The sequence below is a fragment of the Rhipicephalus microplus genome, chromosome 7 (genome assembly GCF_043290135.1).
Source record: "Rhipicephalus microplus isolate Deutch F79 chromosome 7, USDA_Rmic, whole genome shotgun sequence".
In the NCBI taxonomy this organism is placed as follows: Eukaryota; Metazoa; Arthropoda; class Arachnida; order Ixodida; family Ixodidae; genus Rhipicephalus; species Rhipicephalus microplus.
Window position 1 is genome coordinate 39286936 of NC_134706.1, and position 72089 is coordinate 39359024.

General features: G+C 44.7%; 1 long non-coding RNA gene across 1 annotated transcript; it reads right to left on the minus strand.

Moving 5' to 3' along the window:
- Nucleotides 1–1071: 1071 nt before the first annotated feature.
- Nucleotides 1072–39603, minus strand: LOC142766911 (uncharacterized). The gene is made up of 3 exons (XR_012884654.1): nucleotides 39378–39603; nucleotides 39202–39305; nucleotides 1072–1128 (listed from the first exon to the last, which is right to left on the minus strand). It is a non-coding gene; the product is annotated as an uncharacterized LOC142766911 (long non-coding RNA).
- Nucleotides 39604–72089: the final 32486 nt, after the last annotated feature.

A 72089-nucleotide genomic window follows, 5' to 3' on the forward strand; every position in this document is an offset into this window, starting at 1 on the left:
TGTCTTGGAGGGCACGTCCTTTCTCGACTTGCGATTTTGTAACGCTTAACTACGGCAGCGTTATGAAAACTGCTTTTTTTTTTAGATGCGAAGCACCAATCTTATGGGCGAGCTTGACCCGGTGGTATATGCGTGCTCCACTTCGCATGCATTTACTCTCTCTCCCACTCTTCTCATTCGCAGCGAAATAATAGCTTGCACCTAAATCCAAACACACGGGTTCGCAGTACACTTCGCCTCTATCGGAATTCGGCCGCCACTGCTGGAATTCAACCCCGGTACCTTAAGATCAGCAGTGAAGCCCCATAACGACTGTTGACCATGACTACCGGTAGCGGGCAGGGTGAGCCAGAATGGAAGGATTAACGAAGAAGTCACAGACCAAACAGCTAGCTTCCTCATTTTGCACCCAGCGAGGACGACTATCGCATGTTGTCACTTTGTTCTCAGGATTGCTGCGCGTGCTTGCAGGCATCATCGAAGCTCGTGAAAGCCTATTTCCCGAGGGGCGTCTGGTACGAGCCGCGCCGGGGCCGCCGAATCCAAAGCCTCGGTCAAACCATCTTCGTGCCGGAATCAAAGCACTCGGCACCTTTCTTCGCGCGAGCAGGCAGCATAGTGCCTCGAGCGATACCTGGGTACGTGTGCTGTAACTTCGTAGCACTATCTAGTTCACCATTGAGACACCATGTTCGAAGACTGTGCTGTTAAGATGTGTCAAACAGCAGGACCGTAGCCAGAATTTTTTTTTCTGGTTCGGGGGAGGAAAGTGGAGGACACCTCGTTGAGATTGTCATTTTTCGCTTTGTTCGCCATGGCGAAACAAAATTTCGGTGAGGGGGGGGGAGCAGGGGAAGCTTAGCGCATCACTCCGGTGTGGTACCCCCTGGCTACACCCCTGTCCATTAGTATGAAGCGAGACTTTCGTGCTGCTATGCGCGGTTTACCAATATACACAAAAACGGCACATAACGCATCATGAGCGGGCGCTTCTCCATGCACTGTATTAACTAGGAACATAGCTGAAGTTTATAATACGAAAATGAAATGTAAAGGTATAGAGTAACGTACCTTAATTGCCGCGTAATTTTCCTTCATGGTGTCCAATAGTGTCATAGTGGCGTAATGCTGGGAAAAGAGAGTGAGGAGGCAGACAGTTTATTCACTAACATAGGTTGTAGGAAGCGGTTGCCTCGATCTTAACAATGCTGCGTTTGTCGTTCTATGTGATATTCTAATTTCTATGTCATTCTTAGTGATCATGTCTGAAAAAAAGCACAGCTTGAATAATGAGCCTGTTATTGAACATGTTTTGCAACTTAACATCATCGTATATTGGCCGCTTTGGTTGGAGTTGACACTGCCTCGAGAGCACTTTAACGACATATCGTTAAAAAACTTGTTTCGCAGAACATTCGGCGTCGATGTTGCCGTTGACGTCAGCGTCGGTGTGTGTATGCATATATACATCGTTGGTTGTGAGCGAAAAATCATCTGCTCTGCGGCCGAAAATTTGTGAAAGATACAAATAAATAACGTAATAAAACTTTCCGGGTGTGAATTAAGATCGATGCCAGGCCACCTGCATGGTAAGCAGGTTCTCTAACACGGGGACACAATATTTGTTGAAACTGTTGTGGAAAATCACACCACGTGCATGTCATGCAGTCAAAAGGGTCATTTAACGCATCATATACATTGAGGGGCAGAAGCGCGGAATCGCTCCGGGCATCAAAATATGTGGTTTCAGCGTCTAGTGTGCGTTTTAATGGCCCACCCACTACAAAGCACTCAGGCATATTTAATTAGAAGCAGCAGCAGAAGAAGCATGAACAAAGTGAACAGATGTGCATGTTCGCCTGTGTTCTTACAAAAACGTAATGGGCGCTTCGCTGATCTGCAAGAGGAAAAATTATGGTGTAGTGAGCACTGAACAACTGCGACTTGAATAGGTATTCAGTGACACTTTCAAACTGCCGATGTTAATCAGGCAGTCATGCGTTTTCTAGTGGCAGAGTTGAGACGTGTGCTGAGAGCTGAATCAGGCTAGCAGTTCATAAGGTGACGCGCACGTTCCCGATTACGCACTCATAATCTGCCCTAGAAAGCAAAGCACAAGCGTCCGCGAATGTTTTCACATGCTTTTAGAAAGCAAACTGCCACAATCAGAAACTGAACCGATAGAATGTCCAAGAAATAGCACCCATCGGCAAATTTTCATTGCGAGAAGAAAGGCAGGTGTCCCGTATTATACCCAGACAATCCCTACTGAGAAAGGAACGCGACATGCTATATCGGTACACCAGCGTACACCAGTTCACACAAGTGAGCACCAGTGTATATATATTCACACTGTACACAAGTGCCGCCTTTACAGATGTAACAACACACGGGATATTTAACTGCCCAAACTGACGTTGTATATCTCAGTGCAGGTCTCAATGCAGTAATCGGTGCCGTATTGATCGATGCCTTTCGCAAATTACGATTGAAGTTTTAGTACCACGGGTCACGACTGCTTTTAACTGACGAGAGGGATTTTGCGAATCATATCTATTTGCAGAGGGATTCAGCTCCAGGTATTTTTGGACGACGGCGAGCAGGCTGCGGGCGACTTGTTTCAGCTGCCACCGAAGGAGCCAGGTAAGCGTGCTTCAACAATTTGTGACGAAAAAAAGAGAAAACGAAGTCCTTATTTAACCTTCACCTATTGTGACAGGAAAAAAAATGTCATATTGAATCTATGTGACCTCGTTAAAAAATGCTGTTGAACGTCCTCAATTTTTTGTCCTTCGTTCCGTTGAGTTTCGTCTCCATTTGGACGGCTTCGTATCACGTTACCTGATATGTGGGGTTTAACGTCCCAAAACCACTATATGATTATGAGGGACGCCGTAGTGGAGGGCTCCGGAAATTTGGACCACCTGGGGTTCTTTAACGTGCACCCAAATCTGAGCACACGGGCCTACAACACTTCCGCCTCCATCGGAAATGCTGCCACCGAAGCCGGGATTCGATCCTGCGACCTGCGGGTCAGCAGCCGAGTACCTTAGCCACTAGACCACCGCGGCGGGGCATATCACGTTACCGGAACATAAACGTTACGTGCAACGCAATTGGTTGAGCCGCACCTCACTGTCGACCCTGCCTGTGGCCACGGTGATGCTGTCACATTGGCGGCTGCAGCGAAGAGGCTTAGCGTTGATTAGTAGCCTCCAGCGACACAGGTTAACTACTGAAGCGTGCAAAATGGCGATAGTTACGCCGCAGATATTCATGATTGCTGTTAAAATAACTTTGTTGCCATACTAATTACATTCGGAAATTTCCTACAATATCGTTTAATTACAATACAAGTCACCGCTAGGAGAAAGTTATGCTGTTCCTTCATCGGTATATTTGAAAAGTAATAAATCACACCATAATTGCAAAAGATATGCAATGAAAGCTCACAGATCCACGTTCAACTTACCAGCAGTGTGACCGGGGTGTCAGACAAGAAATGGGCTGTCAGGCAAGAAAAGTACCCTTCGCTGCTTTTCTTGCCTTTGTTTGTCAATTTGCGATACCGTAAAAAAAAAGGTTAACATGCTATATTTCGGTCATAACGAATCGGGGAAGCAACAAGAAATACTCTTGAACTACACGCTCCCACTAGTCTATCCACCGCCATGGTGACGAGTGGCGCTGGTTAACACATATTCAGAAATACCTTATAATGGGGATGGGAAGGCACCCGCCGCGGTGCTTCAATCGGTATATGGCATCCGACGCCTTCTCCGAAGGTTGTTGGTTTGGGGCCTATAGCCGCGGCAACTTGATTTTTCATTTACTTTAACTTAACTTACTTTGTCAGAAAAACTTTACTGCACTTGAGAAACACAGTGAAAACCACTATATCTTCCTTAGCTCCATTTTATGTTGGTCTCGTAAGGTTATTTTCAGTACAAAGATAGAGACGGTAGCTCTATTACTGCCAAGTCTGTTGATTTACGGTAGTAAGAACACTGCAATTCCTTCAGCCTGAACGACGCTGGTGGGACGGATTAAGTGACGTCGTGTCTCCGGTATACCTTGATCAAGAGCTGTCGATGAGCTAATAGAGTCTACCCATTCATATTTCAATGCATTTCCCGGCATGAACGCCGCGCACCAGAAAATTCAAAGCTAGGCCACGAACGGCGCCCCCGCTCTCTCTATGGAAAAAGTTTTCCTGATTTGAAAGTTGAGTGCGCGCACGTTTTCTGCGGAGGAAATCGCAAGTAGAGACAAAGACTGTTGTTGACACACAGGGATGCCTAAATGATTCACATGGTTTAGAGCGTGGCTATCCAAATGAGCGCTACGCTCTAGAACCTTTCACCGTTCAAGCAACGCTCTCCTTTACTGGGTCACTTCATAACCGAGTGAATGAACACTGCTTTGTATCTTATGGCTCTAAGGAATAGTTCCAAACATGGCGACGATGATTTGTTACCGAGGCCAGCCAAAATACCCTGCACTAGTGGCATAGAAGATAATGAAACATAGATACAATGAATAAAGAAGTGTAAAAAAAGGTAAAACATTGTCTGCAACAGCAGTGTGCGCCAATGATGGGGGAAGTAGAAATGAAGAAGAATATCATGATTAGGTAAACAAATAAAGCCAAAAAAATATAAGAGATCAAGAAAGAACTCATCGAAATACTTATGCATTCTCCCAAGACAACTCGCCGGCAAAAGTGGTCTTATTGTTCTGGTCAGTCGATGTACTCGATGATATCATTTCAAGTGCAGGCAGCATGTTGCAACTCATACTGAGTGCGACTGTGCGTGGTTCCCTATTTATCTTTGGCACGGCGATGTTGTGAATGGTAGATAAGAGCCTAACGCACAAGAAGCTAGTTTCATTGACAGTGTCAATAAACACAAAAAATGTGATGTACTGCGCTGTACTTTCCAACTTGTTTGGCTGCACCTAGGGCATGGAACGCGGTCCTGTGTAGACTGCCAAAAAGCACCTTTCTAGGTTTTTTGTTGTATATGTGGAAGCTCTGTAGAGTTTTCCTCATGACTCCTTTGAAGTGTCCGGAAATTAGGCCAGAGTGAAATTAATAGGCTGCTGGCAACGGCATCTAAAAGCACTTCGTTCCTAATTCCATATCTTCATGAAATTGTTTGGCTCTATGGGTATCAAAATTGAAAGCGGACCTACTGATGCACACGGCTCATATTCGTTTTCACTCATACCCTTTTTAACTAGTGAGTATTATAACCATCGGTGATTATTTTAGCCCTAGCATAGGAGAAGCGATTGCATCTGACCGGAAGCCTCTAACAGTTATTTCACTTCTCCTTTCAGAACTGGAAGCCTTGGTTACCAACAAGCATTCTCTCTTCCACTTCCTCTACGTTAAGGTAAGATTTCTCACACAACAACAATAACCGAACCGTTATTAGGGTAGGTAAATCTCAATTGGGTACGATAGTTATGAGGAAATCATAGGGAAAAGTTTTGGATAGAACATATCCCCAAAGGTAACCCCGATGAAATGCGAAGCAGCAGTGGTGCGCGTGGCGTTGACCCGGTTGAAACGGGCGTCAATGCGGGTGCTGAAAGAACGGTTTGAAAGGAAGCTCGGTCTAGCGTTAACTTGGGCAAAAGTTTGTTTGAAATGCAGACACGGGAGGCGGACTGGGTTTCGTGTCATCATCATCAGCCTGACTACGTCCACTGCAGGATAAAGGCCTCTCCCATGTTCCGCCAGTTAACCCGGTCCTGTGCTTGCTGCTGCCAATTTATAACCGCAAACTTCTTAATCTGATCTCCCAAACTAACCTTCTGTCTTCGCCTAACTCGCTTGCCTTCTCTGGGAATCTAGTGAGTTACCCTCATTGACCAGCGGTTACCCTAGCTACGTGCTACATGTCCAGCCCATGTCCATTTTCTCTTCTTGATTTCAACTACGATATTTTTAACACCCGTTTGTTCCCTAATCCACTCTGCTCTCTTCTTGTCTCTTAAGGTTACACCCACCATTTTTCTTTCCATTGCTCGCTGCGTCGTCCTAAATTCAGGCTGAATCCTCTTTGTAAGTCTCCAGGTTTCTGCTGTGTAGTGGAGTACCGGCAAGATACAGCTGTTATATACCTTCCTCATGAAGGATAGTGGCCATATACCCGGCATAATTTCAAAGTGCTTGCCAATTGTGCTCCACCCCATTCTTATTTTTCTATTTACTTCAATCTCGTGGTTCGGCTCCGCGGTTGTTACCTGTCCTAAGTAGACATAGTCTTTTACAACTTGAAGTGCACTATTACCTAACTTGAAGCACTGCTCTCTTCGGAGGTTGTTGTACATTACTTTCGTTTTCTGCAGATTAATTTTGAGACCCACCTTTCTGCTCTCCTTGTCTAACTGTGTAACTGTGTAAGTTTCACTAAACCGCTTGTCAAGACTTCGTAGTTGTCGTTTCTTCAGAGTCGAGACACGGACGCTGCACCGCAGCAGGCGCGCGTTTTGCCGTGACTACCCCTGCCTTGTGATCGGTGACGTGCACGCTGGGAGGTTCCTGTAGAAACGCGACGTCGAAGTTGGCAAAGACTAGATCGATGCAAGTATTCCCCTTATCGTGGTGGGTAGTTTCCGTTCCCCTGCCGAAACGCACTTCAGCGAGTACACTTGGACGAGAGTGACGTCAGCACGCAGCTGCGAGGGAAGCGGGTGAGCGTAGTGTGGCGTCAGCGCAAAGCTCAGCATGACCTACTTGGCACCAGTTCAACACCTACGGCGAGGGGGACGCTAGCAAAGTGAGGAATTGGGCTGGTTGTTTTTTTTAAGACAAAAAAGAAAAAATTGTGCTACAGTTGTTGCGGAGAACGAAGTTTGGGGAAGACAAGATAAACTTCAATAAACTACGATAAACACAAAGTTTGCGTTTGTACTGTCCCATTCACTTCTTGTCTTCCCCCTGACTTCGTTCTCCACAGCAACTGTAGCGCAATTTTTTTCAGTCACGAGGGGAACGTGTTTTGACGCGTTCGTACGGACGCATGTACGTACGGCGTGGCACACACCGAAAGGCTGTTAACGGAAACAAACAGAAGAAAAACCAAAACAGAAAAACATCTACATTTAACTACCTATCGATCGAAGCATATGACAGAACAAAGATTACCGAAATTAAAATAAAAGACTGTTAAACGAACAATATATAGGAATAAGATTCATCATCCTACGCACACTTCTGCGCCCCAAGCATCAAAATTCACGATTTGGATATGTGTGGATTTTTTATTGTATCGATGTCATGGGTAGGAGGAAAGACAGAATGAAGGAAAGGACACTACAAGCGCTGTTTTTTTAACCTTCGCTGCACTATTGCGTAGCTGCGTCGATTCTTTTCTTTTGTAAATTTTTCATCAGTTTTTTTTCGGCATTTCTGGCTAATGTTCCACTTTTGCGCATTTATTCTGTGTTTTTCTCTACACAGCGGGTCACTATGTTGTCCACGTGGTACGTGGAGGCTTTTCAAACCTAACCATCCTTTAAGCTAGCGTTAAAGTTTGGTCCGGTAAAAATAAGAAAGGACAGGCGAAGAACGAACGGTGCTCGTAGTGAATATGACGTATTGCTACGATCCATTACGTCATTCTTGTCGAGTGCCAGACATTACTTACTTCGAAAAGGCCCGACTTCATGAAATTAGCCAGTGGACATTTTTTTAACATTTCGGCGCACACACTATAGACAAAAAAAAAACGAAAGTCCTTTCGTTTTTCTGTCGATCGTGAGAGCCGGAATATTCTAAGAATCTGAAACCGAGGCGTTAACCACTGAGCCATTCCGGAGCACGATTTTTTCGAAGAATATCCTCAAACAAACTCGCCCAACTGTCCATACTTTACTACAGCCAGTGGGTTTAACTGTTTACTGGCGTTCCAAGGGGAGATACTGCCAAGTGTAAAAATATAGCTTGTTTATTGCGTGCAGCAAGACCTCTGTAGCAAGGCCGACACGCAATTTCTGTTTTTTATTTAGACTATTGGTCGGTGTTTGCTATTTTCCGACCCGTATTTAGGCTGTGCTCTGCTAGTCACATTCCTTAGGATGTACCTGGGTTCGAATCTTGCCTCGCGGGGAAATTTTTGCTCCCAGAGTACAACTGTACGTACTCGTGGCCTTCAGCTAGCCGCCGTCACATCGCAGTCATTTCTCGGATGTGAAGACGTGGATGCTTATGACAGAGTTTCCTAAAACTGACTAGGGTAAACATTGGCGCTGCGATCGTTCAGCAAGCATGGGAATGATGGATACAACACTTTTTTTTCCCTAGTATTCGTGCTTGAGGAATTCGAATGCACTTCTGGGTTTATTTCTTGCCGTGTCTATGTTTTGTTCCAAATAAAAGAACGTGCCGTTTCGAACTTCCGGACCTAATTTAAATTGATGAGCCCAAAAATATAGGGCGCGAAGTGTTACTGCTAAAATTCTGCTGATTGTCGTCTCAAAGAAGCTCTAAACCAACCGACGCCAAAAGGAACCGAAAGTATGAAGATTAGACAAGTTTGTGTAGTGCCTACCATTTGCGTGCTCGCTGAGGTGTCTTGCGTTGCAGCTCTTATAGACACAAGTTATTAGAAAGCTCTGTGAATTGTGGGAGCGTGGCGTATGGGTAAGGAAACTTTCACTTTTCAGCGGAGGTTACATGCACTTTGATACACCAGTGTTCTTTCTTCTTTTTTTCTTCACGTCACTCTAATAAAAATGCGGAATCGAACCTGCGTTGTTGTGTTCAGCTGCGCAACAGATAGTCGCAAACCTAATGCGGTTGTTAGGTGACTGTATGAAGCATCAGTTTTGTTAACTGTTATGACACCCACTAACGTCTTGCAGGGAGCGCTAACTGGTCACTGCAGCCCGTGCGCGGTCAAAACGCCGTTGTCCTGCATCACTTTGTACGGCCTCAAGCGATGGCCATCAGCCGTGGAGATCAACGGACGCCTGATTCCGTTCAACACCACCGACAGGGTAAGCACGCGCCTTTTGCACTCTTTACTTATCGGTTGTGAGTGCCGAGTGAAAATCTCATTTCCAAAGCCCTTCCGGTTGTTAACCTGCTTCTGTTGCTCTGAAGGCTCGAAAAACCTTGTCTGAAAATATGACGCACAGGAAATCTGTGCGTCTGGTTCAAGCTACGTGATATTATATATAATATCGGAGCATAAAGTAACCAAGGTAAGAACCAATTGACTGGCAGAACAATCTATCAGAATTGTTTGAATGAGTTCATTGAAAGAACGGGTGCTTTTCTTGCGAGCAGCTGCGATTGTTGTGGCACATGGCAGAGCATTACTAAACCACCCGCCTCTTTTGGAGTGGCCTTTGAGACCTGCTGGTGCAGGGCGATGAAACGCAAGGTTAACTTTTTTAAACGCCACATGTGAAGAACCGCAACTAAGTGCGTCAAAATTTGACAATGTTATTTCAAGGCCCTCGACACCCTTTTGCGACAAACATTACACAGTTATACCTTAATTTGGGTGTTGTGTGAGAATTATTCTTACCCCGGTTGCGATTCAGTATGTTGTTAACCTGATGTTAATCGCACTCGGCCCTAGCATAAACAGAATAACATTTCAGGTTTAAAATATGGCGAGCACTCGCTTTTTGTTATGTTCGTTGCGACTAAATAAAAAGTGAGGTTTTCGCCTGCCTCACGCAAAGTGGGACGACCAATGACTCGTCGAATATGTCGGTGTTTTTAGGAAAGTTATTGTATGCAAGAGTGCCCCGCAAAGTAAAGTTAAACGCAGACGCATTTATTACGGAGGATGTTAAACTTAATCCTTCGTCAGTTTATCCTGCTCTTTCACAACTACTAGCAAGCAAATTTGGCAAAAAGAAGTGTAGTACTCGATTCCATGCAACGCTTCATCACGCAAACACCGTCCTGTCAGAGCCACAATCGGACACCAAAATCAAAAGTAGGGTCGGCTTTTTTTTTTATAGGTGGGTACAATGCACGCCGACCAAGCTTCAGTGTTTTCTAAGGGAAAGTTCTTCGCTATGGAACTCGGCCGAACATATGGTAACCTGACATGCGCGGACACAGCTCGAACATTGCTGCCACGAGTGTGTTCATATATAAAGTTCCTCTACGCCGCCGCAACCGCAAGTGACGCTGCATGCATGTAAATCCCCTTCTCTTCCGCTGAGAAAGAGAATGTATCTTTGGTACGTAATTCAAGGGAACTTCATCTGCCGTATATGTGTTTGTGCCCTCAGAACAAACGAATGCCTGATCATTTCGCTTGTTCATTGCGTTAACAGCCGTTGAAGCGCGTTATATTTTTTTTTCGTTCCTTTGTTTTTGTTCCATGCAGTTGCTGATCGCAAAAGGCGTGAACCACGACGCTACTTCGCCGTTTCTCATTACTGTCTCTTAGAGAGCATGTTTCGAACCGAATAAAGCAACACGATTTTCTGGGATTGACCTTTCGTCGCCCTCTTATTTGATTTACTTATTTAAAAAAAAACTATTGAGGTCCCGCGGGACGCACTCTAGAAAGCAGTGAGAAACTTCTACGCCGGGACTTTCACGCCAAGCCTGTAGGTTGCTTCGCGGGCCTGCTGGACAGCCCAAGCCTGTTGAATGAACTAGGTTTCTCTTTTTTTTTCGCTTTTTTTGTAGCTTAAGGAGAACAGGCAAAATGGTGGCGACCTCATGAAGCGCTGACAGGAAAGCTATTCTAGAAGTTACCGTCTCATGAACACGCCCACATAAACCTGAAGTCTTCGCAACGTGTTTTGTTTTGCTTTGTTTTGTTTTTGTTGCCTATAGAAGATCTTGGCTCATACTCACAAGAGGGATGTTCCACACTGTGCCTTATCACGTAAATTCTTATACAATGCTTGTTGAAAGAGAAAGAAATCACATTAGAACAAGATGAATAATAACGCTTGTTTAGTTGCCGTACAAAACCAAAAGCAATGACAATAGGTGCCGCGAGCGTTCAACCTTATTCGGCCGTTACCGCTATCACAGAATCGGCAGTAATGCAGGGCCTCCGAGGTTCGCGCGGAGTAGGCAGGCGATGTGCTGTTCCAAGTGATGATGATGATAGTTACGATGGCCTAAAAGCATGGCTCACCCCCCCCCCCCCCTCCGGGGGGTTGGCCAAGAAGCGAGTATTTAGATAGAAGAGATCACATTTTACTTGTAGTAATAATGAATTCTTAAATGGTTAGAAGAAAATAAACTTCACTACTTCAGATATTTGCAATCGAAACCGCCTTCGTTCGATGAAAAATCTTTCCAAGTGGCAGGTGCCCACTTGCTCTTTATTTTTTTTTGTATCCTTGTGTATCTCTATATGCATGAGATAATAATAATAATAATAATAATAATAATAATAATAATAATAATAATAATAATAATAATAATAATAATAATAATAATAATAATAATAATAATAATAATAATAATAATAATAAAGTGGTGCACCCTTAAGCTACGCCTTTAGGAGTTGAACGCGACAGCGATATCATGTCACCAGTGCGGTACTGAGTTCAATATAGCGCCGCCACGGTGGTCTAGTGGCTAAGGTACTCGGATGCTGACCCGCAGGTCGCGGGATCGAATCCCGGCTGTGGTGGCTTCATTTTCGATGAAGGCGGGAATGTTGTAGGCCCGTGTACTCAGATTTGGGTGCACGTTAAAGAACTCCAGGTGGTCAAAATTTCCGGAGTCCTCCACTATGGCGTCTCTCATAATCAAATGGTGGTTTTGGGACGTTAACCCCCACAAATCAATCAATCAATGAGTTCAATATAGCTTGTGTCAGTAAAGCTTTCACATACGGTGGCTGCATTCTATGTAATGGGTAACATGCTTTAACCCTTTCAGCCCTAGATTTTTTATTTTGTTTCGGTACACTTTTTGTGCGCGTTTGTCTCGTAGTTAGGACCTCAGAAGACCACAAACAAAAAATTGAGCCACTGGTACAAGCATTTTGTGATTAATTATCGTGGGATCAAATTAGGTGATCTGGGCCCAGTGATTGGAAAATGAAAAAAAAAATGGCTTCTTTTTTCCTGCTAATCAATGGTGTGCACAAAATGGCAACCAACGTCTTACTTTTCAGCCTATCACTCACTGAAACAGCTTCAGTACGCCGTCCCGAAAATGGCGCTTACCCGCCTCAACTTACGCGCCTCGGCTTCATGGAAGACTTCGGTCGCGCTTCTTCTTCGTGGCTGCTACCTCCACAAATGTGCCACAATATTGGTGTCAATTGCAGTGGAGATCATTGAAGAACTATGCCCCCAAGAATGAGTAGTATTGGTTACGTTTCCGTGATACTAGGGGAAATGTGCGGTGGTGTCAATTGACACCGTCAGGGCCGAAAGGGTTAATACACAGGCACTTGTGCGCGTGAAGTCTTTTCGAGCTTGCCATGCATTCACCACGTGGCCTTAAGAGAAAACGCGCAGTAACGAGTGTGCCTTTTTTTTTTCTAGTAGGAGACGCGTTTTAAACCATGAAGTCATGATAATCGCATGTCCTGACGCTCGATCGCAGTGTACGCTTGTACCACGCATTATTAGTGCTACATTAGAGGTTGCACTGTGAAGCATGCATACAAGACGCGTGAGTTCGTATACCATGCAAGTTACTTTCAATGTATTTCCAAGCAGGTGCGTGGGTCTGTGGTATAGAACATCCACCTGTCACTCAAACGAACCGGATTTGATCCTCACTCAGATCCAGAATTTTTCTAAATTATCTACTCTGCATCTTTCTCGATTTTTTTGGTTATGCACAGGGTTAGGATTTTTCGCTCACAACCAATGACGCCGCAGTCGACAACGGCACCTGAATTTCTGAGAAACGGGCTCTTTAATGCTATCGCCACAACAACAACAACAAAAACAACCATTATTATTATTATTATTATTATTATTATTATTATTATTAGAGAAAAGTGTCTTGTGTTTGATTCCACCCCGAGCATCGTCTATACTGGCTTGCTGCGTGTGCTTTGGGTTTCGCGCGCGATTGGAGGAGCTATTTCAGTAACGTGCGTTTTCCCCCCATTGTGTCTTTTGCAAAACGATTAGTTCCCGGTTGTGAGTAGTGGAGGTTGCCCTAATTTTGTGCCACATGCGTTGTAAATGCGAAGCATTTCTTTGCGAAGTGCAAACACTTTTGGTGTCTTTCTTCGTATCTATCTATCTATCTATCTATCTATCTATCTATCTATCTATCTATCTATCTATCTATCTATCTATCTATCTATCTATCTATCTATCTATCTATCTATCTATCTATCTATCTATCTAGCCGCTTACACCTGTGTGCTCTTGTGATCGCCCCCTTTACTTGGTGTGAACTAAAATTAGTATGGGAGGGTAAGCTAATTCGACAAAATGACGGTTGGGTCAAGACATCAATAATGTCACAATTCCATAGCGTACATCGCCGAATCCTTCCCGACAACCAGTAGCACTTACCCGTGGTCGGGTACGTGCCACTGGCATGCGGGTATGTACCAAAGGTGATTGACCCTCAGTATATACTCAGGAACGAAGGTAACGGGTAAGCATTGAGAGAAACCCGATATGGTAAGCGTTGACCCAACGAATACAAAGAATGAATGTCTGGGTCCCAACAGGAATCGCAACCAAGCATTCTACCACAGAGCTGCCACGCCAGGTCTCGGAATATTTTGTTTTCAAATAGACCCTAATGTGGCTATGCAATTCAGTGAAGGTTGCATATCTACTCCTATGATACAGCCGTCACGTGGAGTGAACGTAGCTTGTAATTAGGTGCTGCAGTTTACGCAGTATCAATGGTTACCACCCTCACGAGCGCAAGCGTTTCATATCAGCTTCTCACTTTTGATGTTGCTAATACGCATGTTCCTGTTGGCGTCGTTGCTCAAGTGAAATAACTGGTACTATAAACAATTGCAACTCTTCAACATATAATTGTGCGTTTAACATTTATATATGATGTTACGGAGCACCACATATAAACTCGATAGGGAAGAAGACGATGTTCGATATCTCCTGCAGACAGGGCTCCATCTGTTAATTTTCTTTTCGTCAGTATTTAAATATATACACTCGTTTGTTTGTTTTAAGCTACCCGATTCTTGGCCGATCCCCCAGGGTGGGTGTGGGCCACAAGGTTAGGATCTTCATCTACATCTACATCTTGCACAGCACGTCCCGGCATAATACTTCAGGTTTCTCGCCATTTCTTCTCGATATCATCTCAAGAACACCGAAGGCAGGTGAGATTGCTCGTATGGGTCTTAGCAATTCGCAAGAACGCCAACGACTACTGTACAACACCCGCCACCACGATGTCCACTACCATCGTGTTGGCAGGGTCTTTCACTGGACGTTTCACGGCGAGTTGGCCTGTGGGAAAAGCTGACTTCGCCGTACTCGGATCCGTGCTGTGTCGTGCGCCAAGTCAGCGACCTGACCTCTGAAATTGAACCACCTCATAGCACCAGCGCGCGCTCGTGTTCTGACGTTGTTGACGTCACTCGACTGAAGCGACAACACTCGGACCCCCCTAGCACCGAGACGGCGCCTTCGCCGTGAGCGGTGCATTTCCCACGCCCAAAGAATAATTTGACTGAATTCGAATGAATCTCACTACTTCAACTATGCTGTCATTGGGAACTTCGTCATTAGGCCAATGACTGTGGAATCGCTTCTCCACTATTAAAAAATTATTTTATTGAAGTACCATACTTTTGAAAGGGGTTTTGGAAAGTACGTATGAGATATTGTTTTTTTTATTTTAACAGCAATATAACAAACGTATGTTCAATTTTAAGCAATTCGCCTCATGCCTGATTTCTCAGGGTGGCTGTGAGCCAGTGACGTAAGTCATCATCATCATTATCAACACTACTGCACTCCATTTTGCTCATCATCATCAAGAATTAGAACAGCGAGATGGGTAAGCCAGAGAACGTCGATACAGGCGTCGGAAAACACGTTTTTTTTAGCCTTAAGTTTTATAATATAAGCTGAGCTCTGAGATTCGAAGTTGTCATTTGTCGGAAGGTATCCGCTCTACAGAGACCTTAGAGGTTGCACAAACAAAGAACGGCGTTCCACTGTTGCGTGTCATTTGCACGTCTCTGAGCGGGGGCTGAAACTTGTGTTATTGTAACCGGGAACATACTCCGAGTGACCCTACTTCCACGGCATAACCGATTACTAAAGCCTCTCCGGAAGAAATTTCCCCGTACCGCGAGGCTTCTTTCTAAGAACAATAAAAAAAACATTGGGATTATTTTTTCTGTATTCTTTTTATAATGTTTGTTTACGATGTACGATCACCTTTATTTTCTCGGCAGCTCTTCTCAGTGAGATCTACCAAGCTTCTTTGCGTAAGTATACAAGTTCAAATATGTGTAAAAAAAGTGCGTTATTTTCGTGGTTTGCTAAATTGGCATGCATTTTATATTCAATCAACTTGAAGAAGCCTACTCTTTTATGCTTTACTCCCTGTACTCTCAAGACACACTGTTTTCACGGGGCTTCTTATAACGTCTCATGTGTTCACACGTTCCGGCCAACTTCCCAAAGATCACTCATTCATTCACGTGAACTGTGTCTAGAAAAAGTTAATGATTTAGAGTACGAGGTACTCCACTATGGGAGAGCATAAGCCGTCCCATGGGCCCACTTGATGAGGGAAGACGGTAGCCTAGAGGCTCATGAAATGGCAGACAATGGCGTGTAGTACCTCTCAACCAAATACTGGTTCTCAGCGTCAGTGCTCTCGATTACGAAATCCATCGCTTTTCAATAGGTCTTTCAGAACCCACTTGCACGGTAGAAGTTTAGTCATAGTAATAAGGGCTGCAGCGCGAGCACGAATGTGCTAGAAGAAACAGACAAAGTCGAGGTACGGAAGGCAAAAGAGGACAACACGAGCGCTGACTACCAACTGAATTTTATTCGCAGCACACATGATAATATATACAACAGGAAACCTTTTGAATAGCACATGTGAGCAACGTGACATATTCTGGGGCATGTTCTGATAAAAAGAAGGTACTAAAACTAGCTAACCTTTATCTAAAAGTGTGAACTCTTTTTCATGCAAGGCCACTGAAGGTTGGCTTACGCATCCGTCACCATTTTTTCTAATAAAAACGCTTCAGCTATTTCCCGAGTTAACTTGTCCATGTGGCGTGCCAGCACACTCACGCCCGGAAAACGAGGCTGGCACCCGCAGCTTTTGCAGTGCAAAACAAGGTTTGAACTGATACCTTTGCTTATGTCATTCATATGTTCTCCTAACCTTTTATTAATGCACCGCCCAGTTTGGCCTATATAACAACGACCGCACGTTAAAGGAAGCATGTAAACAACACCAACAACGCATTCTACAAATTTATTTATGTGTTTTACGGCGCATGTCCAACTTTTTTTAGTGATTCCACTAAGTCGCTCATCCGTCATTCTGCAGATATGGCTTACTTTGCACGGAGCTGATATAACTACATCCACACCATATCTCGAGCCTACCTTCTTCAAACCATGAGATATTTCATGAGATACCATGAGAAACCATGAGACACCATGAGAAACCATGAGATACCTTCTTCAAACCATGAGAAGATTTGTTCATTAATGTTTGTGGCGTCAGTGTTAATTCTTTCATGGAACTTTTGCTTTTCTACTTGAACTCCACCTTTGTGTCGTGGGGAGGGTCTCTTTATAGACAACGTAAGGGAGTTTGCATTGGGTCAAGGGTCGCCCCGGTTCTGAGTGACATTTTTCTTGCCAAGATTGACACCATCCTCAGTGATAAACTTGTGGATTTGGTGCAAACCGCTTTCAGATATGTGGACGACTATTTAATTTTTCTGCTGCCTTCCGTAACTAACAAGAAAAACCCGGCTGAACTTGTATTGAGTGCTTTTAAAACACATGGAGGTGGGCTAGACTTCACTTGCGAAGTTCCCCAACAGGGATCACTGAGGTACTTAGATATTAATATTACATTGTTTCCAAATCACGTATGCTGGGAATACCAACCGCGAAGTGTTAAACCCTTGTTAAACTATGCCTCCTGCCACACAAAACTGGTCAAGAGAGCTATTGCTTCGTCGGCTGTAAGTGCTGGCTTATTCAAGTCATGCCCACACAAGATGACTGATAGTGTAACAATGCAAATTACCAGACTTGTGTCAGCAGGATTTCCAAAATCTGTAATTTCTTCAGTGTGCGAAGCCTTGTTGCAAAAAATCAAACAAAAACAAGAAAATGCAGGAGGAAATAAAGAGCGAAAAAGAGTTGCAGTCATCCCATACTTCCACAATATATCTCATGGTTTGAAGAAGGTAGGCTCGAGATATGGTGTGGATGTAGTTATATCAGCTCCGTGCAAAGTAAGCCAGATCTGCAGAATGACGGATGAGCGACTTAGTGGAATCACTAAAAAAAGTTGGACATGCGCCGTAAAACACATAAATAAATTTGTAGAATGCGTTGTTGGTGTTGTTTACATGCTTCCTTTAACGTGCGGTCGTTGTTATATAGGCCAAACTGGGCGGTGCATTAATAAAAGGTTAGGAGAACATATGAATGACATAAGCAAAGGTATCAGTTCAAACCTTGTTTTGCACTGCAAAAGCTGCGGGTGCCAGCCTCGTTTTCCGGGCGTGAGTGTGCTGGCACGCCACATGGACAAGTTAACTCGGGAAATAGCTGAAGCGTTTTTTATTAGAAAAAATGGTGACGGATGCGTAAGCCAACCTTCAGTGGCCTTGCATGAAAAAGAGTTCACACTTTTAGATAAAGGTTAGCTAGTTTTAGTACCTTCTTTTTATCAGAACATGCCCCAGAATATGTCACGTTGCTCACATGTGCTGTTCAAAAGGTTTCCTGTTGTATATATTATCATGTGTGCTGCGAATAAAATTCAGTTGGTAGTCAGCGCTCGTGTTGTCCTCTTTTGCCTTCCGTACCTCGACTTTGTTTCTTCTAGCACATTCGTGCTCGCGCTGCAGCCCTTATTACTATGAATTCAAACCAACTAGCCCAAATCGCCATTCTTCTTCAAGTTTAGTCATTTGATTGGAGTAGAAACTATACAAACACGCGAAGGTGTTGCGTGGTACGACCAACTCGTTACCGAACACCCTTCCCCGTCCCCTGTCTTTTCATATATGTGTGAGGTATGAAGCGATGGTTGGTAGAGGCAGAGAAGGAAGAAGTGCAGATTAGAATAAACATGGCGTATGAGCAACGCCGACTAAAGTTCAAGGCCGAAAGGCTGCCGCAGTGACGTCAGAGCTTAGGGGCCCAGTCGCCCAACTGAGCATGCTCAGTAAGACTTTTTTTCCACAACTTTTATTCGGCCCAATCAAGCCGCAGCAGCTGCGAGAGCGGGAGCGTAGGTTCTCCTAAAACGTGAACGAAGCACAGGCTTTCTGTCGCGTTCGCGGCGTAACTGGGCCCCCACCCTCTGACGTCACCGCGGCAGCCTTTCGGCCTTGAAGTTTAGTCGGCGTTCGTATGAACCAGGCCACGTCACCCGTTCATCGTGGCATCAGACCAGTCGACAGGATGAAGACCTCGCAACCAATTCATCGCCCCGCCATCATCATCGAAGACCTCAGCGAGACGCAGTGACCGAACGCGGGCCACCAAGACCACCGAGCATCATGACAGCAGCATCAGACGACCTTGACATCCCTAAGTACACCGTATCAGCGGACGATGGACCCGTACAAGACTGGTTCGACGTGTTCGAGCTCCACGCTACCGCTGCATCTTGGTCGAAACGGGAGATGCTAACGAACTTCAGCGACTACGTCACCGGTGAGGCATTTAAATGTTACCTCACCCACATATTCGAGAACGACGAGTCATGGCGAAAAATCGGAGAAGATGATTACCCGTTTTAACGACTATGACTAAGACCTGCTCAATGCCAACCATCTAGAGACAACCGCACACTATCGTCAATTCCTTAAGCAGTCCTCAACCATTTGAAAGCCCAGCGCGCATCGACAACTGCCTCAAAACGAAGTGGCACATGACTTTACTTACAGAAGGCGATGCGTATATTGGGAAAAACCTAACCGTCAAGCGCGCCTCCCTTCTGCGTGAAAGTCAGCATTTCCGAAGTCATCGCTTCAGCGTATGACCCGAGACGTTGCTCAACCACCTGATGCCCTTCACTCTTCGTCTCGCATACGTGGTCCACCATCCGGGTTTTCGTCACACGGTTTTTCAAGCGCTCCTATCGCTCACCATTCGCCTCATAAGGACGCCGCGACCTTGGTAGACGACCTAACGCTTCACGAAAATACCCTGTCAAGCCATGCTCTTTCCGGACATGTTCATTCATCACCGTGCGGTGCACACACACAGGACAGTCGAAGCAAAACAGAAGGCTCAGACGCATCGAACGTCGCAAGCTACCAGACGCAAGAACCACTCCCAGTGAACTGCGAAGAAGCCCCTGAAGAGCTTTGTGTCGTTTCTGCGGCACCACAGACTTGCCAAAATCTGCAGTTAAAACTTAGTAATGCTACGTCCCCTTTGGTATCCCCATACAGCGCTTACAGCTCCAAGAACCGAAAAAATGCAGAATACATACACCAAACCTCGCACGCAGCTGTCTGTCCGAAGCGTCTATACTGGAACACCTTACCGAAGTCTTTGAAGAGCATAATGATGGCACATTACCAACTATGCCCGATAAGCAAGACACCAGCTCACCATGCATCAGCTGTCTACAGGACGCGTCAAACTTCGAAGGAAATGAATGCCCGATTCCAGAAGGGGCGCCACTACAGCCATCTCCTGAGCAGCACCAGCAAAGCAAGCAAAACGAAGTTCACAAACTCAGAAAACAACGAGAGAGACTACAACGAGGGCATCGGCGAACGCCAAATTCAATGGAAGCGCGTTCACCAGTTGAAGAACATTGAAAAATAGGATCTCCAAACAAACAAGACATCAGACACTTTCGGACAAAGAAAAGTCGCCAGAAACGCTCCCAGCGCCTGCTATTCCACCGACTGCAACACCACAGAAAGCGCCGAGAAAGACGCGGAAGCGCTGCTTGCAAACCACAAGCACTCAGGCACTCCATCACAGTCTGTCGAGCAGCACGCAAGCAAGAAGCATCAGGATTGCACCATTCACGGCGAAAAATACAACCCCGACGACATCCGAGCTGCCGATGCAACAAGGCGTTCCAACCTTCGTCAGCCCGAACAAGAGTTCTAGCAGTACTGTCAGTATCCACGTGTATTCCGCTCTGTCCGGAACGCAACAGTTAGCCTCGCCCACCAGAGTTGTTATAGAGTTCACCGGACTGCTTTCTCGGGCTTGAAGATTTAAAGAGACTGTGGAACTCCGTCGGGACGTGATACTGCGAATTCGGACATTGTCTGTTTATTGGCTTCTTCAATTTTTTGTAGGTTATAAACGGTGCCATCTTTCGGGGGGAGGGGGAATCATGTGAGGTATGAAGTGATGGTTGGTAGAGGCAGAGAAGGAAGAAGTGCAGATTAGAATAAACATGGGGTATGAGCCAGGCCACGTTACCCGTTCATCGTAGCGTCACATATGTGCTTGTGAAGGCTGCAAACGAGAGTGCGGATAAAGCAGAGATGTTAACGGATTCCGACTCCGTGGGGCTGCCGAGCATGAATTGGTGGGGATGGTGGGGGTGAGGGGGCTTCATTTGTAGTTGTGACCTTTCATCAAAAGAGGTGATAAAGATCGATAGAGATCTTTAGATGGGCGATACCCTTGTGCATGCTGCGTTCCCGCTACTTAATCTGCCTTCAGGCGATACAGAGAACCGTAACCGGTTCGTCACATGTGTTCGGAAGCCCGCTTTTTGAGGAGCTGTGCGTGGCCGGATCCTAAAGGAGCTATCTGCTAGCCTTACATCGTTTGTAATTTTAATTTGTTGCAATTACGCCGAGTGCATCATCATATGGGCTACATTTGAATGAAAGCTTGCAAGGACGGCTGACAATTACTGCTCAAGTGGAGATTAAGCACATCTACAAATATTCTTAACGAAAAGGTTCAAAGGGCTGAGGGGGGGTTCATGGCTCTAGCAGGAATTGTGCAAGTTCAACTTGGGGGCGTTGTCACGTGAGGCCTATCTTGGCAGGTATACATCTTCAGCGTTGAATTTTAAATGCGAATGCTTTTCTTAGTCGGGCTATACGTCAGGCATCCGTCGGGATCCATCGACCGCCCTCTCCCATAGCAACAGCTGCGGGCGCGCACGCCCCTAGCAACTGGAGCCCCCATCATGTCACGCTTCAGCGTCGGCAGCTGTCGGCAACAGATGCATGTGTGCACGCTTTTTAACCGCGCACGCTAGCTACTAAAGCTGGAAACCTGTACCGCGTTCCTCGCGACAGAAAAAACGCCACGTGTGGCGAACGGCGCTATTGGCTGCATGGTGTAAGAAAAAAAAACATTATTTTTCTAACACTGGGTTTTCCCGTGCGAAACGCTGTTATGGACGCTACGCAATGCATTCGCATTTCCCCATGTTTCCCTTCAGGAAGGTGGGTGCATTATTTTATTGAAGTCGTAGAGAGCACGAATATAATATTGATCGCTGGAGCGGTCGCGTTTCCTGGTACGCCAGAGTTTTTTGTTGAGATACACCAGGTCGGATAGCTGAGGAACTTGGTTGCTTACTCCGTAAGATATTTCGAACAGTTATGATTTCATTAATTCACAGCGTGAACGTAACACATCGTGAACGATATCATACAACAGGGGTAGCACCAGAATCACCACAACGGCAACCTGAGAACATAACTTAACTTCATCTATTATTGCTACACCATTCTGTTGTAGATGTTGGCGTGCAAGATGCAGTTTGTCGTATCCCCTGAGAAAACAAATTTCTGGACTAGGATCAACTTAATACAGTGCATTAAATGAAGTAAAAACTATCATATGGAACTATTATTACGATGAATGACAAACTAGCATATTAGGGGAAAAAAACTTCATTCCGAAGCCCCTTTATGGCAAAATAAGACGCATTTGAATCATGCCAGCTCTGGGTATACAATTCTGCAATTGCCTAATGTTGACCATATTGCCACGACATAGTGCCTGCATTCAAACAACGCGCCCATCACCACGCGCACAGAGGCATACATGGGCGCCGTCTAGTGTTGCGCAGAGACGATGATGATAGCACGAGAACCCAGCTGGCCCCTGCTGATGTGTGCCACGCGCTTGGGACTCTTCTTGAAGAAGTAGAAGAAGAAGACATCTTGCCGTTCTGCTGTAACGTGCTACGACCATAGACCCTTTGAGTTGTGGGCACAGGTTCGCTCTTTAATAAATACGTTTATTATACCCCGAGTCCTTCAACATCGTTACAATATATGACTTACTGTTAGCTGTGGTTGAATAGCGTGACCTTTGCATGCCTCGCATACTCCACAGTTATGAATAAAAATATAAGCAACGTATATATTTTTTTCTTGTCCAGGTCCTCACGATCCTAAGTCACCCTTGCCAGGTAAGCGTTCTTGGGCTTGTATTCTTGCCTGCACACGTGCACAATTTATAGCCGTTTTTGTCAGGGTTCTCCAACAGAGCAACTCCAGTGTTATTTTCGCACAGGTGGAAGAAGTTCATGTAAGACATAGCAATGTTTATTTGAAAAAAAATTGACTGCAAAACAAACGTTTGGACATTCAAACCGTAGCAATAAGTGTACCAAATTTTACAATTGATAGGCGGAAATGTGCTGTGTTGTTGGCCATCGATAGCGTCGCAACTTTCCGACGCCTTGTTTCCTTTCACCGGTGGCACTCCAGACGAGACTGGCTACCACGACCACCCCGCGACGCCACCGATGTGGCTGCTACACTACCACTACCCTGCCCACCATCCAGACTACTGGCAGCCGCCCCCTCCACCACCTCCTCCTCCTGCTGGGGTTTCTTTCATTCCGTTTGAAGAGATTCTACTGGAAGCACGTCGATCCAACAAGGCTGAAGGTAAAACTAAGAAAGATTCAAAACTGAGACGCGGTGCCCTCCCACTCTGTTTAGGTATCCACTTGGCCCCTTTTGGGAGGCAAAAGCAGAAGAAGAAAGGCCCTCTTGAGAGTGTTACCAGGCAGAATATTCTGACCCCCTCAAGAGTGGTAGTACTTTGATTCTCAGATAAGAGTTCCTTCATTCTATCTAAGAGGGTCAAACTACTCTCCAGAGCGTGCTGACACTCATCCACTAATAGAGTCACTTTGCCTCATTAAAAAAGAGTCGTATATGCGGCAAATCATAACTCTCTTATGAGATTCACACATACTCTTGTTTTTCTCTTGGAATGTAGGCATATACGCTGATTTCCCATTCAATCACTCGATCGCGTGCCTATGAACCCCAGCAGTATTTCTTATTGACTATTCCATCAAGAGGGCCCGTGAACTGGCCCCACCTTCTAAGTGAGATCATAGTGTTGATTCAAAAGGGCAGACCGTTCGAACACGGACACAAAAAAAACTCAAAACACCATAAGCGCCTTACGGTGTAAGGTAAACTGCACTAGAGCCTAATATATTGAAACAAAAGTGTATCATGTCGTCATCCAACAACACTTCCGTGACATCATTTTCGGCACCTATGTGAGTTCAGTAAAATGCGCACAAACTACAAAAAAAGATAAAGTGCGCAGTTCTACGAAGTTAACGATGCCGACTTAGTGGAGTTCGGTCCTCACGTCCCTAATGTCGACGTTGAGGTAGCCAGCTAGTATGGAGGATTTCTGCTTGTAAGTTTTCTTTATCTGTTCCGTTCCTATTGAGACTGGTATTAGTGTATTGTAAAACCTTTTTTTTTCTGTCTGACATACGTCAGCCGAGCATTGTCCCCCTATATTGCAAATTTAGTAACTTAAAGTGACTGAAAGAGTCGATGACAAAGTTCGATCCTAAGGTCCATAAAGTTCACGTTGAAGTCACCGACTAGTATAAATGGTTTCTGTTTTAGGTGTTTTATATTGTTTCCTGATGTTTATAATTGTTTTTTCCTCCATTGTAAACCTTTTCTATTCACATACACTTGTTTCGACTATAGCAACAGTTTTCTAACCACCATCACAGCGGACACTGAGCGTCGACAACAAACTCCATACCGTGGTCCATATAGTGTACGTTCAAGTCACCAACTAGTACTGATTGCTTGTGCTTTTAGGTATTTTGTATTGATCTGTCACAATCATGATTAATACTGGTCAACTAAAGACCATCCCTGTATACGCTTCACATACCATATCCATTTCATGCTGACCTCGGGGGCAATCACAGTGACATCGACGAGCTTGTCCGCTGTGAAAGATAGTGGCATTCCCATGTTAAAGCGAACCTGTAAATTTTAATTGTGTGTATTATGTTACTGACACTCTATGTTCATTCATCTGGAATTTGTTGTTCCGTTGCAGGAAAAGGCAAACGGTACACGTAAGTATGCTACAATAGTTCAGCTAGGCCCCGCCGCGTGGTCTAGTGGCTAAGGTACTCGGCTGCTGACCCGCAGGGCGCGGGTTCGAATCCCAGCTTCGGCGGCTGCATTTCCGATGGAGGCGGAAATGTTGTAGGCCCGTGTGCTTAGATTTGGGTGCACGTTAAAGAACCCCAGGTGGTCTAAATTTCCGGAACCCTCCACTACGGCGTCTCTCATAATCATATAGTGGTTTTGGGACATTAAACCCCCCATATCAATCACTAGTTCAGCTAGAGTTTACCAGTGCACGGATACTTGGTGCGTCTTTGCTGATTTCTCTTTTAGCAGGACTTGCCTGAGATACTCGGAAACGTATCCCGAAATGCAGATATAGAAATACGGATACTAGAATACTTCCTTTCGGCCGAGATTTTTATGCTCTACAGCTATATTTATTGAGTGCAGGATAACAGAGCAAATAATTTAGCATTTCGTCGAAAATTCCAAGTCTTGTCACATCAGTGCATCAAGAAAACGCAACTTATCATACATAAAGTGTGTGTTTTGCTGGGAAGATGGTTGATTTAACACTATGTTGCATGAGTTATAAGAAACTGTTTAAAAATATATTTTCTCAGTGTCTATTATAAAATAAATGAAGAACATACGCGATAATTTTCAGAATTATTGTGACTGTAATAATGTAGTCAGAGGTTTCTGCCTAATATGGAACACAATGCGAATAGCTGACCGATAAGGCTGCCTTGGTTGAAAAAGCAAAGCCCACCTGATTGTGGTCTTCCGGCCATGATTCGTAAAATAAAGCAAAGCAATCGCATCTGAAAGCCGACGTCTGCGTTCAAAATGTCAGCCTATACGTTTGCTAGTTCGCACAGTGCCGTCTCGCTATACTTTTCTGGCCGAATGACTAACCACTGAGTACAGTGCGAGAGGTTCACTTGCCGCGGAATCGGAAAGATTAAATATGGTTTTAGACTGGTCAGAACTCACATATTGTTTTTTATACACCCACGCCAATACTGTAGAAACAAGTTTCAAGGTACTATTGCTAGCAACTCGGAGTTTGTGAAGCATCTCAAATGCTACCACCGCAACCTAAATTCGGCTCAATGGAGCTGTGCTGCATGATATCAGAGAGTTTTCTCCGCTTTCTATTTTGCATCATGCAGCGATACATGATAGGCATTATATTGCACACTTTTTCGGAGAAATGGATACGGTTCGAAATATTGCTCACACCAATTTTCAGCTGCTTGCCTACTACAAACTTCATAGGAGAAACCAATACCTTGACATGAAAAAAGCTAAGTCAAAATATTTTCCTTGCCTGTGTAGTGAGAAAAGGTTATAAGAAAAAACTTTGCGATTAGTGTTCTGCGTATACCGAGCTAGCAAGCGTTTTGTGGAAACAATTTCACTTCTGTTTTTCGTGCTGTGCAAAGGTTGTCAGCACTTCTATTGCTTCAAGTAGCACGTAGCGATGATAAATCCCCATAAGTATGAATATTCTTCTGGCTCTGTCAGATTCTAAAGTTGGTATCTAGGACCTGCGATAAAAATTATTATTCAAAACGGTCCTTTTATGGAATACCATGCAAAATGGGTTTGATTGAACTGAAACAACCGCTTCAGAAATAGGCTGTCTACTTCACAGTGTTCTTGTGAAGAACAGGCTAGCCGTCTGAAAGAAGTTGGGGATGCTGCATTGGTCTAGAAAGACAGGGATCTTCCTAGGCAGACCGACAACACTACCTTCAAGGTCCAGCCGTCAGCGGAGTCGAGCACTTTACCGTATGGGTAATTTTCTTCCTTTCGGAGAACTTTTCAACACTCTCCCTTCGTAACCGACCAGCAGCGTACTTTTTCTCGGCTTATTACAAAAAAAAGCAATTATTTTACCCCCGGAAACATCGCAGCTGATTTCGGACAAAAAGTAGCCAAGTACACAAGTCATGCGTAGCCCCACGATATAATATATGCATCGAAAAACTAATTCACTACTCAGATATAAATACATTTTTTTACCGAACGTATCTCGACGCAGAAATACAGATGCACACAGGTACCTGTAAGATATTGCTGTGTGAACGAAGAGTCACCTGGACTGTAGGCTATTTACAAGGTAGAATCACAACTGTCGTCGCATAGCCGACCAGTTCGGCTCGGAGAGCGAGAGATCTTCGTCCTCTTCGTCGGGCGCACACGCGCATCGTACGCGAGCCTGACAATATGAATGCAGTTTAATCTCCAGTGGCAGATGCGTCGTCTCGGCGCGTCTAGACGTCAGTAATACTTTCTGATACTCTTGTAGGGTGTTACTACACAAACCTGTCTGTTAAAGACGGTCAATAATGATTTGTTGAAGAAAAGCTGAGGAGTAGTGATGTGACAGCGAAAGAAATGTTTGTGTATGAACAGTAAGTAGTGTAGTTGTGTAGAAAGAATGAAAGCAAGTTTTACGTTTCTGAAATTTGAGTAAGGAGCGGAGCCGTCGGGCAAGGGCTACCATCTAGCGAACGCAAACGGTCATCTTTCAGCATCTTCTTTCTTTCTTTATAACTATTGACATCATCAACCTTCTTTAATTTATGTGTCTTTATCTATTTCTATATCGCTCCCTCTCATTCATCCCACAACCTTCACATCACTCCTCTCCACGCACACTTTTTTTTCCGACCACTTGCAGTACTCTGCTGTGCATGGCTGTGCTATAGTTTACCCTCTACACTCCATTTCTTCCTCCTCACCTTCTCATCTCTTCTCCTCAGCTTCACTTCCCTTTCCCATCCATTGTGTTCTTATACCATGCATGGTAACGGCATGATAGAAGCTGCTTGCCACACACTTCTTTCTGTAGCGCGTACCCACTGAGCTTTTTCACTCGCCGTGCAGCTTCACCTCAATATGAGACAGCTCCGTTATTTTAAGGTTTAAAACAAGTTAGTCCTCGTTATGGTATGTTTTATCAGCCTCACTGTTTCATAAGCTTTGGATAGCTCCGTCTTCCTCGTGAGCGCCAAGGAAAGAGCGAAGTGGGATAATCAGGGTGAACAGTGGAAGTGACTCAGACAGGCTGGCCTACGTTTCGATATGAGGACCTACATTTGTTAAAAGCATTGGACAAAGATAGGTCATCCTAACGAAGTGGAGGAAAGAGCGAAGTATTTCAAAAGCACCAAGAACTTCGCGCGCACTTATCTGCCTTCTCTTACGGCGAATTCCGCTGAGAGAACACGAGTACTCAAAAGCGCGCTAAAAGTGCTCTCTTCAAAGCCAATGTATTTCAGTGGTCTAACACGTGTAGGAGCACTGGCATCCAGTAGTAGAGCGAGAGTGCTTTTGCCGTTCCGAGTGCAGGCAGGAGCAGCTTGTAGTGTTATCACCTTAAAAGCGGAGTACGAGCAGTACGGTGAGTCACGTGACTATTGAACGTGTTATTCTTCGTATTTCGTTTTCTACCGACGAACTCGGCGGCAAATGTAGCAACCGTGTGTAGTTCGACGGTAGCGACGATAACGGCTACGAAGCGCATACGCAGCAAGGTTCGGTGAATGCGTCGCTGCACAAACGTACGAATTGGGATAATGGCGAACATGTGACATACAAACTTCACGCATATTTTGCTGCTCCCCGTTAGACAACATCGGGACTTCGAATGTTTTGTCACGTGGTGTATTACTGCCCCCTCGTCCCCTTCTCACCTGCTCCCCGGAAGCGTGTCGCATTCCAGTGGCAGATAAAGTGTGCCCCCCCCCCTCACTGCACGACGCCCCCAATACTGTTCTCTCAATGGAATTCGCCATTATGTTTTGTTGTTTTCCTCACTCTCGTCCGCGATCTCATATTGTTTCCTTGCGCTTTCGATCGTAGCATCGTCGCTGAACTCTTCGTGCATGCTCTGGTCGGCGTCAGCACACAATTCGTGCTGCTGAACGGCGTCTTGTCGAACGTGACGCTATCATCCTCGCCCTCACTGATCTCATTGTTATCATCGTGGTCCGACTCTATGTAAAGAGCAATGATGGCACTGATGCTTGTTGGCAGAAATATTAAGACCACTTTTCAAATGAGTGGTGCTGCAATTATCAAACTACTGAGTTCTCAATTACCTCATGAGCCTAGGAAAAAAATGTTGTGTATTATTAGCCGAAACAATCGTTATTTCGGCAGTTTTTTCTTTTGCTTCGCTGTCGAGAGGGCGCAAATGCAACTTAGAAGTGAAACAATTTGGGCTGGTTGTGATGATATGACGAAAGTTATAGCTCGAGAACAGAACGATGAAAAGTGTCCTTCTTATCTGTTTGTCGTCGTTCTGTTCTCGCGCTTTAACCATCGTCGGCACTAAAGCGTTCAGCTCTATGGAAGCTCGCCGTGGACGCCAGATTTCTTTGCTGTTTCAAGAATTGTGTTCTTGGCGGCCTTTGTTGTTGAGTGACTCGACTCACTTAGGAAAACCCGAAGTAAGCACTCGCCTGCAGGTTCTTGGAAGAGAGACAAGAGTGGTACTCTGATGCCCTTCCCGTTGAAAAAGGTCACGATTTTTTTTTGAGGGTAGAATCATTCTCAGGCTATGGAAATATCTGTACGTTGCGCCCTCTCTCAGCAGCGGCAATGGCATTGTGCCATACCGAAAGGAAATAGATGAAAAAAATCATATATTTTAAAATAAGCTAGTTGTCAAAATCTACTCCAATGGCTATACAGCAGAGAAATGCTACAACATTTTGGTGAGATTTCAATATTACTCTACGAAGTGTGCGGCTTTCCAGGGCAATTGAACACCACCTATTGGAAATACATGGGCCCTTATTATTAAATATTAAACACTCTGGGAAGTCGTTTTGTTTGTAGTGCGGCATTGTGACTTTGTCACAATTTTCTAATATGTCTCTGTTGAATAGAACCGGTATCTGTTTTTGATAACAAGCTTTTTTTTCGCCAGATATATTTGTTTTCGCCCCTTTCCCATCCAGTTACGGTAGGAGCCGCTGCTGCCTACGCTAAGTTAAGCTAAGTGCAAATACAGGAGGTCACGCTAGAGATGACAGATAAATACAAATATCTGGGCGTATAGATAAGCAATGGGACCGAGTACTACCTAAGGGAACACGAAAAGTACGTGACGACTAAAGGTAACAGGAATGCAGCAGTGATGATAAATAGGGCATTGTAGAACTACAATAGGTATCATGTTGTGAGAGGAATATGGAAAGGGGTCATGGTTCCTGGTCTAATGTTCGGCCATGCGGTCTTGTGCATGAGATCAGAAGTTCAAGTAAGATTAGAAATAAAACCACCATGGAATAGGTAGACTTGCCGGAGCTTACGGGAATACACCAAATCAGGGAGTACAAGGTGATATGGGATGGACATCATTTGAGCGCAGGGAAGCTAGCAGCAAGATAAAATTTGAGAAGCGATTGAGACAAATGGGGGAGGAGCGTTGGGCTTGGAAGGTATTCAGCTACTTGTACATGAAGAATGTAGATACAAAATGCAGGAAGCGAACCAGAACATTGACTGGTAAATACTTAGAAAACAGCAGGGAGCCAAACCAAGAAGGAATCATCGGTTAAGAAGAAGGTGAAGAAAGCTGAGACCGATATGTGGAGAATTGGCATGATTAATAATTCCGCACTAGAGATCTATCAAACTTCTAAGCAGGAAAATGCCAAGGAAAGGATCTATGGTAATGCTCGGGGTAGTTCTCCACTGTTTGACGCCAGGACGGGAGTATTGCGAACCAAGACATATCGGGCCAAATACGAAGGAGTAGACATGGTAGGCAGTGTGTGTGGAGAGGAGGAGAAAACAGCCGAACACTTGATGATGTTCTGTAAAGGGCTTCACCCTATTGTTCAGGATGATAGCGCAGAGTTTGTCCAAGCACTGGAGTTTAGGGACAGGGAGGGCAAAATAGTCATTAAGCGGGTAGAATTAACTAGAAGGAGGTTATCTGATCGGCGGCTAAAGTCGAGGCACGTGTGAAAATTAAACCCTTCACTGCAAAGTACCAATCCTCAACCTCACTATTTAAAAGAAAAAAAAGATAAATCTAGTTTTGGTTCACTAGGTACTACCGCTTGGTGGCGTTAGCCACCGCCCTATCTAAAGGGTATAGCCATATCAATCCATCCATACATCCATCCTTCCCAAATCCCGGGCATGACAAGAACGCTAGGGAATTTAGCTAGCGTAACTGCCATCACGCCCCCTTCGTAACGTGTTGAAGCTACATTGCTTCTAGGTGTGCCGAATGCGCCGTCTAACTACCACGTTCTCACTGTTCTCCCTATAGGGGACCACTGCTCAGCAGGGCTGTGATCTGGGGAACGTCCTTCACCTTGTTGGCAGTCATCACGACCTTGTCAGCGATCATCATTCTTCCAACGACAGGTGAGTACGCTGGGTAACACATGCATCCATGAAAGTGGTATCTTGCTTACAAGCCGTAGTCGTTCCTTGCTACGCTCGAATTCAACCTATAAGAATGAATGCCAACGCCGCCCAAAGTTAGTGCAGTCTCTTCCACAGAGATGTGTTTAGGAAAAACTGGTGAATGATTTAGAGTAATTCGTACTCTACTATCGAAGAGCATTTAAAGGACTAGGTACTCTGCTGTGGGAAACATCAAAGTCGTCACGGGGCCCTGAAAACCCAAGAGATGTGTGTTTAGGAAAACTGGTTAACGATTTAGAGTACATGGTACTCTACTATGGCAGAGCTTGAAGCCGTCCCGTGGGTCTCAATGTGCAGGACGAAGCGCTCAACCATCCGCTGTCTTATGTGTGTTTAGAAAAAATACTTCACGATTTAGAGTATTCAGTGCTCTACTATGTGAGAGCATATAATGTGTTTAGAAAAAGTGGTTTACGATTTAGAGTACTTCGTACTCTGCTACGGGAAGCATATAATGTACATAACTTTCCGAATGAACGGTGTTTTGTGGCAAGCACTTTTCGAGTGTTGCAGATAGTTGAAGTCCCGACACACGCACTCATTTGTGTCTCGGGTTTTAGGTCGCAAACGCGAACGTCCCGGTAAATTTCGTCAGAGAATCTGACATGGTTGCTCAGTCCTACATAATGTTTAATTTTAGTTATAAGTAACTTTTTGTTAGGCGAGTTGTTGTACCTTTCAAATTAAATTTAAGGCGAGAAAAGTACCATCTCAAGAGAGGACACGGAAAAGAGCACCACAAAAAGCTGATTTATTTGCAGGCATACACGTATACATGGGACGTTTTCTTTCTATAGACCCTTTCCATGTTTGTAAACACAGGTAGGCCAATTTCGACATTATGGGTAAAATTATACCGACATCCGCGCGTAATTTCCGCCATAAGTGCTGATTGCTGCGATTTGCGCCAACAAACAAAGCTAACTTGTGAGATGCGACTCGCATCCAACCGCGACGCAGTTCGCCGGCATACCGTTTTTTTTTTCTCGTTGCTTGACTGAGAACATCACATGCACCATTGAATTACGGTATAACCATTGAATTAGCTATACCATGCATATCCAACTAGCCTAACTTTCGATTCTGTTACCATTGAATTAACCCAGCAGGAATCGCGGTAGGCAGAGCGTCTTTTGCATACCAAGACAGCGCCACCGCATTTTCGTGACGTAATTCCGGTGGAATTCGTCTAAATGCAGATACTGAAACTGGGCAAATTTTCACGAAAGCGTAAAGTGCATTCATTTATCTTGCCATTTCCAAACAGTTTGAATCAAAATAGGTCACTTGCTGTATGTAACGCGAACTAAAAAAGACAGTTTCTACTAATGAGACAAGTGCAGCGCATCTGCTCTATTCAGGCTGAGGCACATTTATTAACCTAATGCTGCGCCAATAGTCGTGACCAAAATAACTAACGTGGTCACATCGCACATTTTTCATTTGTGTCCTAGTTGCTTTGATATCGTGCTTACGTTCCACATTTTGTTCTGTAGCGTGAGTCACCACATACTGAGGGACATGATGTTGTAAGGCAAAATTTGAATATCAAAAATATGAGGCCGACATTTGTACTTCTGTTGGCTTCTTAGATTTTTTCTATTCCAGATTTGAGCGCTACAGTATAAAGTGAATTTACTCCAAGCTGGTGTACTTGAGATGGTAGACAGTTCTATTCCTTGTAGAATAAGTGATCCCAAATGGCTCGGTATAAAACTAGCTGAGAAGAGGAAATCCTGGAGCACTTATCAAGGCTTTAAATAGGTGCTAATAACATGAAAACGCTGTTGGCAATCTACAATATAGTGCACCTTTTGCCAAGGATCACAAGCGGGCTTTTGGCATTCACCTTTCGTTACTGCGCCTGAGACGGTTTTCCACTCTTTCATAGTAGAGTATCAAGTACACTAAATTCGTAAACAATTTGTTGCAGACGCGCTCGGCTTTCCTATTGTTGAGTACGAAGTAGAAGTTGTAATCGTTTTTGTAAACACTTTTCCTAAACACACTTGAGTCATAGAGCGAGTGGTGCCCGAGCGACGAAAGACGGCGCCGACGGATGTATAGGAATGATGTGATTTCAATCAGAAAACATTGTTATATCCTACTTTCGAATACTTTTAGACTTCTTTTACCAGCAAATTCAAGTTGTTCCAATATCTATCAGAGCGATATACAAATTTTGCTCTATAATACGCATGACAGTGACATATATAGCTTTTAGCCGCAACTTATGTTTCAGCGTTATCATAAGAGAGGAACACACTGGGAAAAAATTGTTGGAGCAGACCCGACCATATTGTCGGTAGCAAAAAAGAACTGCAATTTTCTCAGCTGCAGTAAGGGCGCACTTGGCTCTATTAGAAAACCCCGCATATATCCTTCCCAGCGCATCCGCACACAATACGTTAACATTAATGGTAGTTGGATAAGATATGCTCTATGGACCTTTTTCTCAATTTTATAGAATACTGCGTGAATGCCACTGACGCACATGTCAGGTTTCTTGCCAATACACACCGCTCAAATCAATCTTCGGACATTTTTTCTCTGCTTCTGGCGATTACCCGCGAGTCTGGAAAGCGCAGTCCAGAAGAGCTTGAAGCGCAGTTCATAATATGCCTATGTGAATTCGGGCCTTCTTCATTCCGCCGAAGATTTCATTCATGCATCCTGATCAGATCATTTCAAAATCTACCGTTTTGCACTATGTAGGAACACCCGCTAGTAAGGGCCTCTCGTAGATTATTCTTTCGGCACATCTCGTGTGCGATAAACCATGCAGATTTCCTTATCCTCATTCATTGCACATTACTTCTTCTATACGAAATAACAATCCATGCATATTCAGTCATGACGCATAAGTCCATCGTGGCGCATTAGAATGGTTCATTCATGACAAGTATTACGGAGAAGTGGTCATCGTAGAAGCAGCTGAGCCTTAATTTGTAGAAACAATTTGTGATTACCCATTTTAAACGAAAAGGTCCGACGATTGTGTATATTTGTCCAACCAAATAGTAGTTTTCGGTCGATGAGATTGGTTTATTTTATCGTTCTCTCACAAGGCCATATTTGTTACAGTCAGACGGTTCAATTTGAACACGTGGTGGACGAATGAGGTATGTCACGAAATAACGGATTGAGAACAATCATTTCTCTGTGACTTGTGAACGTATGTATTAATGAAAAAAATATGGGACGAACACAGTCACGTGCGGACTGGCTGCTAGCGAGAGGTCTGCGCGGGCCGTGCCTAGAGATCCCTGGTGTTACAGAGCTGCGCCTTTCATACAGGGCGCAGGGTACTGCGCTTAGAACGGACCACCGAACCTGAGCCGCAGCTGAACATTGGGGCCAGCCCGTCCGTTCCGGAGCTCAAACTTTCCCCGCCCTACGAGCGTCAACGCTCCCAATAGTGGCGCTTTCTTACGGCCGACGCGAAGATGCCCACACGCAGCCTCCGAGATGGGTGACCGCAGCGCACCACGGCACGATCCCGGAGGCCGTTCTTGGTCACTTCGGAGAGCGCGACGAGGAGAAACGTGGAGGGGGAAAGGACCACCGACCACTGGCGACGGCCGACGCAAGGGGGCCTTCTTTGCCGCGTTTGAAAAACACGATAGCTAGCGCGACTCTATCACGAAGCGAGGCTTCAGGAAATGCGAATAAATTCGAAAATTCGTATTGATGCAGCGGCGCGGTAACGACGCATTCGCGCGCACGCGAAGAAGGCGCAAGACACAAGTGCTGTATTACAACTGTTCCTTAACTTCACACACACAAACAGTGCTCCTACTCCACATTTCGGTTGTGTTAGTTTACCATGTGTTGTTGCAGAACATGCAACGTCTGCCGATTGTGAAGATGTATTAGGCCGTTTTCTCTGTATTGACGCAAGCCGATTTCCGGCACGGGCATTTACTCGTCGATTTTTTTTTTGCATAAATGACAGTTTGTTTCATATTTTCCGATGCTGGTTATTCATGCGCTATGGGAGGTTTTTCCCTCTTCCTTATTGTGCCAATGGTATGTATCATGTGACACCCTTCCTGTAATGACCCCCAAGCACGGGGTTGAGGGTATGAAATAAAGAAATAAATAAATGAATGAATAAATAAAAGAACCGCTTCTCAAGCAAGCATGCCAGAAGTTGGGAACAAGGTGAGGGCTTGAAAGGATGAAAAATCCTTGAAAAGGAACTGTCTCTGTATTCGATGTTTTGAAAAGTGATATCGTAATGATCGGTTGTTGCCTTGAACTACAGCACCACCTTAATCATTCCCTCCATAGACACCTCAACTAAAATACTTCCGCACCTGGTGTTGGGTAACACGTATACTGCCGAATTCTGCGTCGAGGTTAGTTTGCAGAGTTTTATTTACTCGCGTAGTCTTCAGGGAGTCCTCCCACTGACGTGTCAAAAATTAAGAAAAACCACGAAACGCGTATTTTCTTGCCTCCTGAAATTAGCTTAAAATGAATGATTTGCTGGAAGTGACTGTTGTGTTAAATATCTTCGGATTGGGGTTCATGTCAGTGCGATTAACACCGAAGCGAATCATAGCGGCGTTGATTACTGTTATCGAACAGGTTATCGACCATCATTATCATTAGAAACTGCATAGGCCAACGAAACCCAATAAACTATTACGGAACCGATTCAACTGTGTAAAAGTATGCATCGTATTTGGCGTCCCCATAACATGACTATGAGAGCAGCCCCCCCCCCTCGACCCCCCCCCCCCCCGCAAACGTTTATGAACACACTGAAACTCTTTGAAGAAGGACTCCCCCTCTTCTTTCTCTCGCTAAAACAGTTTCAGGTAGAGGAAAGTAAAACACGATGTCCTTGTACTTCCCTGACTCTGCAAGAGAATCCTTTATTTCCACGTTTCCAGTAATGCCAAAACAGACAAGACAGTAAGGTTTCAATACATACGATGGAAGAAGTTCGAGGTTCTTTTTTTAGGTTTTTTGTGGAAATGCCGGTGTGTATTAGGTAACATTGTTTCAGTAATAGGTGTATACAAGTGTATGTAGTATATATACGCACTCTAGCAAACAACAGTGTATTATACACGCATACGCTCGGAAAAATTAGTCACTGAATACTAACAAAAAACTACAAGAGATTCAGTCAATGTGCAAGCTGATCATCGCCTTGATACGTTAAGACTTAGAGCGTTAAATAGCTTAAATTGCGGTTGACGAAGAAATGTGGTATCATTGCTCATTAGAACACTCACGCATAGTGACAGCATGAACACGAAAATTGATTGAAGGACACATAGAGATAGGGCAACACGTCTCGCTTTTATATATGCTCGTATAGGACATGATATATTGATTGAATATTGAGAATAGGACATGATATATTGATTGATTGCCCCTTTTATACTGGCGCAACCCAACATGGGGGTTCAGCCATGAAAGGAGTGGTGCGTTGCTATATAGACGAATTCTTTTCATAATTTCAAAATGGTAAGCAACAGAAAGTTTTGAAAACATTTGTTGGAATATTTAACAATAAAAGAAAAAGAATAAAAAACACTATCGTTTTGATGAATATTCTTGATTTTGATAATCAATGAATTCAGTTAATTTAAGTAAATAAAAAGAATAAGATGATCAAATTTTTTAAATATTTTTTTAAAATAGTCTATGAATCAGATGGTGCCTTGCATCTATTATGAACTTGATCCTCATATGAGCAGTAGCCAATCATAATCATCATTATAGTTTGACCGGGCGGAAACCGACTATCCATGCTCAGCAACTGATGCGAGACGCGACAGGCGCCGGCAAGGCCCGCGACATGAAGCAGTGGGTCCCGTATCCGCCTAAGCCGTAAACAACGGCTGGGTAGACCTGCGGCCGTGTATTCAAACGTACATAACGGACACGCGTGCACACGTGATATGTGCGCACTACGTTTGTCGTTACATCACGACACCTGTTCACTAAACAACACCCTAAGGTACACTTCTCATGCACTGAGCGGACTAATTACAAATGGCACCACTACACCACAACCATCTGTTTTGGCTGTTAATCACCATCGTTTCTGGGCGTGTGCTTTTTCGCAGCATCCCCTACGCTTTTTCACTGCTGAGTTCGCGGCCAAATAAACGTAACAACCGAGTCCTCGCAGTATGTATGCGTGTGCCGGTTGTGTAAGTTTAAACGTAAACAAGTAAAAAACGACAAATTTTGGGAAAGCTTGGATCAGACTTAATATACAGACTCAAACAAGCCTCCACTACACCCAACTTCACGAGACCCAGATAACTGTAGCGCCAACCATCGTCTGGAGAACGACACAGACCTCCTCCAGGGGTTGAATTGCCCTCAACTTTCGGTGGATGAAGGGAAGCGTGGATCTATATCATGATAACACGGAATCAAAAGCCATATCTGCAACCCTTCCAGGCAGCATTTAGAGGAGGAACGTTCTAGAACACTGTGGTAATTTTTTTTTTCGAATAACCGCAGCAAAAGGGGCCGGTGCTCTTTGAGTCTCTTGTTGAAAAATGCCGATGTGCTACCGGCTTCTGCAAAACATAAGTGAAGAATGATGCAGCGGTGAACAACGAATTGTCATTCTATATGCAAGAACTTTGTGAGATGATAAGGGGCCCCTCTCACGTTGAGAGGGGCCCCTTATCGTTGAGATAAGCGTTGAGATAAGCGCGTTAATTGCTTCATTGCCCTGCATAAGTGGGTACTTCTGGCCGATAATTATGAACGAACAATTCCATCAAAAGATATTAATTTGGTGTTAAAAATATGCGTGAGTGGTCGTCCGATCAAGTCTTAAGCCCCTAGCGACATCGCCATTAGTATGTCTGAACAGAGGTCCCTTATTACGTTCCACCAGAAGAGCGAGTATTGCCAACGTCGCACAAGATACGTGGATAACACCCAATACCAGCACTGGCAACCTACGAGGACAATTGTTTCTCGTCCCTCTTGCTTTGGTATTGGGCTGCTCTCTGTAGGTTGTTGAGGCTGCTTACGCAGGAAATACTTTTCGTGTTCTGGTTTTGAGGACATATATACGATCCAATCTTACCAGAACCCTCGCATCGTTGCATTCCATACCGGGAGCGGGGCTCCAATTTAAAAACTGTACCCTCTAACGTCACCAAATCTTGAGCGTCCTGTTCGTCAGCACTCCGCTACTGTGGGGTGCTAGTTTATTATACAATATTAGGCGGACTTTATCGAGTGACGCTAACCGGTCACAATTTACAACACTAGCATTAATTGTACGATGTGGTAGAGTGCTTGCGCTTCAATTTCAGCGTTGCCACTCACAAAGCTACGAACTACAGTAAAAAAAAAGTCCCAAGCAAAATTTCTTTTCAAGAGTCGAGTGAATCTTATTTCAAGTTAACGCACCAGACAATTTGAGGCGTCGTACGCAGCCGGCAGCTTGACCATTCTACACAAGCAACAGCTTCGGTATAGGGGAGATAGCGTTAGCTTTATTTGTACGCCCGCTAACGTCCATAAAAACGTGCGCACCCAGGAGCACGGCGCACGACGCATGCCCAGTGGCATCAAATACTGCCGCAAAGCTCAGCTTTCATCCTTCCAAAGCTGCCTACATAGACGGTATGTTTTCTTCACAGTAATGGCACCACGTAACTCACTCGCAAGTGCGAACAGAGCGAAGGCACAAAACCGCAACAAACACAAACATTGCGTGGAAAACAGAGACGCGCGCACATGAAGGCTCTCTAATGTGTGACGTGACTTGACGCGCTCGGTCGCCTCCGCTGCATGCTCGAGGCACTAACGCAGCACCTCCAGAATACCATTCACCAATTTTCTTGCGCGAAACGTCAAATAAACGTTTTTTCACTCTCTCCTGACAAAAGACTATATCGTCTTTCGACGACATTTTCAGAGGACAATGCAGATGCAAGGCCAATTTTTTTTACATGCCTTTCTTTATATTTCCACTTTCATTGTGCGCGGCCCATTGAACCAGCAGTTCTTAGCAAAATGTATTCAAACCATGAAACGAGGAACATTATAGATGAGCGTATTGCTGCACTCGACCCGAGCGGCCGTCAAAAACAAGCGAAAGGCGGAATCGAAAAGTAGAAATAGCGCTGGTGTGTGGCAACCTAGCTCTGCTATATTACGCGCTTTAGGTGATTTCTGCGGCGCTAAGAAATGCGCTCAAGGGGAGAAGCCGGCTTGGAAAACTTGAAACTGTACTCACGGAACGTTGTCCAATATGCGAAATCAACCAAGAGGGTTTTCCTGGGTATGTTATTGGGAGGACTCTCCGAAACACATTGTAACATCGAACGACATCTCTGTCCCCTGCAACAGAAGCAGAGTACGCTACATCGACTGCGGCAGGGCCACAGAACACGTCTTAACATCGAGGGTTACCAAATCCTTTTCGTTCGCCTGGCGGTGCCTGGCACCCTCCGTCTTCTGCTAGCTCGTACAGCGCGTCGGCGTTACGTTTACTTAGGTTCGCATAAAAACTTTGCGCGAACACTGCCGTTGAGCCATGCGGCCAATTATTAGAGGGCAAGCGATTAGAGATGGCGTTTTCCCTTCTTGTGAAATGCATGGGCATGCAAGTGGTCACAAGCTTCGCTTCTGGTTGCGATTCAGGGTTCGCAGAATATTTCTTCTTCACTGCGTCTGCGCAAAGACGCGGCAACTGACGAGCGTGAACGTGACCAAGCGACGAACGCGAGTTTAGATAAGCGCAACTCTGGAGAGTTATCGACGCGTGAAGCAGCGTCTGAGAGACCACGGGCGGTTCGCCGGACCCGACTCACCGGACCACGCTTATCGGATACGATAGCGAACACGGCGAACACACGAAACTAGATGTAAATGTAGGTGCCCAAAACAGCTCCACTTCCCGGTGCTGATTGTTTTTGTCTGGTTAAGACACGAGTGGTCTGTGGCATCGACGTAATAATTACCGTATTGATATGTCTCTACGCCGCACGCAACGCTAGAGAGTTTTAGGATAGCGCACCGCGAGCCCTTGCGGTGCGGTCGCTGCCACTGCGCATGCGTCGTAACGAGAGTCGGCGTTCGCGGACCGCACACGGAAAATCCGAAATTGCGTGCGGTGATGGCGGCCCGCATGTGGCCCACAAGCGCTAGTTTCGAGGCTACGGTGTCGCTGCGATGGTGCGTTGCGGTTCGTAGCAGGGCAAACGCTATTCTAAAGCTCTTGTGGCACCCGTTTCACCCGCAGCGCTTGGAAACGGTATTCTAAAGCTCCCCATTGGCTCACATCTCAACGCCGCACGCAACACAGCTCAACGCCCCATTCAACAATGGTGGTGTCGCCTCAATAAATGACCTTAATTTGCACGGCACCTGCCGCCGCTGTCAGCCGTTTTCGCTCTGCAAAGGCGTTATCAAAGCCGGGGTCAAAGCGTCAAGGTTTATTTCGTCGAAGGTGGTGCTTGCAATTTTGTGCTACCACGGTTTTAATGCTGCGCCCTGATTATTTTTATTACATCCTCGCTAGCTCGTTTGAAAATATGCGCTTGAGTTGGATTGATCATGGTATGTTTGACAAATCCTTTTAACTGTTTCACTCTGCGGTTCACAATGTGTCTAACACGATGAGAGTGATGGCCGCACAAACAAGCCACAGATACGGTAGAGTGCAAACCAAAGCACAACAGTACCGATCAGTACTTACCGTGCATTGGTCGCTTTGTCTTTCACGCTGCGGTCGAATTCCCCTAATCACGAAATCATTGAGAAACCGGCTGGAATACCATATAATTATGAAAGCCCGATGACAACAAAGTGGGAACATGAACATTGTTATTTATTGCAACTAGCACTGCAAGCATTCTTTTCTCTTCGGGTGACATGTTCGTAGAGTCTTTCCAACGGCACCGGCGTTAGCTATTCGGGCAATGTCGTCTGCTGCCGTAGACTGACTCACAGGTTGGATCCACCCGGATCAACGCTGAATCCCGTTTGCATCCTTTGCCGCTCACTATTTTGCCGAAATGTTAACATCGTGGGCTCGCCACATAAATATGATAACATATCGACTTCTGCACCATCCATTACGCTGTGCTAGCTGTGAACCTACCACACGAACATGCCGCTTATAGCCTCGTTACTTCTAGCGCAACGCGGAAACCGTGAAAATTGACACAACAACAAGGTAACAAGCAGCTCCTCTGTCCTGCATCACGTCTCCACCACTGCGACAAAGTAACATGTTCACCACCCTTAGGCACCAACTCACCTAAGAACAAATTATAGGCACTACCATGCTGTTAGGAAGAATGCGGCGGTGCCCACGATAACGCAAGAACACAAAATATTGCGCTTTCTAGTTCATTTCGTTGTCAATAGATGACGCTACAATCTACTCACTTCCGCTATTTCAGCCAATGTTGTGTTCGGATTTCGATACATGAAGCCTAAGGGGAGTTTGGCAACTCGTATGATTGAATAACTCTGACCACCACCAGAACATGACGTCACTACTAACCCCGTTAAAACCAACATGCCAAGGATGACATGGTGCCTTTGTCAAAGATAGGCCCTCGTATCGAAACGTCGGCCAGCCTGCCATAGGCACTTCTCCTGTTCAGGCTCATTATCACACTATGTCTCCGGTTTGTGTTTTTCACCCAAATGTTAAGAGAGAAATACTTTCAATGGGTCCTGCACTTTGGGTACCAGGTTCTTGTCTGAACGGAGGCCCCGGGTCCTGGCGGCGTTTCCGGCTAGCTGGACGGGTCAGAGTGGCGCATCCGGGACCGAGCTTCGCAGTGCGACCTCCCACTGTTCATCATTCCCAAGCATATATGGTGGCTGGCAATAAATGTGTTGCCAAAAAATATTCGAAATTAATAAAGCAACGTCATCAACACGAGAAGAAAATTGCCTACGTGTCGAAGTTTGAATACCGGTTCTACCAAGCATATATATATAGTTGCGACTGCAGCCTGAGCTGCATACCCCTAGTACGACATACACACACAGTACTTAATTGCTGCGGTGTGATTGGCGTCGTCTTTTCTTCTGTGCCGCTCAATATTGGTGGCTGTGCAGGCTCATTTGCATACCATAGTCTATTCGCAAAGGTGTAGCGTGAGCCGAAGCTTACGGCAAGCCAAGTCACACAAGCGATAGATAGATTGATTGATATGGGGGTTTAACGTCCCAAAACCACCATATGATTATAAGAGACGCTGTAGTGAAGGGCTCCGAAAATTTCGACCACCTGGCATTCTTTAAGGTGCATCGAAATCTGAGAACACAGGCCTACAGCATTTTCGCCTCCATCGAAAATGCAGCCGCCGCAACCGGAATTCGATCCCGCGACCTGCGGGTCAGCAGCCGAGTACCTTAGCCACTAGACCCCCGCGACGGGGAACTAGCGATAGATGAAAAAAAAACAGTAACGAACAAAACCGTACTTTATGTCCTCCGAGGTTCCCGGGGTTCCACTCAGACAGCCTACAGCACCGACTATTTCAGTATGGCTTTCGAAACATCTGCCGAATTGACACAAATATTTGGCAGTGGAAGCTTAAGGACATGGGTCAGAAGAGCATAAAGCATCAGTTCGCAGCTGGCAAACTAAACTGTGCGCTACGGCCAATTAAAAGACGAGAAATTGATGTCACTAGCTGGAAACAGCTAATCTCCACTGGGTAAGCGTTTGCACCGATGTTATGGCTGTGCGTGCGCACATTCCCGGTGACATGGCGAGGTATGTGATTGGGACTGCGTGCATGCTCAGTACCACCGCCACAACTTCGTATGTACGTAAGTTTCTTGGGTAACCAGATACAAACTTTCCAATAGCTCATACGCATTGCAGAAGATTTGCCAATTAGTAAGTGCATCTTCTGTTTAAGTTAAACGTAACGTTACTAGATGTGGTAGTTCACATGTACAGATCTGAATAGCGAGTTATTGCCTGCGAAATTTAGAACGCCTATTTTTGTTTTGTCTAAGTGATAAATCCTCAGTTACGAAGAAAACATCCCGTGGCTCTATTCTGAGTATTGGCCCCGAACGAAAGAACAACTAGTTCTGTTACTTCCTGGGCCACCCTTCGTAGAGGTGGAGCTATGGCATTTTATTTTACGGGATCCTGAAACAGTGCATGTTAGAAAGAAGTAGTTGATTGTTTCCTCTCCAGAAGAATGATAAAAAATACCTGTTCTCCCCCTATGTTCATCTTAATTCACGTGCCTTTATTCTCAATCACGAAGGCGACGAGACAGAAGAAGTTCGTGTGCTCTGACGCGCGGTCGTTCTTTCCGCACTGCAGAAGAAACGCTACCCCGCAGACGCCTCCTTTCGAATCTACTCTATCGCCAATAGTACGCAGAGAAACGCGACTGAAGTATGCCCAGAGTTGAATCCACCGAGGGCATCGCTGCCAAGCCCGACTTGTCGCCAGCCGCGTGTGTGGTCAGCAGGAGCTCATCCCCGAGCCTCATGTCGCGGCATCGCCAATCTTCGGACGTGGTCATTCCACAAACCGCATCGACGGTGAGCAGACACGATCTCACATCCCGGCGCCAACGCGTACCTGGATCTAAGGCCACCAAGTCGCCGTCTGACTCCAAGCCTCCTCCGGACGCGGCTGTCGAGAGAAGCAGGATTATCGCTGGCCCTGCTTCCTCTGCTAGCCCTGTACATAACCCCGCGAGAGCACAGAGAGGCGCCGTGCCTGCCTCTACGACGTGCAGCAGGTACGCTTCTCGCATCATCCTTCCGCACCGCCATCGTGGAGGCGGTGGTGGCGCCAATCGCGCCAAGTCTCCGATGAATCCAACAGCAAAGGCCCGTGGCGTGGCAGCTCGCGGCCCACACGAGCCGCCCCGCATGCCAGTTTCGTGAGAAAGTACCGAGAAAAAGTCTGAGGATGAAGGCAAGACCAATGATAGTGTCGAAGATGTGCGTCTCTTGAGGCCACAGGGAACACAAGCGAGCATTTCCATTGTAGCCAAGAGAAGCCCGTACGAGTCGAGCCTCAACGCGACACATCAGAGGGCTTCATCGGGACACACCATGCTGAGCGAGGAGGTCTTGGAACGAATGCACTCCCTGGTACGTGTGCCACTGGGGCCATTGTTTTTTACTTTGACGTCGAGGCAAGTTTATAGAGCTACATTTGCTCACCGGCTTTTTAGCCACTAAAACTGCCGAGGGCAAAAATCTAGGTATGAATCAAAGAGGAGTTGACGGACATGTAAAAAGTAAGGAAGATGACGAAATTCGCCGATTTGTTGCATTCTGAAATTGAATGTAAATTAGAAATTAACAATTAGTTCCAATTTTTTTCTGCACAGTCTGCGGATAAGCGTCGATGGTAATATGATTAGCATTGAAGCGAAGCATAATGACTCTGGTTATTGGCATCATGCATGGCAACACTATGTTGTTGGTGTGTACTTCATCCAGGGTACACCTCCTTTGTTTCATTCTGTTTTAAGGCATAAACCCAGTTTTCCTTGAGCAAGACAAAGGTGTCATGACTCCATTGAGAGCACCAAGTGAGGTAATGTAAAAGCGGTGCGTACGCATTGATATTAGAAGACTAAGGAGGGCTGGTCGAATACCGGCTTTACAGAACATGGTCTCCAAACGTCTTCGGTTCGTCGGCTTGTCTCTACACCTTACCGGAACGCATTAGAACTGGGCATTACAAAACAATTATCTCTTGCTATAGCTACATCTGTATTCTATGTTTCTTCATGTGCGCATGTGTCATATGTGTATAATAGCCAATAGAAGAACATTCCAGAAAACATCACATTCATGTCGACCCAGTTTGGGACAGACATTTAGTAGGATCAAAGAACACCTACCAGTTTAGAGAACGGAAACGGTACCTTTGGGCTGTTGAATCAAAATAACATGCAAATATGTATTGGCGGAGTACTGAACTGCAATACCACGAGGCGAGATGGCGCTGGTAGTACTGTCATCATCAATAAAGATACGATTTTTTTTTTTTGCTGCAGCTAATGCAGGTGGGGGTCTCGCGGCTGGTTCGCACTGCTCGCTTTCTCTGTGTTTTTTTTTTGTTTTCGTTCCTAAATCGCACTTCGCGTAAGTAATTATTGCCAGGTGGCCTAGCTGGCCTCGCCTGGCAAAAGCAACGTCAATCGAGTAAGGTTTGCATCGTTTATTGCGAGTGTTCAAGCCGGTACAACCAATGTATATGGTCGGGTCCGAACAAAACAAGTCACTCATACGAATCGAAACCCATGTGTAAAGACTCGTGATAGCTAACAAGCACATGCATATCATTGAACATCGAGATCGCTGAATGAACGTCGCTCTCATTTTATTGCGGCGTTCGAGTTTCAATAGCGTGGCTTCAGGACAAGGGTCCGATTCTGCCGTCAGATGCGGCGCTTGCCCTGTAGTGTTCATCTTGAAGTGAAGTGAATGCATGATGTGGAATCGGGAAGGAAGCTTGCACATTGCCGATAGATCGCTCGCGCAGTGAGAGCATTGTGGTTTTGCTAAACTTGTTAAATAAGCAATTGCGGATGCGTGTAGTTCTGAATTTTTCTCGCTCTGCAATGCTACATTGAGTACTTCACAATTGTGCGATGTCGCGTCGTGACGACAGGGCAGGCCCTCGTTTTAATTCTCATCCGTGAGCCAGTATCATAGGCAATATGTATTCAGGTGATGGGCCTAAAAAGTACTTCAGGCTTGCTACACTCATTGTAAGAGTTAACTTACACTGCTACTACAGCTAGAATTTCTCGTCGCAGGTAATGACCGGTCTGCTGAGTATGCAGCGAACATGTATGCTTAAGGAACAGTTATGAGGTCTGTGCTTACAGATCGAAAAGGCTCAATTTTGAGAAAATAAGCTTTAGGCATGCATTGTACAATTTAGTTGTTTGTACATCATTGTTGGTGCTCTTACTGTACACTATCTGCTCAGCTCTGAGCACAATCTCTTTTTCCCATAAACATATCGATAAAACTACAGCACTCTCTTGCAAGCAAGCACTCCTGAAATCAATTGGTGGTACATGATGTGAATCTTTCTAAATACTGGATCAATAAAGGTCAGATTAATTTCACAGTTGTTATTGTGTTTACTTTCTCAGTATACTTGTGCTGAAGTTTTCTTTTCTCCCTGCTACTTTTAGAGGTTAGGACTTGAAATTTATACTATCTTGCAGTGTGGCGGTGGATAAGTCAAGATCATGTATCTTTCAACTACCTGTGCGATTTCCGCGATTTTTTAATGACGGTAGTGCACAGAATTTCACATCATAGTGGTTGCCAGCCAGTGGTAGACGGTAGACAGCCAGTGCTAGTGGCCAATCTAAAGCACCCCTCCACGATATGCGCGGTAAAACATTCACAAATACAGCATTGCATGTGTGAGGTTCTAGATGACCTGTTGTGGACATTAAGATGTTTCAACGTGCTTGCAGAGTGGACATTCGGCGGTAGTCATCTTGTCGTTGCATGGCAGTCTGGAAAATCAAGTAACATCACCAGATATCAATGCCTGAAATTTTCCAAAGTAAACAAATAATCTCGGTTAACTAGTAAACAACAGTATTTTATACATATATGTATTGGTACCTCATAACAGGTGTATCACTCAGGGCTGCTTTTTACAAGCCATATCATGTAGGAGGTTCCTTGCCCATTGTACACTGATGCTTCTGTGTCAGGTGGCCCAGGTGGCAGAAAAAAGTATTTTTTATTTATGTGGCACTTTCTTTGTCACACTATAATAAAATCACACCCACTATTATGTGATGTTTCTCAAACGCGACTGCGGTAAACGATCATCTCGTAGGTTTTTTGCACTAATATATGGGCTAGCTGCTAAGACAGATGCGAGGCGACAGTGATTTATTTGCCTTCTTTCATCTCAACGGCTGGCTTGGTGTCACCTGGGGATATAATTTCAGAATTAACTATACAGTCAGCGACTCGTTACCACGTGAAGCCACCCCGCAACTAACGCACGTTTTTCCGGTGACAGATGAAGACGTTAAAAATTGTAAAATTTATGATTGCGGTGCGCTGCCACCGTGTGACGCGTACGCAGTCACTGGCAAAAAAACTACATATGTTGAAATGAACCAGCAAGCCCACAAGACCCAATCCTTAAAAAAACTGAGGTGGCTTCTACTCCCCGTCCCGTGATTCCCTGGCTTGCAACGGGTGTTCATACGATGAAAGCTTCAATGGTCGCTTCGTTCCCCGGAAGTCACTTGAATTCCCTTCGCGAAATCATTTGAATGAGTCAAAATAAACAGAACGAGACAGAGTGTGTCGGTCAGCAGAGGCTTGAAATATTTAAAGCGAAACGAAATAGCCAGAGACACATCAGAACGAACCGCGAGCCGTTACCTGCCATCGCAGCCGTTGGCCGCCGTATATTTTGAAAAGAGGATAATGATGTCAATAGGCTGCTGCTGACCTCGAGTAAGCTTGAGCAAAATCTATTACAGAAAATTGATGACGCAGCATATGTTTAAGAAAAACTACTTGATATAAGAACAGGGTGTTTTTTATGCGTAACGAAACACAAAGATGTAGTGTTTGATCGTTTTAAAGTTGAATCTTGGCCCCGACGAGGGCGACCCTACAAGAAAGTGCAATAGCGCGACTGGCGAGAGAGGTTAGTGGATCCACTCTGGGTGTTTGAAGCAGAAACGCTTCACTGTTGAGTTTTCGCACCCATCAGGCGATCATTTGAACTTGAGAGTTTCCGGGGTGTAGTAGCTGGTAAGATGGAACTGATTTAACACCGAATTAGGACCAAATGACATGAAATAGTTTGTGTGGATGGAGCCGACGGATTAAGCGAGAATTCAGCACCGTTCATAAAAAATGGCAATAGTGTTTAGGGATAAGGTACTATAGATAGTACTGCAACTGTAGTATGCCTAAAGGATGCGGACACCATCCGCGAAAGTCTCCAGGGAGTCAGGATTATTGCTTATTCGGTAAGTGTCCAGTCTATTTAGCGTAGAGAAATCAGCGCTGATGGCGTCTTGTGGTCAAGGTGTGCGCGACACCCGACGCTCATCTGAGTGTGTCACGATCTCTTTAATACCTACGCAGGCAATCGAAGGTGCCCACCAAACAAAGGTGAACAGCCTGTGGACTGAAGCTCGGTGGAATGCACTCGCCGCGAGTGCAGTTGTCGCCGTCATTCTGATCGTCATCCCACTAGTGCTGCTGCTGTTCAGGCACCGACTTTCGCTAGCCCAGATGCCCAGGAAAGAATCACCTTGCAAAAGCGCTGGTTGCCAGTATGGTGAGCGAGGTCATCAACCGCCTCAACATGAGCGTCGACCCTTGCGACGACATTGAGGCGCACGTGTGCGGTGTGATAAAGTGGGAGAACGGCCTGATCACCGACACTGCTTCGAAGATGATGCTAATGTGGATGAGACGGGGTGCACAGTACCTGGAGTCTAAGAGCAAGCGAGAAGGTAAAAAAAGAAGTATGGTTTACCCCTTCATAATAAGAATTGGTATAACACGGAAGCGCAGCATAAAAACTCGCCCAAGTGTTTGTTCTCCTAAGAAGAAGTTGGATGTTTACTGTACATTGATGTAAGAGAGACTGTACAATGTGTCTTGATGTATTATTGCTAAAGCACAGTTTAACGCGAGCGCACCCTCATTAACGCTTAATGATAAATCTCCGCCGGCCGAAAGCCATCGGTTCGACTTCTGTTGACGGGACTTTCATTGGGATAGCAATTATATAGACACTTTCGGCTAGATTTTGCCAACGGCGTCGGCGTAACTCACTGTATATGTACACGTATCTATTTGTGTTTCCTTTGTGATCGTACATATCATTTCGACGTCAGTTTCGTGACAGAACTACATAATTGAAATCTTAGTGCTTCCCTGCGTAACACACTTTCGTGTTCAAAACTATGAAGCGATTGTTGTAGATACAAATCCTGCGCCTGATTCAGTGAAACCTAAGAAAGTGCGTAGCCCAGGTATCCAGTGATGCCCCCTCGCACAGTTCGCACTACTCCGTCCAACAAACCGGCAATGGCGTCAATGTTTGAGTTAAGCACGTAGAGTTTTCAGGGTACGAGCAGAATCTTGCTAGGAAAATCAGATACCTCCATGTACGACATTCGCCCTACTTCTCTGCTGCGTGTTATGGACTTGATGCTTGCTTTGGCATTAAAGATACCTGTTGTGTGCAGCGAGTTCGGCCAGGTTGCTTCTTCTTTAGATGGGGCACCAGAAAGGTGTCTTTTGAAGGAGCAATCACGCGCTTGGCGGGACAGTGGCGCCCTCTCGAGTTGTGCGTGTCAACTGTATGTTTCTGAAGTGGATTTAATGATTTCAAGTGCAAATAGTTCTTAGTTATTTTTGTTGATTGTATTACATTAGACTTTGTTAATTTATTTGATTATCTTATTACCATTGCTAAATTTTTTAGGGCCGGTATATGTACCGCTTTATTTTCAGCGTGACCTCGCCACATGTGCAAGACGGATGACAGGCCGGGCCATTGAAGTTCCTCACACTTAAAAGCTTGAGGCTACCATAATCCTTCACTTAGGTGTCTGGAAGCGGTACTCGAACGTCAATGTTTCTGTGCCTTTATGTATTCCTCGACTTAAATTAATGTTGCGCGTGCTGCCGAAGTGGATCTCGGAGGCCACGTGGAAACAAGCGCGCGGCGGAGATATACGTCACAAGCAACAGCTATGGCACCCGCTGCTCAGAAGAAAGCAATGATTCTTTAAATGACTTCATTAATTCAACTTTTATCATTTATCTTGACAGTTCATTGACCCCTATAGCTAATGCGCCGATATCACATGCGTCTAACACGGCTCGTACGTTTTACAAAACCAACCAATTTACATAGTTCGATGACGCCGCATATGCATTAGGTCCTGTTCGTTTGTGTTCTGCACTGATGTATGGTATAAGGTCGTTTTTATTACCGCATTACTAGTGATACATTAGACACGGCTAGTGATATCACCGTTTGTAAAATAAATTGATAAATATATGCGTGCCTGCTTTTCTCTACCGCGCGTGCTGTGATTGCCTCGTGTGTTCAGAGAGCGCGGCGATCTCCCTTCAGACCCCAGAAGTCGAACAAATTCATTCCGTGCGAAGCCAAGGCCACATGCGGACTGCGCGTTTGACGCCCTTGGAATAAGTGCTCCGTTCAATACGCTTACTTATTATCGAGATTGGTTTGGTTTGGGAAAACTTTATTCTGAAAGTCCGAAGGTATGCCCCCTAACACACGGTGGGGTGATCCCGCGACGGTACAGTACGGCCGAGACCTAGCACCGCAACGCGGGCTCTTGCACAGCCCAGAGTTCTGATGCCATGTCAGTACTCAGGAGAGCGGAGTCCCACTTGCTAGACGATGCTGTATCGGTGCCGCGTACCGAAGGGCACTCTCAGAGCATGTGCAGTAAGGTCCTATTTCTCTAAGGTAAGGAGGCTAAACCGCCGTATTTTGTACACAAGTTGATTAAATTAACCTGTGCGTTTATAAAAAGCCGCTAACAATTTAGAGTATTTGATACTCTGCTAGGGGAGAGTATGAAGCCGTCCGGTAGCGGATATAACCTGAAACCTGTGTGTAAACAGAAAGGGGTTAACGATTTAGAGTACTCGGTACTATACTACGCGAGAGCTGACAGCCGTCCTTTGGTTCACACTAAGGTAGGCGAGACAAATCTGTGTGTTTAGAAGAAGTGGGTAGCGATTTAGAGTACTAGGTACTCTACTATGGGAGAGCGTAAAGCCGGCCCGTGAGGAGCAGAAATCAGTCAACAGTGATAAAACTTGTGGTGAAAGGCATGTCAACAACGCTTAAGCGTTCCAGATATCTCACATTCCCACACAGCTTTTCGTTTGAGTCTCTAGTCTTAGTACGGCAACTTGAACGTCTCGCTACATTTTGTCATTAATTCTAACGTCCCTGCTGGATCAAATGAAATCTTTGATGTGGTAGCGACGAACATTTAACTCATAGTATTCGTAGCCCTAACATTAGCCTCCAAAAAGTAGTTAATACTTGAAATGAAAGCAGCCACCACGACTGTCTATTACATATGTGAAAGACTGGCCCACTGATCTAAAGTCAGCAGAGGTCATAGGACGTGCCACGGTGCTGTGGGTGGTACGGTCTTTTTTTGGAAATAAATATGAAATATTAGGCGCTGAATTATCTCTGACCACGCATGTTGCGCAGCTGCCTTCTCCTTGTACTCCGCGTGCTTGGCACCGGCCGAGGAGTGCCTGTCCCAACTCAAGGCGTTCATGAAGGGCCGAGGCATGACGTGGCCCCAGTAAGGGGCGGACAACAGCCAGCACGCGGCGTACGTGATGCTTGATCTGCTCATCAACTGGGGCGTACCGTTTTGGTTCGAGATGAGCTTGAGGCGGCTGCCAAACGACGTGAGGTAGGCTGTTACTACTGTCTAAACGAATTATAAATGTCTTTGCAGATATGTGAAAGGCTCTTCACGACCATCAGGTTTCATAACGGTGACATATCGGAGAAAATAAGAGATAACCACACCCACCGAGAAACAATACCAAACTTTTAACGCACGAATAACAACCGCAATGAAAGAGTAGGGCCAAAATGTTTAAAACATTGAAATATGTTTAAAACATTAAACAGGTTTAAAACATTAAAATAATGTTGGCCTTGTTCACAGTAGCCTTGTTCACAGTAGGATGGCCCAGCAAAGTGAGCCCATGTCTGACGTAAAACGTTGCCGAGCCACCTGGCGTGCGCTAGTGGCAGACTAAAGTGCCAACCACTGGCACGCATATGCACGCGCCTACGCGTCAAAAGCGTCTAGTCGCACCTGTGGATGGAAAGGGCGCGCAACCACTGGCACGCGTCGACCGCGTTCACGCCTACACTACAGTACCCACGCGTCCAAGGCCGATGCACAATGTTGCTTGATCTTTTGGCTTATATCTGTCCAAGTTCAGCACAGAACGGCACGTTCTCAACTGGAGCGGGTTTGTATGTTTTAGAGGATATAAGAGCACGTTAATCAGTTGATAGTGCTTCACCCACCACTGTTTAGACTATTTTAGAAGTAATTGACATCCCAATGCCCAAAGTAACTACATCGGTATGCACCAGAAATCAACATCGGTGCGTGCGAGGCTCCCGCGAATGAAAATTCGCGTCTAGGATACTGTACGTCTATCATAGACGCGTGCAGGGTTTTCCTGAAGGGGGGGGGGGGCGAACGTTTGTCGCAGTGCCCCTTCCCTCTTCCTATAACAGGGAGAGGCTGACTTAGCGTCCCCTCGCTAATATGTTAATATATGAAAGTGACATTAAGCCCCCCATCCTCTCTTCGGTGAATGAGGCGGCGGCTGCCCTCCTAATCAGATTTATGAAATACCGGGTTCCTATACCTGCCCTACCAAATTTACTAATAATATCGTAAATATGCTGGTGCCTTCAGTACATTTACACTGCATAATTTATAGCCCTCCGCTTAGTAATCACACCTGAAACTTCATAATCTGACAGATTTAAGTCATAAGACTACAATTGAGGCCGGAGTAGCAGACTTTCAGCTGATGTGTGTGTCAGAAATATCCTCTAATGCAATAAAGCACCAGCTTCTTATTGGTACAACAGATATTGGTAATATATAGGAACCCAATTCTGTGTACAATGCCTTTGGGCATTTTCAATGGTCAAAATGTGCTCTACTGCAACTACCTGTATCTGAAACTTCATGATGTGACAGATATTGGTCATAATATTGCAACTGAACCCTGTAAAGAACACATCTGGACGTTGTCTTTAAACAAACTGTTCATGTAGTCAAAGATATCGGTGATAATATTGGAACTGATCCCTGTATGGAATACCTCTGGACGTTGTCCTTAAATAAAGTATTCTCTAAAGTGACAAACCACACACAACTGTTGATGAAGTCACAGATATCGGTGATAATATTGGAACTGAACCCTGTATGGAAGACTTCTGGATGTTTTCCTTAGTCAAAGTATTCTCTAAAGCGACAAATCACACACAACTGTTCATGAATTCACAGATATCGGTCATAATATTGGAACTGTACCCTGTATGGAAGACTTCTGGACGTTGTTTTTAGTCACAGTATTCTCTAAAGTGACAAACTGCACTCGACTGTTCATAAAGTCACAGATATTGGTCATAATATTGGAACTGAACCCTGTATGGAAAACTTATGGACGTTGTTTTTAGTAACAGTATTCTCTAAAGTCATAAACCGCACTCAACTGTTCATGAAGTCTCAGATATCGGTCATAATATTGGAACTGAAACCTGTATAAAAGACTTCTGGACGTCGTCTTTAATCAAAGTATTCTCTAAAGCGACAAATCACACACAACTGTTCATGAAGTCACCGATATCGGTCATACTATTGGAACTGATCACTGTATGGATTACTTCTGGACGTTGATTTTAATAAAAGTATTCTCTAAAGTGACAAGCCACACAGCACTGTTCATTAAGTCACAGATAGTGGTCATAATATTGAAACTGAACCATGTATGGAAAACTTATGGACGTTCTTTTTAGTCACAGCATCCTCTAAATTGACAAACCGCACTCGACTGTTCATGAAGTCACAGATATTGGTCATAATATTAGAACTGTACCCTTTATGGAAGACTTTGGACGTCGTCTTTAATCAAAGTATTCTCTAAAGTGACAAATCACACACAACTGTTGATGAAGTCACCAATATCGGTCATATTATTGGAACTGATTTCTGTATGGAATACTTCTGGACGATGTCTTTATTCAAAGTATTCTCTAACGTGACAAGCCACACACAACTGTTCATGAAGTCACAGATATTGGTCATAATATTGGAACTGAACCCTGTATGGAAAACTTATGGACGTTGTTTTTAGTCACAGTATTCTCTAAAGGGACAAACCACACTGAACTGTTCATGAAGTCACAGATAGCGGTCATAATATTGTAACTTAACCCTGTATGGAAGACTACGGGATGTTGTCTTTAGTCAAAGTATTCTCTAAAGCGACAAATCACACATAATTGTTCATGACGTCCCAGATATTGGTCCTACTATTGGAACTGAACCCTGTATGGCAGACTTCTGGACGTCGTCATTAATCAAAGTATTCTCTAAAGCGACAAATCACACACAACTGTTCATGAAGTCACAGATATCGGTCATAATATTGGAACTGATCCCTGTATAGAATACTTCTGGACGTCGTCTATAATTAAAGTATTCTCTAAAGCGAAAAATCACACACAACTGTTCATGAAGTCACATAGATTTGTCATAATATTTGAACTGTACCCTGTATGGAAGACTTCTGGATGTTGATTTTAGTCACAGTATTCCCTAAAGTGACAAACCGCACTCGACTGTTCATGAAGTCACAGATATTGATCGTAATGTTGGAACTGAACCCTGTATGGAAGACTTCTAGATGTTGTCTTTAGTCAAAGTATTTTCTAAAGTGACAACTCACAAACAACTGTTCATGAAGTCACAGATATTGGTCATAATAGTGGAACTGAACCCTGTATGGAAGATGTGTGGATGCTTTTTTTAGTGACAGTATTCTTTAAATTGACAAACCGCACTCAACTGTTCATGAAGTCGCAGATATCGGTCATAATATTGGAACTGATCCCTGTATGGAATACTTCTGGACGTTGTCTTTATTCAAAGTATTCTCTAAAGTGACAAGCCACACACAACTGTTGATGAAGTCACAGATATTGGTCATAATATTGGAACTGAACCCTGTAAGAAAATTTATGCACATTGTTTTTCGTCACAGTATTCTCTAAAATGACAAACCACTCTCAACTGTTCATGAAGTCACAGATATCGGTCATAATATTGGAACTGAACCCTGTATGGAAGAATTGTGGACGTCGTCTTTATTCAAAGTATTCTCTAAAGCGACAAATCACACACAACTGTTCATGAAGTCACAGATATTTGTCCTAATATTGGAACTGAACCCTGTATGGAAGTCTTCTGGAGGTCGTTTTAATCAAAGTATTCTCTAAAGCGACAAATCACACACAACTGTTCATGAAGTCCCAGATATCGGTCACAATATTGGAACTGATCCCTGTAAGGAATACTTCTGGACGTTGTTTTTAGTAACAGTATTCTCTAAAACGACAAACCGCACTCGACTGTCCATGAAGTCACAGATATTGGTCATAATATTAGAACTGAACCCTTTATAGAAGACTTTGGACGTCGTCATTAATGAAAGTATTCTCTAAAGTGACAAATCACACACAAGTGTACATGTAGTCACCGATATCGGTCATTATATTGGAACTGACTCCTGTACGGAATACTTCTGGACGATGTCTTTAATCAAAGTATTCTCTAACGTGACAAGCCACACACAACTGTTCATGACGTCCCAGATATTGGTCCTACTATTGGAACTGAACCCTGTATGGCAGACTTCTGCACGTCGTCATTAATCAAAGTATTCTCTAAAGCGACAAATCACACACAACTGTTCATGAAGTCACAGAGATTTGTCATAATATTGGAACTGAACGCTGTATGGAAGACTTGTGGACGTCGTCTTTAATCAAAGTATTCTCTAAAGTGACAAATCACACACAACTGTTCATAAAGTCACAGATATTTGTCCTAGTGTTGGAACTGAACTCTGTATGGAAGACTTCTAGATGTTGTGTTTAGTCAAAGTATTTTCTAAAGCAACAAATCACACACAACTGTTCAGGAAGTCACAGATATTGGTCATAATAGTGGAACTGCACCCTGTATGGAAACGTATGGATGCTGTTTTTAGTGACAGTATTCTCTAAATTGACAAACCGCACTCAACTGTTCATGAAGTCGCAGATATCGGTCATATTATTGGAACTGATCTCTGTATGGAATACTCCTGGACGTTGTCTTTATTCAAAGTATTCTCTAAAGTGACAAGCCACACGCAACTGTTGATGAAGTCACAGATATTGGTCATAATATTGGAACTGAACCCTGTAAGGCATTTTATGCACATTGTTTTTCGTCACAGTATTCTCTAAAATGACAAACCACTTTCAACTGTTCATGAAGTCACAGATATCGGTCATAATATTGGAACTGAACCCTCTATGGAAGACTTGACGACGTCGTCTTTAATCAAAGTATTCTCTAAAGTGACAAATCACACACAACTGTTCATGAAGTCCCAGATATCGGTCACAATATTGAAACTGATCCCTGTAAGGAATACTTCTGGACGTTGTTTTTAGTCGCAGTATTCTCTAGAGTGACAAACCGCACTCGACTGTTCATGAAGTCACAGATATCGCTCATATTATTGGAACTGAACCCTGTATGGAAGACTTCTGGACGTTGTTTTTAGTAACATTATTCTCTAAAACGACAAACCGCACTCGACTTTCCATGAAGTCACAGATATTTTTCATAATATTAGAACTGTACTCTGTATGGAAGACTTCTGGATGTCGTATTTAATAAAAATATTCTCGAAAGCGACAAATCACACACAACTGTTCATGAAGTCACAGATATCGGTCATAATATTGGAACTTATCCCTGTATGGAATACTTCTGGACGTTGTCTTTAATCAAAGTATTCTCTAAAGTGACAAGCCACACACAACTGTTCATGAAGTCACGAATATTGGTTATAATATTGGAACTGAACCCTGTATGGAAAACTTATGGACGTTGTTTTTAGTCACAGTATTCTCTAAAGTGACAAACCGCACTCAACTGTTCATGAAGTCACAGATATCGGTCATAATATTGGAACTGAACCATGTATGGAAGACTTGTGGACGTTGTCTTTAATCAAAGTATTCTCTAAAGTGACAAATCACACATAACTGTTCATGAAGTCACAGATATCGGTCATAATGTTGGAGCTAAACCCTGTATGGAAAACTTCTAGATGATTTCTTTAGTCAAAGTATTCTCTAAAGCGCCAGATCACACACAACTGTTCATGAAGTCACAGGTATTGGTCATAATATTGCTACTGAACTCTCTATGGAAGACGTATGGACGTTGTTTCTTAGTGACAGTATTCTCTAAATTGACAAACCGCACTTATCTTTTCATGAAGTCACAGATATCGGTCATAATATTGGTACTAAACCCTGTATGGAAGACTTCTGGACGTAGTCATGATTCAAAGTATTCTCTAAAGTGACAAATCACACACAACTGTTCATGAAGTCACAGATATCAGTCATAATATTGGAACTGATCCCTCTATGGAATACTTCTGGACGTTGTTTTAATCAAAGTATTCCCTAAAGTGACAAGCCACACACAACTGTTCATGAAGTCACAGATATCGGTCAGTTCCAATATTATGACCAAATATCGGTCATAATATTGGAACTGAACCCTGTATGGAAGACTTCTAGATGTTGTCTTTTGTCACAGTATTCTCTAAAGTGACAAACCGCACTCAACTGTTCTAGAAGTCACAGATATCTTTCATATCATTAGAACTGAACCCTGTATGAAAGACTTCTGGACGTCGTCTTTAATCAAAGTATTCTCTAAAGCAACAAATCATACACAACTGTTCATGAAGTCACGAATATTGGTCATAATATCGGAACTGAAACCTGTATGGAAACCTTATGGACGTTGTTTTTAGTAACAGTATTCTATAAAGTGACAAACCGCACTCAACTGTTCATTAAGTCACAGATATCGGTCATAATATTGGAACTGAATTCTGTATAGAAGACTTCTGGACGTTATCTTTAAACAAAGCATTCTCTAAAGTGACAAACCGCAATCAACTGTTCAAGAAGTCACAGATAGCGGTCAAAATACTGGAACTAAACCCTGTAATAAAGGCAGCCAAAATGTTCTCCCACGCAATAAAACACACCCGGCACTTGATGATGCAACAGATATTAGTGATAAGATTGGAAGCGAGCGCAGCATGGAACAATTCGTATGGTATATTTATTTATTTTCAAGTACGGCAGCCCAATGGGAGGTTACTGCCGGAGTGGTGTACATATGTACAAAATGAAAGCATTTAAACAATAATATCACAAAAAGTGTACCAACATAAACAAATATCACTACCCCCTGAGTGCACCCTGGTAAAAATGAGAGAAATAGAACATTATTATGATACACGTGCCTCCAATGAGTCAGTCTTACCAACCGGTCTTACCGGGATACTGAGCGTAGCGTGATAGCGGGATCGAAGTGCGCGTGCGAAAGTACGTACGCTAGCCGTACCGCTTACCGTATGTGCGCTACTTTTCAGATTTATTAGACAGTTATAGTTTAGCGTTAGCGTGATAGTGTATACGTTAAGGGAATGGCGTTACCATGCAGCAAACGTTCGTTGTGGGCAGTGTCTTGCTGTGCTTAGCGGGATAGCGTTTACGTGGTTTACGTGCCCTCGCTGGGATGGTGGCGCCAACGATTAGATGGTTAATAAGTTAAACAGTGAAAATGAAAAAAAAACGTGAATATTTGCCTATGCCAATGCGCGATGCATTGTTAGAAGTTTATTTTAGTGATAATAAAAGTAAATAAATATGAACCACGCACCTAATGCCAAAACAATTATGTTGCCGATTTGGTTGACATCGATCTTGTAATTAGGCCTAGACGAGCTCGAAGGGAGAAGTTATCTCAATAACTACGCCAACTTATCCGTAATACTCGGTCATCGAACTAACTGAAGGCAAGCGAAGCCACTTTGAACAGTTGTTCGAAATGAACAAGGTGAATCTTTCAACAACTACGCCAAAATCACTTCGAAGCAGGCGTCCGAAAGCGCCGCTATGTTTACGTACACTATACGTACACCTACGATGCAACGGTAACGTAAAAATCTGAAAAATACCGCGCGTATGCGAAGTGGTATGGGTGACGTACGTATCTTCGCATGCGCACTTCGATTCCGGTATCACGGTACACCCGGTAGTCCGGTAAGCCCAGTATACTATAACTCTCTAATATTACCATGGTAGCGAAGGTGTACGTAGTGTACATGCAAGATGGAGGCACTCTCGGACGCCCACTTCAAAGTCATTTTGGCGTAGTTGTTGAAAGATTCACTTTGTTCGCAGCAAACGACTGCTTAAAGTGGCTTCGCTTGCCTTAAGTTAGCTTCCATGACCAGGTATTACGAATAAGTTGGCGTCGTTTTTTAGATCTTTTCATTTCGAACGCGTCTAGGCCTAACTACAAGATCGATGTAAACAAATCGGCAACCTAAGTGTTTTCGCGTTTGGTGTGTGATTCATATTCATTTATTTTATTATAACTAAAATAAACTTGTGACAATGGTTCGCGCAGTGGCATAGGCAAACATTTTCGTTTTCTTTTTTTCTCACTCTATTTAACTTATTAACCCTACGTTAGGTGGAGCCACCGTCCCAACTTGGACACGTAAACCACGTAAACACTATCTCGCTACGCTGTCCACAACGAACGTTTGCCGCATGGTGACGCCATTCCCTCAAAATCCGCTATCTGCTAACGGTAAAACTTTTGCGTCGTCGTTACTCAGCACTGCCAGCGCCTTCGCATGAAAACGCAGCATCTAGCCCACATGTAGACCTTCCTACCTGATGCCTCTAAGCTGGGGACCACGCAAAAAAACGATTACAAGGCAAATGAGCGATTAAAATGCCTAACATTTTTTGCCTTAACTTCATTTTTTCGATGTTCTCCTCTGCATCGAGATGCTGAACACTCTGAGCGAGAAGTTTACCTTAGTATGTCATCCCACTCCGAGTTGCAGTCTTTGTCATTCACTTCTCTTGCACCCTTGTGCCAGGTACAGCTTGTACATTAACCGCGTCCCGATCAACAAGTGGCGCCGCCAGCAGCAGGTGTCGGAAGACATGGGTCACTTGAAGGAGTACGCCAAAGTGTTCTACGACGTGTACGGCGCCAGCAAGGAGGACCGCTCTCACATCGACAAGTTGCTCAAGTTGGAAAAGGACTTGCACGCTGTCATCGAGCCACCAGACTTCGAGCACTCCGCTACGCTACTTTGTAAATTTAAAGGTTCACGCAAAGTGCTCCACAGAATGTGTGTCTCCTTCTCACTAAGGTGACTGGCTCGGAATAATAAGTTTTGAACCAACCATTTATGACGTCAAAACATGACGGTCACTCATTCATGAAATCAAATACAAGAAGGGAGGCGTTCATTGCATTCTATATTCTGACCGAACCCGCCTAAATGGGCTTGAGCCTTCACGTAACACAATTTTTAAATTCACGAAGTGTCCTTTAAATAACTTTTTAAGTGATTATTAAATGATTATTATTAAATGATTATTATTAAAAGCGTCCTGCCATTTGCGCAGCTGCGGAAGCACTGGACAAAATATGGTGGTGAACAAAATTGAATATCACGGCGAACAATTTGTGTATTTTTGTGGTTGATAATTTGGCTGCTGGATATCCTATTTTTCATTGGTGCAGGGACACAATACAACCGGGAGCTCTGACGGAGACCCTGGTGTCAATGGGCTCGACAACGCTGTTCACATCCAGCTACAACAGCAAAACGTGGCTGGGTTTCCTGAACGAGCTGCTGCAACCTCACCAGTTTACGATGGAAGATTGCATCCTGGTCGACGACATCGGCCTCTCTCGAACCATGGTTGAAATCTTCATGCAATTCAGGTTCGCGAAAGTCCCCCGATCACGATGGTGCATATGCACTTTTTTATTGAGATATCAATCATATAGACAGCCCCGAAAGGCTTTTTCCGTTTTCGTCGCTATCATTTTCTCTATGAAGTCTAAATTGATAACATAAAATAACAGAAAAGTTCAAATTGATAAAAATACATTTAGAATCCCACAACAAAACATGTCGCAGCGTCTTCACGTCATAAAAAAGTGGTTCCTCGACAGCCTGTTGAAAGCTGACATAGAAGACTCTAGGGAAACAGATATCACTTACACTGAACTGCAGTTAGTATGATGCGTCTAGTATATTTGCTTCGGTACTCAATGATTGTTAACTTATCAGTATACATGAAGCTTAAAGGGTCTCTGGAACACTTTTTCACCATGGTCAAAATAAGGTGCCGGTCGGCATTCGAGGCTATTGAGAACGCGCAATCCAACCATCTAAGCACCACACGTGACCAGGAATCAGCAAATATTTCTCGAAGTACACTAGAAACTATTCGCTCGCCTTTTTGTCTGTTTCAAGTGATGCTCTACTTCTAATTAAACACGCAATGTATGCAAATTTTAGGTCATTCGCTGAATTGAGCATCACGAGTTGCGTAGTCACGCTGAATAAACAGCCTTGGTTATGAAAAAGGCCAAGAACACTTCACCACAAGTGTGCCATTATTCTATATATAACATGTAGCCGACACACCTTTTCTTAGGAAATGAATTAATTTCTCCATTCATTCATTACATGGCTGCAGAACATGTCTGTGGAAATCATACACAGATGCAGGTACAGTAAAAAGCTTGGATAGGCGGAACTCGAAGGGACCAAAAGGTTATCATCCTTCAAGTGATACCTGCAACGCTTTTCCAGGTAGCCTTTGAAAGATGAGTTTTTACGATGAAGCCATGCGAACTAGCTTAAGTTTTTGCACTTTTGGATTGCGTAGTTACCGCGAAAACCACGAAGACGTGCGAGCGTGCGCACTTGCTATCACACTAAAATTATCCCGCGCCTTCAGGACAGTTAAAATTATGACGAGAGCCAGTGGCGCCTTGAAATATAGGCCCCACCAGGTGCCGTCACCCTCTTTTAGCGGCAACACAGTCTCGTACACAAATAAAGTTTTGTTCTTCTTCTTTGAAGATAACAAGTCACTCTTGTTTCACACAACTTTGCCAGTGAGCACAAAATTCTGCCAGCTCTTGCACAGCAGTTAGATTTTTTGGTGGTGGTCAATCTGTGAGGCAAAAAACTCTTTTAAGGAAGCCATTTTCTATGGTAACTTGGGAAAGGGCTGAAGTGAGCCTTTAATTAATTAACAGAGAGGTTTTATATTCAATGTACGCCGCGATAAGGTTGATGGCTCTGGTAATTTTCACAGTCTGGTGTTACTTAATAATCACTTAAATTGCGGACTACACGGGCCTCCAACCTTTTGCCTACATGCAAATGTGACCGCCACGTCCAGAATCAAACCCGCGACTTCCACAGGGACCCTTTAAATGCACATAATTTTTTGCTCCCTCAAGTCTCCACCTATCCAGATTTTACTGTATGCGCATCGGTGTATGATTTCTACAGACATGTTCTGCAGCCACACCATAAATGAATGAATTCGCTTCCTGCAGCAAGTTGCCTCGGTGACGATGTTATACGCTGAATAATGACATATTTCTGGTCAAGTTTTCTTGGCTTGATAACAACGCAGAGACAGCGCTAGAATGAATACAAGAAGACGGCAAATATAGGACATGCTGTTTGCTCATAACTGAAATTTTCGAGGAAGAAGAACATCTGTTATGCGCATCTAGCATCACCACGCAGGAAATGAACACATAAGTGTCTCGACCACATCAAGACGCCATAACATAGACGTAACCTAAAGGATGCAAGGTTGCATGATCGCATTCCTTATTCGGCGCTGTCACAGTCTTATCGAAACGATCAAATTAAAGAATGACTTCTATTCACGCATCACGCAGTAACATGGACATGCTGTACACACTCGGCTGGTGGTTCGCCCAACAATTCTCAGTGATGGCATCGCTGGACGGCAGTATCGCTTCGTACGGCAGCGCCACGACGGCGGCTGCGAACTGACAAAGAGACTGCTACGCCCTCGCCGAGAGCCGCTTCCGGCGGCAACTCTTTTTGCAGAGGGCGCATGCGTCACTTGGCTATCCCGGAATGAGGCAGGTCGATGACATCTTCAGCAACATCCGCGACATGACCGTGACTCAACTGCGGTACGTAGGCACGACAAATGAAATTTGATGCGGAGAAGTGAATATTTATCTATTCCCAAGCGTTTAAGACACTTCTAGGTGAAAGTGTTTACGTGTAGGTTGGTGTTATTTTATGGGGATGAGGAACAAAAGCACGAAGCGCTTACATAGCTCGTTGCCATGTGTGTATAATACTTAAGTTATGCAGATTCATACCTTTGCGGGATTGAGGTTTTTTGTTTCGGAAAAAGAGTTTCACTGCTAAAAATGACAAAAGCTATGAACTCATTTGAAAATGAGGGCGAGAAATGTTCAGCCCGGCAGCCAGTAATCGAGGTGGACTGCTGGCAAGCGAAACCAAAAGAACTTTATTTCTTCCCTCCAAATACCATATGTACGCTCGGTGTACAGCAGTGCCTCCTTGTGGCCACATGCTGCAAGGAACACTGGCAGTGCCCTCTACATCTCTTTTTCACATTTTATGGGGCGGGTCCTTATAACTACGACCAATGCGAGTCCGCGTCACAGTTTCTCGAGTGGTCAATTCTAGAATTCATTATCAGAATTTCTCTAAAATTTAATATTTTCTTCAATAGTTTTAGGGATGTATAACTGTACGCTTTTAAAACGAAGCATGTATTGGCTGAAGTGTTAATAAGGTTGTGAGTTTGCGCAGAACAGGAAAAAAAAAGGTAGCTCCAAGGGTGGAGCGTTGTGGCTGTTGAAGGTGCACCGGTCACACCACTAAGCTTGTGTGTGTCTCGTCAACAATTGGTGCTGTGTCGATTGTGGGTTTGTCGCTGATGATGAGTTTCTAATACGGCAATGGGATTCGTAATCATGGTCACCTGTCATTTCACGTTGCCTCTTTGCATTTTTGCCTTGGTACTGTATGTTCTGAAAATGGCAAGCGGGCGCCACGCCACGCTCTTGGAGTGAACGGACACAGCAGGCACATCGGTACAAACCGAACAACATACACACATTTATTTAGCTACTTTTGAACGACGATATCGTCGATAGAATCCACACATCAATTGTAGTTAACCCACTAAGGCATCCACACACGATATGACTATACACTTCATGTCCAACACAATAACATGACAAACACAATAACACACCCAAAGCGGAGTCACCAACGCTTGACTTACCACGAGGGCCCCGACGCGTGGGCCACGGTACCGCGCGCCGAGGACCCAGGCTAGTGACAACCGTTCGCGGCAACCGCCACGCGCCGAAGAGACTCGCTCAACTAGCTCTCGCCCGCCCCCAAGGCTTGATTTCCACCAGGGGTCACAGCTGGCGCTACCACTGTAACAAGCATGATGATGATAGCGGTGTTCAACGCGAAAAGAACGCCATCTACCGCCCGGTGGTTGTACCCCGAATTGCGGTTTTTGGGCGAGACAAATGCGCCACGCAGCGCAAACAACTTAACAGGGGGTGTCAGCACCCCCACAGTACGAAAGCATGGTCCTTGTGCTGTGATTCTGAGCACGTGGAAAACACTTTGGTTTCCGGCACGGAGGAAGGAAGCAGAAATGCGAAAGAGAGAAAGAAAGGAAGATAGATAGATACATAGATGAATAGATAGATAAATAGATAGATAGATAGATAGATAGATAGATAGATAGATAGATAGATAGATAGATAGATAGATAGATGAATAGATAGATGAATAGATAGATGAATAGATAGATGAATAGATAGATGGATAGATAGATAGATGAATAGATAGGTGAATAGATAGATAGATAGATGTGCTCAAAGTCGCTGAAGTTCGCTAAGAAATGCTTCGAATTCAAAAGAAAGCGAGAGGAAAAGAAAACTAATTGCAGGTCAAGCACGCAGTCACACTCAATAGGACTTGCAGTGCGCTGGCAGTGGTTAAGTGACCCCAAGCCTCAACAGTGACACCTACAAACGTAAGCTTGGTTTGGAAAGTACCACTAGATGAGAGAGGCCATTTCACAATTTTGTTCTAGGTAGGTGCCACTTTGCAGTGTCGGCGCCATTTTGAGAAAAGACAGCGTGTTTGAACTCGCCATGAGCGTGACTGAGCCCACCAAATTTCACGTGAGCCCCGCCGCGGTGGTCTAGTGGCTAAGGTACTCGGCTGCTGACCCGCAGGGCGCGGGTTCGAATCCAGGCGGCGGCGGCTGCATTTCCGACGGAGGCGGAAATGTTGCAGGCCCGTGTGCTCAGATTTGGGTGCACGTTAAAGAACCCCAGGTGGTCTAAATTTCCGGAGCCCTCCACTACGGCGTCTCTCATAATCATAGAGTGGTTTTGGGACGTTAAACCCCACATATCAATCAATCAATCAATTTCACGTGACCCCATTTTGCCGTAGGATCAAAAGCTTCTGCCGAAATTTTTACAACCTCGGCTTCACGCAACTCGTTGCCGTGGATGGACGAGGCGGCTCGCAGCGAAGAGGTCGCCATTGTTGAGGCCACGGAGTTCGAGGTGTGGAAGCGCAACCTAGGGAACCACAACGATGACGACGACAGCCAAGAATGGCCTCAGTAAGATTGCAACTGATAACGCGTAAAAGAAACAAAAGCGTTCAGAGGATCGATAAAGAGTTTTGACGCATTGAAGCAGCAGAGCAGGTCGTCGGAGTCATTAGCTTACCAATAGTAATTAGCACTGCAGTACGAAAGCATCGGCCTTGTGCTGTGATTCTGAGCACGTGGAAAACACTTTGGTTCCCGGCACGGAGGAAGGAAGCAGAAATGCGAAAGAGAGAAAAAAAAAGAAAGGAAGATGTATAACTAGATAGATAGATAGATAGATAGATAGATAGATAGATAGATAGATAGATAGATAGATAGAAAATTCGGCAGATCTCACGTACCTGGGAATCGATGTTAATCGAAGCATGTGGAGGGAAGGTGACCGTGTAATAATTTTTTTATTGAGCAACACGTCATGAAATGGCGCTAAATATACGTACAAAATTTGCACGCACAAACATATGTTGAAGAGTTGCAGATGCTTATATAACCAGTTGTTCGCACTTGTGCCACAATGCCAACTGGAACATGGGTATTAGCAACACCGGAAGCTGATATGAAGCGCTAATGCTCGCGAAGATGTCGGCCCTGGACACTGCTACACAAATAAACTTCAGCGCATGGAAACTAACCACAATTGACCTTAACCCGACGTGACAGCTGTATCGAAGGAGTACACATGTAATGTTTATAAAGTTGGGTAGGCACCACTGCAACCGCTATTGCCGTTTCACGAATAATAGCATCTATTTGAAAAGCAGTTCCAAGACCCGGCGTAGCTCTGTGTTACAGAAGCTTCATTGCCACGCAGAATGCTCGGGTTTGTTTCTGTTTGGACCCTGACATTTATTCTTTGCGTTCGTTGGTTCGACGCTACCGGTGTTGCGTATTTCTTAACGCTCACGCGTTAAAATTGCCCATGTGTGGTTTCGTCTTTTCTGGGTGGACACTAAGTGTCAATCACCTGTTGAACATACCCACATACCAGCGGCACATACCCACCATGGGTATATGCCACTGTCTAGCGGGAAATATTTGCCGACATACGCGACGGGATTGGGACATCATTCAAGTCTTGACTAGCACGTCATATTCGTCAAACCATGCTACCTTTCCATGCTAATTTTGGTTCACTCCAAGTTAAGGAATTGATCACGAGAGCACCCAAACGTAAGCGGCTAGATAGAGAGATAGATAGAGAGATAGAGAGAGAGAGATAGGTAGATAGACACAGAGATAGATATATAGACACAGAGATAGATAGATAGATAGATAGAAAGATAGAAAGATAGAAAGATAGATAGATAGATAGATAGATACACTCATAGTCGCTGAAGTTCGCTAAGAAATGCTCGGCATTTAAAAGAAAGAAAAAGAAAAATACTAGCAGGTCAAGCACGCAGTCGCACTTCGCGCTGGCTGCGGTTAAAGTGACGCCAAGCCTGAACAGTCACTCCTACAAACGTAAACTGGTTTAGAAAGTAACGCTAGGTGAGAGAGTTCATTTCACAATTTTGTTCTTGGTACGTGCCACTTTGCAGTGTTGGCGCCATTTTGAGGACAGACAGGAATTGATCACGAGAGCACCCAAACGTAAGCGGCTAGACAGACAGACAGACAGACAGACAGACAGACAGACAGACAGACAGACAGACAGACAGATAGATAGATAGATAGATAGATAGATAGATAGATAGATAGATAGCCTGTTAGATAGACTGATAGATAGATAGATAAATAGATAGATAGATAGATAGATAGATAGATAGATAGATAGATAGATAGACAGACAGACAGACAGACAGATAGATAGACTGATAGATAGATTGATAGATAGATAGATAGATAGATAGATAGATAGATAGATAGATAGACTCAAAGCCGCTGAAGTTTGCTAAGAAATGCTTGGCATTTAAAAGAAAGAAAGAGGAAAAGAAAAATAATAGCAGGTCAAGCACGCAGTCGCACTTAATATGACTCTCAACGCACTGGCTGTGGTTGAAGTGACCCCAAGCCTGAACAGTCACTCCTACAAACGTAAACTGGTTTAGAAAGTACCGCTAGATGAGAGAGTTAATTTCACAATTTTGTTCTTGGTACGTGCCACTTTGCAGTGTTGGCGCCATTTTGAGTACAGGCAGCGTGCTTGAACTCATAATAAGCGCGACTGAGCCCGCCCGATTTCACGTGCCCCCGTTTTGCCGTAGGATAAAACGCTCCCGCTGAATTTTTTACCACCTCGGCTTCACGCAGCTCGTTGCCGTGGATGGACGAGGCAGCTCGCAACGAAGCAGTCGCCATTGTTGAGGCCACGGAGTTCGAGGTGTGGAGGCGCATTCTAGGGAACCACAACGATGACGACGACAGCCAGGAAGGGCCACCGTAAGTTTGCCAACTGACAACTCGTAAAAGAAACGAAAAGTTTCTGAGGAGGGTAAAGAGTTTTGATGGATTGAAGCAGCTGTGCAGGTTGTCGGAATCGTTAACTTACCAATAGCTATTATCACTGCGTGCGTTTAACACAGATGGTCCATGGGTGTCAGCAGGAGATGAGGCAAAAGCACTTGCACCCCCCCCCTAAGTTACAGCAATACTTGCTCCCACCCAAATCACACCAGCGGTCCCTTCTTACCCTGCCATGACCCAGCGCGGGTAGGCTCACCCCATGACGAGACCATGCCCACACTTGTGTGTTAGGCACGCTAGTACAAGCCAAAGTTCTGACTTGAGGAACTGCTCATGAATATTTAAATATGATAGTCTTTCTTGGGATACTTGAACGCGGAAATTTTGGCATGTCTGTATGCCTGTCTGTCTTTCTGTTTCTCTGTCACATGATTCAGCCACACGGTCAAAGTTTAACCTCCTTCTGAACGCCAAGCTATTTTGAACTGGTGGCTGCATTCCTACTTGTGAGCATTGTCAATAAAAAAAGTAAATAATACACATGTATGAGGCGTATCATCGATACGTAAGTATTATGTGGTGTGTCCCTTTATTAGAAAATACATAGATATGTAATTCTAAAGACCCTCGTAACCGTTAAGCTGCGCTGAAAATGCGACACTGTGCACGCATAAAACCCGGCAGGAGACTATCGTCTTCGGACGACATTATCATCGAAGCACACGGATACGGACCTTTTTTTTTTTTCGAGTGGAAAACTAAGAGCAATACTTATTCGCAGAACCATGAGCATCGTAGGAAGCAGAACCTCGGAAGCTCCACAAGACAACTTCAGCTTGGCTAGCCATACGGGAACCGCCCTAGGGAACCGAGTGGTGGACGCACGTCCCAAGGAATCCACCGCGCCGACGCTAAAACCAATGGCCCTGCGGAGGCGAAGGCGCACGTCCCCGTCGACTTGGACGGTCGTTCAGTCCTGGATCGACGCAGCCATAAGGTACAAGCGCCACCTCCCCAACTGGCCCCTAGACGACACGCTGCTTCACCGCCACCTGTAGTACGCGAAGCTGGCCCACTACGACTACTGGTGAAACTCGCTTTTCATCCAGATGGACGTGCTTGCTGAGCCTCTGTTTTACCTGGACGGCCCGGTGTCGGCGAACTATGGTGGCATCGGCGTCCTCGTCGCCAGGCATCTCTTCCAAGGCGTACGATTACATGGTGAGTCACGAAATCGCCTGGCCATACCTCCATGGTCCTTACACGGAAGCTGTGCATTTCCTATAGGTTCTGGTATATAGCGCCCGCTGTTAAAACAACGGGTATATAACAAGCTTCAGCGCAGCTGGACCCCTCACCACCACCGATACACCTTCCGCAAGCGTCGCGACAAACCGAGACGGCACTTCCCAGCCGTCATTGTTCTCCTGAAGTAGGGATCGGTGTAACACTGTTAACGTCAGTTACCTTTTGGGTTCGCGATAGGAGGAACGCTCAGAGGTATGACAGCGATAAACGAAGGAGCGCCAACCCACGCAGAAAACGACACAAAGCTGCTGTCGTAAAACGTTCGCAGCTGCAGGTCAGGGTTTGCCGGCTTTTATATTCGCAAAAGTGGGAAGGCTGTGAACCTTTCTACACTGACCGTCTAGCGTAGACACTGTAACGTTATGAAATCGATGACGACGATGACTTATATTTAAGGATTTCATTTTTTGAATACTTCCTTTAGGTTAGATTGCATCATTAGCCTCATTACAGAGTGGCTTGTTCACCTCATGCTCCAAATGGCTGTGTTTTATTTAGAAAAAACGTTGAGTATGAGTTCGGAGTACGAATGCAGCAAATACCATAGTACACCATCGTTTGTCACAAAAGGAACAAAAATGGTAGCACTGCCCACAAAACCACAGCGCGCCAATTCTCCTTGTAGAAAATAGTCTCATTTGACGGTTTTTATTGAGACCGTAAGTAATATTTCGGGTTATGTTAATACAATGCATATAATTACAAGAATGTTGTTACTACTAAAGCTTTATATATTTAAAACAGTGTTTGAATTGCGATGTCCAAAGCTTTTGCGAAATTTACCAGGACGTACGTTTCCGACCTGCCTGTATGCGAAAGTTTTTTATGTAACAGTCGATGGTTCCTTGACCTTAGCGCAAGGACTACGCGGTATTGCAAAAAGCGTTAATGCGATTTCTTTATGGAAATCAAAGTGGACGATTAGGCCAGTTTATGATTTGTGATTGATGTATATTGCCCGGTGGAGAACACGCGGATTATGCAGACAATGATAAGAGCAGTCCTTGTCCTGGCTGCGCTTGTCCTTGTATGCTTATGGTCCGTGTCCTCTACCGCGCAGTATCGACTCCATGGTAAGCACAATAATGTGTGTGATGAATCTTGTATTTCTTAGGTTATATTCGACTATAGCTTTCTTCTCAAATAAAAGTACTCGCATTGAAGATGAACGTGGCCAAGTCTGTTGGAATGCGAACCTTTACGGAACGTATTTTTTTTTCACCCTTTCAAATCGTGTGCACGTTTAACTTCGGCATGAAGTTAACGGCAAAGAACACCACGCTAGGTCGACGACGTTAGAAGGACGTTGCTCGCGTTAATTTTTTTTCTTTTTGCTGCTTTCCTGTTCAGCACGGCTCGCAGCTCGACGCCAAACGCTAGAGGCGCCGCTGGATGTCAGACTCCACGAGCGCTTCGTACCAACGCAAGCTAGGCTGCGTGGGCCAAAGCATTAAGACCATGGAGCACGTGGCCGCCCTCGAAGTCGCTCACGCCGCCGCCTTCGGAGCGACGGGAACCAACGGGACGTCGTTGTCGAGAGCGGACGCCAATGGGACCGACCGACTTCCGGGTCAATGGCAGGCGCTGTCACCACAGATGGTCTTCTTTCTCGTCTACTGCCACTCGACCTGCGAGTCTCGAGAAGGCAGAGGTGGTCTCAGTGGCCGGTGCTCAGTCCGCTATGGTGACGTTCTGAAACGTGTGGCGTCCTTCGGCCGAGCGTTCGGGTGCCCCACCGGCTCACCGATGACGTCAACGGTTCCCAAGTGCTCGTTCTTCGCGAAGTGAACAAGGTAGAAAAAATGACGGTCGAGAACTCTAGCGCTGAAACGCACGCTTATTTGGTCACTGCGGAGGCCAGAAGCCGAGATATATTCGAGAACTCTTACGTTTTGAACGTCGTTGTGCAGCTTTTATGTGGTACGGCGTAATGCTTACGCAATATCTTGCTTTTTATTCCTTGTTTACCAAGTTATGAGCTTTAAGCTTGAGGATTTCGTGTGCCCTGAATAAACATAAAGATAAAAAATTATAGACACGGCTCATCTGCACGCCGCAGAAATTGCAGAATGTGTCATTGCTGCCTGTGGCCTCCAGCGCGGTGATCACACCGGTACCTCGGCAACAAGCATTGTTGCACCGCATTACCTATCACTCGGACTAAAAAGTATGATCATAGACCAACAACAATTCGTAGATGCGAAAGACTTTCTTTCATTGAATATTTTATTATAGTGCACGACAAGAGCCTGTTAAGGAAAGTACACAGATAGGAACAAAATATTTCTGGCATTAATAAACCTTGTATATGCATTTTTCCACGCTCGAAGGCCAAAGGCTGTTCCGAACTTCAAGTGCTCGTATTTTGAAGACACTGCCTGTTTCCATTGGAATGAAAAGTGCAGCAAGCAAATATTCCTCGAACTTGCAGGGCCGCTCCATACCGCAAATGGCAAATGCGCAGCATGGAGGCATGAAAATGCAAAGCAAGAAAAGCGTAAGGTATAATTTGTGCTAGCCAGCTACTCTACACTTGCTAATGAGGACCGGGGAGGGGGAAACGAGTGATTAAATGCATATTTAAGCTAACAAGCAAGCTATAAAAGGTCCGTCATTCGGACGTCGTTTGTCTCACAACCACTACTATAAACACAGCCATGCTGATGACGTCAGACAGGGACAAAACACGAGCTGATAGGATAACAATCTAATAAACTCGTGCAATCCAAAAAATTGGCTTCTGTCGTTCGCGTGCGTATGCTGGACAGGTTACTGCAACATATGTGCCCAAGTGTTACGGCGCTTCGTACTGATCTCTCAATAAGGATCGCCGTTTGCATTAGTACGTGAACTCTATCTATGCCACTTGTTCAAATGGTCGCGTCAGTGTGTACAGATAAGTGTGAAACGAAGCTTCATTCAGGATGGAATGATTGTTATAACGA